At 34.6% G+C, this 71448-nt stretch overlaps 5 protein-coding genes and 1 long non-coding RNA gene across 21 annotated transcripts in view; 3 read left to right on the top strand and 3 right to left on the bottom strand.

The window, feature by feature from the left end:
- Positions 1–4998, bottom strand: part of LOC117927660 (putative disease resistance protein At3g14460) — a 7530-nt gene extending 2532 nt beyond the window's left edge. Inside the window, exons 1-5 of the mRNA XM_034847290.1 lie at positions 2293–4998; positions 1529–1710; positions 1246–1408; positions 1072–1148; positions 869–922 (exon numbers count right to left, since the gene is read on the bottom strand). Coding sequence (XP_034703181.1) covers positions 1698–1710; positions 2293–4979 — 2700 coding nt within the window. The 5' untranslated portion in view covers positions 4980–4998 and the 3' untranslated portion in view covers positions 869–922; positions 1072–1148; positions 1246–1408; positions 1529–1697. The remainder of the gene's footprint in view (positions 1–868; positions 923–1071; positions 1149–1245; positions 1409–1528; positions 1711–2292) is intronic.
- A 60-nt stretch (positions 4999–5058) lies between these two features.
- On the bottom strand, positions 5059–6626 carry LOC117927661 (putative disease resistance RPP13-like protein 1). Its single transcript, XM_034847291.1, has one exon. It carries the CDS (start codon positions 6489–6491, stop codon positions 5076–5078), a length of 1416 nt encoding a protein of 471 aa, XP_034703182.1. The 5' UTR covers positions 6492–6626; the 3' UTR covers positions 5059–5075.
- Positions 6627–18844: 12218 nt separating this feature from the next.
- Positions 18845–27946, bottom strand: LOC117927501 (putative disease resistance RPP13-like protein 1). 12 transcript variants are annotated; one of them, XM_034847027.1, is made up of 10 exons: positions 23656–27946; positions 22906–23088; positions 22630–22785; positions 22457–22531; positions 22254–22307; positions 20314–21068; positions 20097–20187; positions 19394–19479; positions 19164–19286; positions 18845–19058 (listed from the first exon to the last, which is right to left on the bottom strand). In XM_034847027.1, exons 1-2 carry the CDS (start codon positions 27849–27851, stop codon positions 23076–23078), a joined length of 4209 nt encoding a protein of 1402 aa, XP_034702918.1. In that variant the 5' UTR covers positions 27852–27946; the 3' UTR covers positions 18845–19058; positions 19164–19286; positions 19394–19479; positions 20097–20187; positions 20314–21068; positions 22254–22307; positions 22457–22531; positions 22630–22785; positions 22906–23075. The 12 variants fall into 12 exon arrangements, with proteins under 12 accessions (XP_034702918.1, XP_034702920.1, XP_034702921.1 ...); XM_034847029.1 differs by having other exon boundaries at positions 18845–19286; positions 23656–25916; positions 26097–27946; XM_034847030.1 differs by having other exon boundaries at positions 18845–19286; positions 23656–27020; positions 27524–27611.
- Positions 27947–30751: 2805 nt separating this feature from the next.
- On the top strand, positions 30752–43206 carry LOC117927498 (thioredoxin-like protein CITRX, chloroplastic). The gene is made up of 4 exons (XM_034847013.1): positions 30752–31036; positions 31434–31556; positions 42429–42509; positions 42790–43206. The coding sequence occupies exons 1-4, from the start codon at positions 30803–30805 to the stop codon at positions 42904–42906; spliced, it is 555 nt and encodes a 184-aa protein (XP_034702904.1). The 5' UTR covers positions 30752–30802; the 3' UTR covers positions 42907–43206.
- Positions 43207–48339: 5133 nt separating this feature from the next.
- LOC117927948 (putative disease resistance RPP13-like protein 1) lies at positions 48340–55420 on the top strand. 4 transcript variants are annotated; one of them, XM_034847685.1, is made up of 7 exons: positions 48340–50109; positions 50290–52556; positions 53065–53241; positions 53358–53519; positions 53621–53685; positions 53784–53886; positions 54836–55420. In XM_034847685.1, the coding sequence occupies exons 1-3, from the start codon at positions 48364–48366 to the stop codon at positions 53075–53077; spliced, it is 4026 nt and encodes a 1341-aa protein (XP_034703576.1). In that variant the 5' UTR covers positions 48340–48363; the 3' UTR covers positions 53078–53241; positions 53358–53519; positions 53621–53685; positions 53784–53886; positions 54836–55420. The 4 variants fall into 4 exon arrangements, with proteins under 4 accessions (XP_034703576.1, XP_034703575.1, XP_034703571.1 ...); XM_034847684.1 differs by having other exon boundaries at positions 48340–52556; positions 53399–53519; XM_034847680.1 differs by having other exon boundaries at positions 48340–52556.
- A 439-nt stretch (positions 55421–55859) lies between these two features.
- Positions 55860–56850, top strand: LOC117927949. Of its 2 annotated transcripts, none has more exons than XR_004653454.1 (3): positions 55860–55960; positions 56277–56361; positions 56466–56850. It is a non-coding gene; the product is annotated as an uncharacterized LOC117927949 (long non-coding RNA). The 2 variants fall into 2 exon arrangements; XR_004653455.1 differs by having other exon boundaries at positions 55860–55964.
- Positions 56851–71448: the final 14598 nt, after the last annotated feature.

The following is a 71448-nucleotide window of genomic DNA, read 5'->3' as shown; positions in this document are numbered from 1 at the left end:
GATGGCTCCTAGTACTCCAAGAGGGTTAAGGCTGTGGAGCCACATGGATGGAAATCCTAATTCAGTGGTCTATTAATTGATGAAATCTATGAATAGATTGTAATGACACCAGCCATGTGGATATTGTTCTCTTTGGCCCTTTGGACCTTTGGGTGACTCAATAGAGGGGTACCTCACAATTTATAATGTCCTGCTTACAACCATGTAGATATTATCTGCTTTGTACCCAAAGGGTCTTCTTGGCTTTAAAACATGTCTACATTGTTAAGAGAAACTTATACATAGTGCCAACTGTCAAGAAATTTTTCTCTTATCTGATGTGGGATATCTTATAGATTATATTTAGAGGAAGCACACACATACTCTGTAACAGTGATGAAATTTTGAAGAGAGGAGAGTTTATGCATGCCCCACTTGGACAGGGCTCAATATTCCTGCAGTCCATGATGCAAGGTGATACTAGGTTGAAGCAACAACCCCATTTGAACTAACCAAATCTATGACTTGAATTAAAATTTGCAAAAACGAAAAAGCCACTTCTTTAGGTTGCTGGCCTTACTAAAAACATGTTTTGGATAAGAAGAAAGATGGCTAAACACTACAACCAACTTCCAAGAACCTTTGGAACCAGAGCAAGCAAATGATCTCGACATATCGTATTATAACCTTATCATTAATAAACATCAAACACTGCATAAGACTCTATAACTATTGCCATTTTCTTAATCTAAGAAATGCCATGCCAGTTTCAAAGATTCATAAATGTAATGCACATTTATAAAGAACCATATTTAAGGCTTTATATATGCTTGTGTGCTTAAAAATGACAAACTCTATAGGGAAACTTTAAAAATGAAAGAAGTCTTACCAGAGTCAGCCATGAAATAGCATTTCTGGGCTGAAGTGACCACAGTCCACAATACTGCAAAAGATGATAGAATTCCCAAAGCTCTTTAATCTTGAAAATAATGTATCCTTGTAATGGAGGATTATGGACAAGAGCAACATGGAAAACAAAAAATTTAAGAAGAAATACCAAGCCATGATTGCAGCAAGAAATGAAGAACATACCAGCAAGTGAATAGGCAGCAGTTAATGATTAGGAAGTTTTGCATCTAATAATATTCACCATTTCTTTTTTTTCCTTCCTACAAATTGAGAAGAAATTTCTATTATTATCTAAAAGAGGAATCGATATTGGATCAATGAAATTGGAAGCCAGGTATCCTAAAGAGGCAGACATACCCATTTGTTTGCATTCATTTCTTGACTAGGGAAAGAAGAATCCTTAGGAAGAACAATCCATCATATTGCATATAAGAAGAATTGGAAACACATAAGAATAGACCAATTTGGAGGCCACGATGCTGATAAAGGTGGAATAGAATGTCATCGAGGTTTCCTTCATCTGAAACATATAAGTAATATACCAATTAGGCGGGGCAAGAGGCTGCTGGAAGTATGTGTTATTTATAGAAAGACAAAATTACATTAGAATTAATAGAAAGGTAGAAGTAACGATGCTCACCCAGAACTGAGGCCGAGAACAAAAAGGGGAATCAGAAATTTAATAGAAAGCCCCCAATTAATACCTGCAGCCAAGCGAAAGTCACCTATACATCAAGAGAATGGATCATGTCTCATCTCTCTCTCTTCTTTTTTCTTTGTTAACCCTGTCAATACTTGCCATATCCTTATTAAGCTGGATCCCTGTAAATGTGCAATGAAAATTGGCAGTTCAATTAGCATGGAAAAAACAGAGAGAACCTCATACATATATAAACAAGAGCTCTTTTCAGATAGTTTGTACATAGTTGCTTTATAATTACACTCCAAGTGGTTGAAGGAGTAAGTTCAGATAGAAATTGGAGTAAGAAACAATGTAAATATTTATAAAATTAGAAATGTTATACCATGAAGCTATTTGGATAAGCAATGCAACATTCCTCATTCTTTCATTCAACACCAGCTTTTTAGCCCTTTGTTGCCATGGTTAGCTTAAGATTCACTGACTATCAACATATGTTTACTTCTTTCATCTTCTCCTCGAGAAGTTTAAGAATGAATATGATTCTTTTCCTTGGTTAAAAGAAATGTTTCAGGTTTCAAAATACATTTTTGTTTCCACAACTAAAAAATCCTAACATTTGAATGGAAATTCACATCTGGGTATCCATGTCTAAGTCCATTAAATATACTTCTAAGACAATAATATTAAAAATATGAAAATAAAAAAACTTCAAAAAGAAAAAGGAAAAAGATAAACAAAGAGAAGTGAAAACCAGGTTGTACCTGAATGAACAATGCAAGGATAGGGTTGAATGGCTTTCTGTTTCCATTCTTTTTCCACCACCCGTAGAATACTTTACTCTGCCATCAATTTTGAATTTGGGGATGTGGGCAAAGGAGGGAAATTTCGTTTCTTGAAGAAGAGGACAGCCGATGATTTCAAGACTTGCAAGTGTTGTTGTCCAGAGTCTTAAGGAGTGGAGCTTAGGGCAGCACCCAATATATAGATGTTGAAGGGAGATGATGTTTTTGAGTTCCAGGGAGGTCAGGGATTCCATATGGTTGATATGGAGGTTTGTGAGAGATGTAGGAAAAAGGCACTTATTGTCCCAAAGGGAAGCCTTGCCTGGAAACATTTCCCAAATCTTCAATGTTGAAAGAGAGGTGAGGGTGTGGAGGCCCCACTCAGATATGGGCGTCTTCAGATTCTTGCAATTTATAATTGAAAGAAATTTTAGGTTGGGGGCCAAACCCCCTTCTGGGAAGGACTTCACTCCCGGAGAATTCTCCATGTTGAAAACCTGAAGAGATGTGAGGCTCTTCATTTGATGCGGCAAGCACTCGAGATTCTCGCATCTCCAAATACGGAGCTCTCTGAGGTTGGGGGCGGAAAACCCTCTTTCTGGAAATCCCTCCAGACCTCCAGAGTCTTCTATTTTGAGCTGCTTGACGCTGTGAAGGCATTCTGGTAGGATTTTCAGATTGGGATAACCCCTCAACTCTAAATACTCAAGAGCTGTATTATTGGGCCACATTTTCTCTGATACTGGCTCCAAGTTGGAGCAATGCCGAATCTCAAGCCTCTCAAGGGTGGGGGGTAACTCCCCTCTTGGGAAGAACTTGAGAGACTTGCAATCATGTATCCTCAGTATTTGAAGACAACAATCGTTGTTGCTGTGTATGGAATTGCGGTGCATCATTCCATCTGGTAGATACTTTAGCCGTATACAATCTGCAACCATCAGTTGCTTGAGGGTGGAGGGTAACCCACCATGTGGAAAGCAGATGAGAGATGGACAACACCTAATCTCCAAGGATTCAAGGGGACATGAGCTGTAGTTATAGGGCAGCGACCTCAGGCTCCTGCATTTCTGCAGCACAAGACGTCTCAGCATGGGCGGCAAACCTGTCTCCGGGAATGACTCCACTGCTAGGCATCCCATCATTTCCAGCTCTTCAAGACAAGTGAGATTCTGCAATCCATTTTGCAGGCTCTTCAGGTTGACGCAGTCGGCTATCTTCAACATTTTCAGATTGCAAGGCAGTCTTTGGTCATCCAATGATACAAGCCAGTCACAGCGGCCAATCACTGCGCTTTCAAGACCACTGCAAACCCACCTAGATGTCAGCTGATCACCACTATCTGCAACCACCCCACTTCTCAACACCATATCCTTGCATTCTTCTATATTTAGTTCACCCAGAGAAGCAAATCTTGAGAAAGACAAGGCCAGATTTCGACATTTAGAGATGTCAAGTTTCACCAAGGATGGCAGGCAATCAGGCAACTGTCTAACTAACTTTGAGCATTTCCTTATGGTAAGGTCTCTTAGGCGTGGAAATAATTCCACTCCTTCAACTGCATTAGGAAAAAACCAGTCTTCCCATTTCGGCATATTCTCAAACTTTAGAAACTCCAGGGATGGAAAAGGCTGGGCAACCCCTCCATAGAATTCCACATCTATGGTTCTAATATCACTCATCCCTTCAATATGCAAGGTCTTGAGTAAGGATAATTTGCCGAGAGATGGTAACGAGGTGCATCTCCTGCAATTCTTTAGAATTAATTGTGTCATTGATGGGAATGAGGGGTCCCTTATCCAACCTGAAAATGTTGATCCACCATAAAATGCCACTGTGAGCCTTTTCAAGTTTCTAGGTGGTCGTAGCCCCTCTAAAACAATCATCTCATTCATTCTTTTTCGTGAATTACCAAAATCACCGCCCCATTCCATTGTCAACTCTTCAATGTAGTGCTTTTCTTCTAAATTAGCATGCATTGCATCTCCAGTATCCACCACATTATGCAACCCAGAAATGGAAAGCTTCCCTCGAAGGTCCTGCAAGTTCTTCAATTCTCTTATTCTCAAACTATCACTTTCTCCCACAATATATTTAGATAATGTTTGCAAATTTGTGAGTTTGCTGATGGAAGGTATCTCCTGTAGTTGACTAGTACCAGAAATATCAATATGTCGAAGGTTGATTAAGCCTCCAATCACAAGAGGCAACTTAGTGAGTCTCCAACAATCAGATAATATTAATGTCTGTGGATTGTAAAGATGACCCACGGAGTCAGGTAACATTTTTATTGAAGAGTTGGACAAATTGAGATAACGTAGATGTCTCAAATCACCAATTGAATGTGGTAGCTCTCCACTTATGTAATAGCCACTTAAAGATAATTCACGTAAACATTTAAATTGCTGTATAAAGTTATTTATTACCTTATTTGATATGAAGTGATATCTAGAAAAGGCATTCAGTGGCAATGCAACCAGTGTTCGCAAACACTTCATCTTATGAAAGACTTTGAATCTTTCAGGCATCTCATACTCTTGACTATTGAAAGATGAATGACGAGCCTTTTTAAAAGTGGTGGATTGTTTGCTATTCACTAATATACCCTCCAAATTAAAGCATGTTTCGCCTGCTATATATTTAACTAGATCATTGATTAGGTCATGCATCACAAATCGAGATGAATTGTGATTAGATTGTTGAAAAAATGACCTTGACAATAAATCATAGAAGTATTTAGAACCCAAGTCTTCCGGCCGGGTATTTTACTTTGTTTGTTGAAGAAAACCCTCGGCCATCCATAATTGGATTAACTCATCTTTGTCGAATTCATAGCCTTTCGGAAATATTGAACAATAGGCAAAACACTGCTTCAAATGAGAAGGGAGATGATGGTAGCTTAACTTGAGAGCAGGAATAATGCGACATTTGTCTTTGGGTAGATCCCATATCTTACCTATTAAAATATTTTCCCATGCATCAAGACTTACTTGGTTGCGCAACATGCCACCAAGGGCCTTTGCTGCCAAAGGCATGCCCTTGCACTTTCTCACTATTTCCTCACCAACTTCTTTCAAGTGTGAATGACCATCGAAATTACTTTTCCTTAATGCTTGTTGAGTGAATACAGATAAACAATCTTCGTATGCTAACTCCTGAAGACGATAAGCTGGGAGAGTTCGAGTGATTGATACAACACCTTCATTACGGGTTGTGACAATAAGCTTACTACCCGGTGCCCCTGATCTCATTGGCATGCACAAAAAATCCCACGAATCAAGGTTCTCATTCCATACATCGTCTAGGATAAGAAGAAATTTCTTCCCGGAAAGGTCCTCCCTTAGTGTCATCTGAAGCAAATTACGATCATTAACATCGTGAGTATTCGGAGAAACTGATTGTAGAATTGTTTTCGTGATCTTCAAGACATCAAAATCATCAGAAACATAGACCCAAACTCTCAAATCAAAATGAGCTTTTACTTCATCATCGTTGAATGCAAGTTGGGCGAGAGTAGTTTTGCCAATACCAGCCATACCGACAACAGGAATCACGCAGACTTCATCAGTACATGGATCATCCCTGAGTAACAAGTTGGCTATGGCTGCTTTATCCGTTTCCCTACCATAAACACGGGACTCATCCACTAAAGAAGTGGTGGGAAGTATTTCCCTTGTTTTGGTAGACCTCTTCCCAGCAATATTCTCTGTTAAATGGAGATCATTTTTTTGTGCAGAAATTTCTTGTAACCCGGCGGTGATCTTCTTGAATTTGGACCACATCTCCGCATTAAACTTAATAGAATTTGGAGTGAAACTAGTACAACAAGAAGGGATGAGGCTCCGTAACTTACTTGTGCTAGGTTGAGTGCCAGAAGGAAGGGTTTCCGCCATCAAATTGCGTCGCAAAGCTTCAGTGGCGAAGCTGTCCAAGATGTCCTCCACATCATAAGCCAAGTCTCCGAGCTCGTCAAGCCACATCTTCACCAGGGGGTCCGTCATATGCTTCTCCTCTGCGTCATGGAGGACTGCATAGATCTTCGTCAAAATTTTCTTCCACTTGTTAAGCTCAGAATGGACGTGCTCTTCGCTAGCGAAATTCCAGAGCTCAGGGGAGGTGACCATGTCAATCAGTTTCTGGATGAGACCAGACAAAACAGCTTCCCCAACAAAACCAGCCATGATTCTTTGTTTGTAAGTAGAAAGGAATTAATCAAAGAAAGTCTCTGCAGCTCTGAATAATGGTTTGTAGGAGGAACCCAAGGGTTTTAAAGGAAGTCTCCGCAACTCATATTGTTGAGTCAACACAAAATATCTCTAAGGTTCCATAAAAGGGAATGGAATTAATGCACAGTAGAAAGTGGTTGTGGCGAGGGCCCACATGGTGTGGACAAAGTACTAGAGTGTTGCTCCACATGGGGCTGGTTCCTAGAAATTAGAGAAAGTTGTGTTTGCAGTCCGTTATTTCAAAGTAATATGACAATCAAACTTCAATCAGCTAGAATATGAGATTTAACTATCAAAGGGGAAAATATTATCTTTCTTGTACACTTTTTACTGACTCCATTTTATGTTCCTAAATTGCCCCTCCGTCCCTCCATGTTAGTTGCAACCTTATCTCCATATCAGCAATAAGCCCTTTATGTCACAAGAGAGACTGAAAATTTAAAAAACAGAAAAATCTGAATTTGAAACCTATGAAAAATCACCCAACCCGACAACCGGCTGTTATTTCCCTAATTTGAAACCTTTCTTCTCTCTGATTTGGGAACATTTCTCTCTCTCTCTCTCTCTCTCTCCCTCTTGGTTTCATCACCTACACAATCTCGAGACCTATCTAAAATTTCCCAAATATTGTCTCATTTGAGAGAAAAAAAAGCATTAATCCAAAACTCTAACTTGCATGTTTCTTTCTTGTCCACATAAAAGTGCAACGAAATGGAGCATTCCATCCTAAGAATGTGTGGTTAAAAGACGACTTCAAGAGGCGCATATGTGATTGTGAGTTTACTATAGCAGCGCGTACTCGAACGGAAAGTTGGAATCCAAAATATTGGCTTCGTCAACAAGATATCTCTTACTATCATTGAGTCACGTTTTGCCCTAACCCTAAATTGAAATTGGAAGGTAAATAATTTTTATTTATTGTTCTTTAGTTTCTTTGTTTGAAATGGAGCACATCAACGATTTTGGAGTTGTTGGTGGACTTGAACTTTTGTGTTGTGTTGTGGAAATCATATTATTCCCAAAATAACCATATGACCTACAAGTTGCATTGAATCCAAATGTAACTTACAACATATCCAGTTGCAAATCACATTATTATTTTAGGGACTGTACCTTAGGTACTACTTTAACAGAGCTTAGGTAGTATCTTAGTTAAACTTGGGTAGTACTTGTTCGAAGCCTTGGAACTTCAATTTTGGACATTACTTACTTCATTTGTGACCCTTAGAGCATGCCATTATGTGATTATTTAGTGTGGTGAAATGGTTCACCTTTCTTATTTTGGAGATTGTACCTTAGGTACTACCTTAATGGAGATTAGGTACTACCTTAGTTAAACTTGGGTACTACTTGTTTGAAGCCTTGGAACTTCAATTGTGGACATTTCTTACTTCATTTGTGACCCTTAGAGCATGCCATTATGTGATTAATTAGTATGCTCAATTGGTTCACCTTTGTTATTTTGGGGATTGTACCTTAAGTACTACCTTAATAGCCCTTAGGTACCACCTTAATCAACCTTAGGTACTATCTTAACCGACCTTATGTACTACCTTAGTTAAAGTTGGGTACTACCTATCTGAAGCCTCAGAACTTCATTCGTGACCCTTAGAGCATGTCATTATGTGATTATTTTGTGTGGTCAAGTGGTTCACCTTTGGTATTTTGGGGACTATACCTTAGGTACTACCTTAATAGCCTTTAAGTACCACCTTAATCAACCTTAGGTACTATCTTAACCGACCTTAGGTACTATTTTAGTTAAAGCTGGGTACTACCTATCCGAAGCCTTAAACCTTCATTTGTGACCCTTAGAGCATCCCATTATGTGATTATTTAGGGGTTTCTTTGGTTTCCATAGGCTGATATGGAAATATTGGTAAAATAGAAACCCATCTTAACATTTACTTTTTGTTTGAATGATTCACTTTTGAAGGGTGATTCATCATAAGGCAATGCATGAGATGATAATGACATGTCATTTCCTGCTATGCCCTCGACTGGAGTTGAAGACGCATCATCACAGACTAATGAAATAGGTAATTTGGACTATATGCTTATCTTTTCAAGTAATTGTGTTAAATTTTATTTGTAGTTGATGTAACCCTTGTAGTCTTTATTGGTTTGCATCTTTGACAAGAATGTTAACATCCTTGTTTTCAATTTTCTTGTACTCGACCAAATAACAAAAGTTAACATCTTTAACAAGAATACATTTCCTTGAAACAAAACTGAAAAAAGTGCATCCAAAGTTCAAACAACCTCATGACCATAATTTTTTATTGTAGTATGAGCACTTGTTTTGCAAGAAATGAAGATTGTAATCCACCAGCTGAAGAAGAAAGAACCAATGAGAGAGACATCGGTTTGGACCAGAACCCCTTTCACTCTCTTCCATACTTGATCAACTCCTCAACACTAATAGATAGTCTTCTAATGCAAAGGCGCATGAGTTTTTGTGGGTGGATCAATGATAATGAGCCTAATGATATTTGTACCAAGCAACTCATACTAGCTACAATGATGCAATTGAAAAAAGTGATATGTGAGACGGATACACACAACAAGAGCAGGTGGGATGAGAAGCCTGAATGAAGACCTTTTTGGTTGTTCTGTATCCTTTTTATGTTTTCTTTCTTCAGGAGAAGATGACTCTATTATGTTTTTTGTAGCTTTTTTAGATGAATGTTAGTATGGTTCCTATGGAGAAAGGTTAAAAAAAATTGAGGAAAGAAAATAAATGTTTTTTATTTTATTTTATTCCCATTGTCCTAAAAAAATATCTTGGAAAATTTAATTTTCTTTTATTTGGACATTTTCATGGATGATCAAACAAAGAAAACAACTTTCTGAGAACAGGAATAATGTAGGGTGTACAAGAAGATTCTTTGGAGAATGTTTGGAATGTAGGAGGAGATGCCTCAGAGAATGCTTGGAAGGTTGAAATGTGAAATGGAAATGACAACCAAACCCACTGTACTTTTCTCACAAGCCAAATGCACCCAAGACAAATGACACATTAGAATCATAAGGAACAAAACATAAGCCACTTTCCTTATTTTAAGAAAGAAAACTTAGGATTTGTATGCAAATTGTTTAAATAATAGTTCTTATTATTTAAAATAGAAAATAGTATTTTTACTTAGAAAATATGTTTAATAATTTTTTTAGAAGATAAAGAATGATAGGAGGATTTGTGTATTGTATAAATGTATGGTTTCTTTTAGGGAAAATAAGTCAATGAAATTGTTTTTTCATTATTTAAGTTCCCAATAAAGGGTTTTATTTTTATTTTTATTTTTATTTTTATTTTTTTAAGGTTTTGAAAAATAATAAAGAAAAAAGAATTCCTATAATTTTATTGTCCATGATTAAATTATAGATGGGGAAAATTTCTTAGCCCTTCTTCTCTATTTTAATATTTTTTAATTACATTATTTTTGCATTATCCAAATATAATTTATATAAAAAATAAACATAATTTAAATAATTAGAAATTTATTTTTACTTATATTGACAAAATTTGTACATATTAGCTTTAATTTAAATTTGAAATATGCTAAAATTTAATTTCCCTAGATACAATTTTTAACTTTACATCTCAACTAAAATTTATTCCTAAGCTTATGATGTGTTAAAAAATCTCAAATTGTCTTATGTTGTGAGTTTTAACAAACAAATTGTCTTATGTGCCAAATGTTTGAGTCATCATTTTTAGTTTAACAAAGTTGATAATAATAACCACATAGTACCTATGAACACTACGAAAATATATTACTAGACATTGATATTCATAACATATTTCCACAACCTATGTTAAACTAGATATTACAATAAGCAAAACACATGCTATAAAGAAGTCAACAAAGAAACTTATTACATATGTATATGAAATATTTTGCAAGGAATGCTTATCATCAAATGCATGTTTAGACTTTGATTTGCCAGCTGATGAACATTCATCACTTCTCTTCCATCTTGGTGCATAAAACAGCTAAACTCGGACGACTTTCTCTCTAGAAGTATATGCTTTGTAAACATTCCCCTTATAAAGGAGCACATTCTTTTGACATTCAACCCAAGAATCGTACACTCCATGTTTGCCACCCGCAAACATTACATAGTATGTTTGCATGTTCGTCATCTGATGACACAATTGTTGTTGGTTAATTTTTTATAATCAATCAAGTAATGACTATTGCAAAAGATAGTACAAAAGGTATATAATTCACACATGTATACCATATATGTTTTAGGATAATAATAGTGATGATTAACCACAAAATTCAAAATATAACAAGTAATGTGTGGGATTCAAGTTCTAAGGCTTCGGATAGGTAGTACCCAACTTTAACTAAGGTAGTACTTAAGATCAGTTAAGGTAGTACCTAAGATTGATTAAAGTGGTACTTATGGGCTATTAAGGTAATACCTAAGGTACAGTCCCCAAAATACCAAAAGTGAACCAATTGAACACGCTAAATAATAACATAATGGCATGCTCTAAGGGTTACAAATGAAGGTCCGAGGCTTCGGATAGGTATTATTGATTACTAATAAAAAACCACACATTTTAGATAATAATTATCATGAGTGTCACATCTTTTGAGTAGTAATTATATCTAAAATACCCAATTAACATGTTTTTGCCCTAACAAGAGTTACTAACAATTTTTATGAAGTTTTGGAGTCATTTCAAGGTATGATTTTGATAAATTGGTGACAAAAGAGATGAATCAAATTGAAGAGAACAAATAAAGTTGATGATGATCCAAATGCACAATGAAAGAAGTAATGAAATTGGTTTGGACCGGGATTTGGAATTAATTTGGAGGTGGTTAAAGTGGAATCAAGAGAAAGAAATAGAAGAAATGACAAAAAGGAGTTGAAAGACTATGTTTTTCAATTTCGCACAATCGTGCGAAATGGATCAGAGGGGAATTTAGCTACAGCTCAAAGGGAAAAAGTGAAAACTGATTTCGCATGACCATGCGAAAATTTTGCACAGTCATGCGAAATGCTCCAGGAAGGTGAAAATGGTGCTGATCAATTTTCCACTTCGCACAATCGTGCGAGATTGCATTTTTTCCAGATTTCTTGGTGAAGAAGCCTCCGGAAGACCTCTTAGATGATGCCAAGTATTCACTTGACCTTGACGTATAAATAGAAACTTGATTTACTCATTTGAAGACTTTTTTACATTTTTCTAATTGTACAACTTTCTAGATTTTCTCTCTATAGAATTCTCTATTTTCCTTCATTTTCTCTCATTTTCTCACTAGCCAAACATGTCTTGTGAGACCAAATCTCCAAGCATGAGTGGCTAAATCTCGTTTTTCTTGGAGGAGGAGAGATTTAGAGGCAAGATCTATGGTGATCTATGGTGAATTGCAAAGGTAATTTGATCCAATTGATTGATTAATTGAAATTTTGGGATTTTTCTCTTCAAATTGTCTTGGATGATTACTACAATGCAAGCTAGGTAGATTCATCAAATTCTTAATACTAGATTTGATGAGATTGAATAGTTGCATTGTGTGAATCATTGGAAGATAATTTAAGATGAATTGAATATATGATTTGAATTGATATATTGGATTAGATGACCTAATTTAAAGATAAATTAGATCTAGATCTAAAGCTAAATAAAAAATCGGTTTCGATGAAAATTTAGGTTTTCAATCTAACTTGATGAAAATTAGATCTTAACATCTATTCACCATAGAGATTGTTTTTAAAAAAATCCTAACTCTGAGAATTTCATTTTTTATTAGTTTTATTCTATTTTACATTTCATTTTTCCCTCAATTTGGAATCATTGTCATTTTGAATTGTAATCATGAATTGTCAAATCATTTTCACTTAATCTCAATCATTTCTTCTCCTCTCATTCAAGCCTTGATTACCAAGAATAATCCATCCTTGTAGACGATACCTAAAAACCACTATACTACAGTAATTTGTACTAAAACCACTTTTTGATCGGGTACAAATTGTTATAGAATAGTGAATTATGTTATAAATTTTGTTTTGATCCAATAAACGATAGAAATCTGAGCGATCAAGTACCCAATTTTAACTAAGGTAGTACCTAAGGTCGGTTAAGGTAGTACCTAAGGTTAATTAAGGTGGCATCTAAGGGCTATTAAGGTAGTACCTAAGGTACAATCCCCAAAATACCAAATATGAACCAATTTCACACACAGTAAATAATCATATAATGGGATGCTCTAAGGATCACAATTAAAGGTCCGAGGATTAAGATAGGTAGTACCCAACTTTAACTAATGTAGTACCTAAGGTCGGTTAAGGTAATACTTAAGGGCTATTAAGGTAGTACGTAAGGTACAGTCCTCAAAATACCAAAGGTGAACCACTTGACTACACAAAATAATCACATAATGGTATGCTCTAAGGGTCACGAATGAAGTTCTGAGGCTTTAGATAGGTAGTCCCTAACTTTATCTAAGTTAGTACCTAAGGTTGGTTAAGGTAGTACCTAAGGTTGATTAAGGTGGTACCTAAGGGCTATTAAGGTAGTGCCTAAGGTATAGTCCCCAAAATAAGAAAGGTGAACCATTTCACCACACTAAATAATCACAGAATGACATGCTCTAAGGGTCACAAATGAAGTAAGTAATGTCCACAATTGAAGTTCCAAGGCTTCGAATAGGTAATACTCAAGTTTAATTAAGGTACTACCTAAGCTCCGTTAAGGTGGTACCTAAGGTACAGTCCCCAAAATAACAATGCGACTTGCAACTGGATATGTTGTAAGTTCCATCTAGATTCAATGCGACTTGTAGGTCTTATGGTTATTTGGGAATAATATGATTTCCACAACCCAATACAAAAGTTCAAGTCCACCAACGACTCGAAAATCGTTGATGTGCTCTATTTTAAACAAAGGAACTAAAGAACAATAAATAAAAATTATTTACCTTCAAATTTCAATTTGGGGTTAGGGCAAAATGCGACTCAATGATAGGAAGAGATATCTTGTTGACGAAGCCAATATTTTAGATTCCAGCTTTCCGTTCAGGTACGCGCTGTTGTAGTAAATTCACAATCACAAATGCGCCTCTTGAAGTCGTCTTTTAACTGGACATTCTTAGGATGGAATGCTCCATTTTGTTGCACTTTTATGTGGATAAGAGAGAAACACGCAAGTTGGAGTTGTGGATTAATGGTTTTCTTTTTTCTCTCAAATGAGACAATTTTTGGGAAATTTTAGATGGGTCTCAGGATTGTATGGGTGATGAAGCTAAGAGAGAGAGAGAAATGTTCCCAAATGAGAGAGAAAAAAGGTTTCAGATTAGGGAAATAACAACCGTTTGTCGGGTCAAGTGATTTTTCATAAGTTTCAAATTCAAATTTTTCTGTTTTTTAAATTTTTAGTCTCTCCTATGACACGGAGGGTTTGCTGCTGATATGGAGACAAGGTTACAACTAACATGGAGGCATGGAGGGGTAATTTAGGAACATAAAATGGAGTTAGTAAAGAGTGCTCGAGAAAGATAATATTTTTCCATTTGAAAGTCAAATCTCATATTCCAGCTTATTAGAGTTTGACTGTCATATTACTTTCAAATAGCTGGCTACAAACACAACTTTCCCTAGAAAATATGATATGAAGTACCACTTTTTCTGTTTAAGTCATAAGTCATAACTAACAAGTCAGTCAAATCCTTGCTTTTTTTTTCTCCCCAAATGCAGTTCTTAAATAGTAACCATAGACGGTTCTTTAGGTAATGTTGAAAATCAATTGAAAAGTTAAGTGAGTGTTTAATTAATTAAATTTACTTTAATTTTAATTATTTTTAAGTTGATAATTTAAAATTTATGATTCATTTTTTACTTTAAGCATTAAAATTGTTTGATAAAATTATCTTAAAATTTATTTTAAGTTATCAAATTGAAATATTTACTCTCATAGTTGTAATTAACATTTGTCATTATTAATTTTAACTAATATTTATTTTCATTAATCTTAAGTAATAAATTTGTTTATTAAACTTTCATACTAAATAAATATATAAGACAACTTTAAAATATTTACTATGAAAAATGAGACATGGATGTAAAGTCATGATTGTTAAATATATTCTCAATAGATTATGGACAAATAAGATAAAAAAGATTTGGGATAAAAAAAAAAGTTAATTATTTTTATTTAATACTTTAAAGTCATTTTTAAATTTAAGTTATGATATTAAATTATTTTACTAAACATGTTTAATCTATTTAATAACTTAATTTAAGTTATTAAATCATTTTAAGTCATTAAATTAACTTACTAAACACTATTTAAAAGTGTCATTAGTCGAGAAAAGGTTGCATTTGATGCCTCAAATAAAGGCCAATTCATAGCTGAATTACTATAAACTCTATTACCATGCTTGATACATGTACGAGGACTATCCTAGCAAGCTTAACAAACCAAATTAAGTGGTGCTAAATTTGTTTAAAAGGATTTGAATAACTACATAAGGTAAAATATTGTAAGTGAATTTTAAAATAAAGATTTTTATTCTTTTTTATAAAATAAAGATTTGACTAACCATATTTATCCTTTTTATAAAATAAATATTTTTATTATTAAATAGTTTTATACTAAAATTTGTCTTCTTTTAATTCATTTTTTTAATTATTATTAGTTCCTTCATATAAAAAATTAAAATAAACAACTATTTCAATGGATACATGAAAATTATATTAAATCGCACTCGATTTTTAATTGAATTATGTTAAATTTGTACTTATTTTAAAATAAAATATTTTTTCATTTATTTAATATAACAAAATTAGAATTATAAATAAAATCTACTTAATTCATTTACAAGAACTAATTTTTCAATAAAGGGTTGTTAATGAAAAAACTAAAAATCACTATTATATATTTTTAAATGATTTTGACGACAAAATAAAATTGATGATGAAATAAGTTAGTAACACATTTTATTTATTTATTATTGTGAAGTCTATGCCAATCCAAACTAGGTAAACACGTAAGAGGGGGTGAATTAGTCAAATTTAAACAATTTTTACTAAAATAAATACAAATGACAATAAATGAAAATACAAGTAAATAAAGAGATATGAAACAAAAGAAATGCAAACGATTTATAGTGATTTGACATTGTTAGGATAGAGTCTTTAAGAGCATGACATAGTCCAATAATATACGAATTTATTATTTAAAATATGATCCAATTTCCCAAATCTATTTATCCTTTTCATACATTATACTTTCTCCGCATTTAGGTCCAACATCTCTTACATTATATATGACTTAAGTGTATTAGGAGTTGATCGGAAGATCCAAGTTATATATTTCTTGTAAGTAGATGAGTTGTTCACAACTAGTTTATGAATTTAAACAATCCATAAGAGTTTGTCATGCACATCTCATAATTGAGGGGATGACTTATCTTGGTTATGGAGATGAGTTTCCCTAGTTAATGCACTAATGTGTATGGTTACATATTAGACAAGACTTATAGTAAGTCATAAGATTGGTTATCAAGTAGCCATGATCTCACTAAGCTACTATACCATATGTGCTCTTAACTTTGAGAGGATACTAAGTGCTAAAGTCTATAGTGGCTTTGACCTATGGGTAAGACCCTAATTAGATGGTCATATATTCCTTATGGATTCAGTCACTATCGATTGAGGTAGGTGACAACAAGTATACTTAAGATAGACACCATGATATTTCATAGGTTTGAGACAAAGTGTCCTCTTGGATGATCTTAAGGACATGTGATCAGGAAATCCATGGTTGTAATAATTCCTTAATTGGAATTTAACATATGCTCTTGGAGAGCTAGAATATGTCAATTGGTTACATAATAGGAAAATATGAGACTCAATGATTGTAGAGATAATCTTGAGAGGTTGATAGTATTCACCTTGTTAAATTATAGACATGAGTTCATAGAGAGTATGCATAGAGTGAATAGTAGGTCATGAGCTCAAGTTCTTATATCTTGTTGTAATATCATAGGATACAAGAGTGCAATTGACTCTTTATAGTGGAATGTTAAGTCAACTTCAAAATTGAATTATGAATGAGCTATTATTTTCCTATGGATCCTGACATTCTTCGTTCCCTTCATATGTTTTTACAATTTTTGGTTTCCACCATTATGACCCATACACATAAACTCAACCCCTGGTCAATGTCATAACTCAGCAGTTTCTGAATTGTTGTACGCATCGACTAAGTTTTTGAGGAGGTTCAAAATTTTCTCATATGCTATCTACTGGTTGCATTAGAAATAATGACATGTTTATCTTTAGGCCTAGGGACTAAGTATCACACATCATTCCTAGTGAATTGATTTAACTCTTCTTGGAGTTCAATAGTCCAAGAGTCGTCACCTAAGCTTCTTCCATATTCTTTGGCTCCAATTGGAGGATATAACATACAAGACCCATCTAGTTTAATCTTAGTTGTCTCCTAGTAACCACACATTCATTTATATTACCTATTACATTTGCTAGTTAAACGAAATTTAATATGTAGTTAATGAATCTAATATTTAAAAAAAAAAATAACTTAAAATTCATAAAACACTTAAATCAATGTAAGAAAATAATATACCAAAAAAACTAATACAAAACAAATTATCTCTAGTATTTTTTATTTGCATATAACAATAGACATATTTTTAATTTTTTCATTATACAAACAAATTCTAAATCAAACGAGACAAAGAGTATGTTTGATATTGATTTTAAAAAATGTTTTTAGTCTTTTTAACACTTAAATAATAAAAAATTTCAAATGTTAGAAATGCTAGAAGTAATTTCTAAAATCATTGCTAAACGAGCTCTAATAAATTAAGACTTAGAGGGTGTTTGGTAAAATCTAATACTAATTACTTAATCATTTGAATTGACTTTGAGTTAAATCATAATTAAATTATTTACTTAAAACTTATTATTTGATTTTTATTTTAAGTACTAAATCATCGATTTGACATACTTACAATTATGAATTTTAACTATTATTTACACTTATTAGTTTTAACAACTATTTTTTATTATTAATCTTAAAAAATAAATTTGTTTGTTAAATATTTATATTTAAAGTATTGTAAATATATAAGATAATCATAATAAATTTACCATAAAAATCAATCATGGATGTAGAGTTATAGTTGTAAAATATACACTCACTATATGAGGGTTAATGAGATAAAATAGATTTGACATTAAGAATAAATTAACTATTTTAACTTAATATTTAAAAGTTATTATTAACTTTAAGCTGTAATATTAAATTATTTTACTAAACATGTTTAATCGACTTAATGATTTAAATTAAGTTATTAGATCAAAATGTCAATTTCTCAAACAACCTCTTAGAGTTCATTTGAGAGTATTTTTAGAAAATGCTTCTAATTTAAAAAGAACTTTTTGAGTAAAAACTAGAAGTTTGATAAAATTTGGAAAACACTTTGAAAAAGTTGAAATGATCGGTTATAATTTTTGCTAAATAAGCATTTGATGGATGATTATTCCAAAACAATTTTAAAGAAAATATTTTAACTAAAAGTACTTCAAATAGAAATACTCCTAAATACACTTTTAATGTTTTAATTTTTTTAATGAATCTACTAATTTTTAATAGTAATTTAAAAGTTAAGGTACTGATTTACTTTGTAGCAAACTAACTAAAATTGATCCAAAATACTTTGTTTAGAATTGAGTAATAAATAAGTACGTACAATAAAAAAGCTTGGCTTATTTATATGTATTTTTTTAAAAAAAAAAACTTTGTTTAGTTTTAAATTCATTTTAAATAAAATATTTTAACCATTCTTATTTTAAAAGTATTATTATTCATTATATAAAGAATTCAAGTATGCATTTACAAGTATTATTCTAATTTTTAATATATTGGAATATTAGAACATTAAAATCTATAACACCTAAAATTGGGAATAAAGTAAATAATAAAATTTTATTTTAACTTTGAATATATCTTTTTAAATATGCTTATGTCATTTAATAAAATTGGAAATATTAATATATTTATATATCATCATGATGCTTTAACATGTCAATATTAAAGATAAAAAGATGAAATATGTTTACTTATTTAATATTATAATATTAAATAAAAAATTTAAGTTTAAATTATATATATATATATATAACATTTATTTTTAATTTTAATAATATATAAATTATATTTATGACGTTACTGTTTCATCAGTAATTTATATGCGAAAACAGAGTATTGACCTCTATTTTGCAAGTTAAAAAGTAAAATATAGAGAAGGAAGAAAGAAACAAGAAGAAAATAATAGTAGTACACCTTTATTAAACTTCAAATCCAAGTCAAAGGAGTAAGCCCACAAGTACAGCAAACATTAAGATAACAAGAAAGAGGAATGATATACACAGGCAGCATACATTCTTATTTCCCAAAGGAAATTTTTGTTGCATCATCACTTGTGAAGTCCAGAGTTTGTAGTTGTTGGCTGTGGGCGAATATTTACAAGCATACTGAGAATTCAAGGGCAGCATGCAATGTTCAACATGGACAAATTATTCAACTGTGAGCAAGATAATTTAACCAGATATAGGCTTCAACACAACAGAGATAATCACATTTGAGCAGGCCATTTTTCTGGCTCTTTTGATTCAGTCATGCATGGGTTTTTGAGGAAGTTTGTCTTCAATCCACCTCTTCAATAGCTCTAGTGCAGCTCAGGGCTGACCAGCATCATGGACCTGCTTATTGTTACATATAAACCAAACCACCATGTCAACACTAGCAATCATCTGCTTCCTTCCTAAGTCTACTGCTATGTGAGAAAGAGATGGTTTGAAAGAGAGACCTTGAGGAAGGTAAGACCAGTCTCCTTCAAGTGCATGCAGGAATGCCTTGGACACCTCTATGCTTTCTGACATTTTTATTTTCCAGCTGATTTCAAACACAAAAAGAAGAAAAGAAGAGTGAAATCTTGGATGGGTGATGCTGAATGCTAAACTTGTATAAGGGTCTATTTGGCAGCAGAAATGAGAATTCTTTTTTTTCTCTGAGAATAGAAGAAATGACAATTGATTAAAAACATGTTGAAAACATCAAACATTTCAAAACAAAAAAAAAAAAGAAAAAAAAAACATGTTGATAACTTAAAGTAACATATTCATGCTTTCCAATCTTCAATCTTTTTTATCATTTTTATAATAGCAGAAAAGAAAGTCCTAATAAGCATTGACCACCTTCATCATTCTTTTCTTCTTACCTGATTGAAGAAATTCTGAAAATGAAGCACTAAATTTAAAAAGTGATGCCATAACTTATCCTGCGTACTTGAAAGTGTTTTAAAAACAGATAATCATGAATTTTTGAGGTCAAAAACATACCGACATGCAAATATGTAGCTTGAATTTTGGAAATTTTGGATTTCACCTGCATCTTATTTTTATTCTTTCTTTCCTAAATGTAGTGAAGAAACTTGCTGTCTTTATCTGAAAATGAACTCAGTATTAGGGCAATGAAAACAGAAGCTGCACATTGTGAATGGGCAGGCTTACCTTATTAGGGGAAGACATATCATTGCTTTCATTTTAAGCAGCCCATATGATGAATATCTAATGCCAGGAAATGGATGTGGGATGTCTTGATCTGAAATAAAGAAGAAGACCAGTTAAGCATGTCAAAAGAATCTAGACACAGTTTTAGGTTTAGGTTTATTCTATTTATTGAGAACATAAAATCATAAGCAAATTTCAATAGAACAGTTGAACTAACCATGCTTGTGTGGAACTAAGGCCAACAAGTTAAGAGAAAATGCCAATTAGTAATAGCTGTTAAAGCCATCCATTCATGAGAGGACAATCTGGAACTGGGATTGCATTGAAAATAACCATACCTGATTGAGGTTTTTCCTTTTTCTTTTTTTTTTTTTCTTTTAATGTAGAAAACATGGAATTCATCTTGGAACTTTGTTAACAGTCCCTTATCTCAAGTCTTGGAAGTGTTTCAGGAAGCCCTTGGGACTGGACCTTATGGCACCTATAGATGGATAAACTTTCAAGAGAAGGGAGGTTTTTGAAACCCAGGGAGGGCATAGAATCCATTTTACTAATCAAAAGTTTGCTCAGAGTCATAGGAAAAAGACGACCATCATCTGATAGAGAAGCCAGACCTGGACATAGGCTAGACATACACAATGATGAAAGAGAAGTGAGCCTGTCCTGGTTAGCACACAATCTCTGATAGAAAGTGGTGCAGGGTTGGAGGCCAAACTGCAGAGTCCTCTGCTTCTCCTGGTTAGCACAATTTTCTAATTTCAAATATTTGAGATTGCAAGGCAGCCCTTGTTCCTCCAAGGGTACAAGTCCATGGCACTGCCAGATCCCCATACATTCAAGACCACCTAGCAGGCATTCTAATCAAAACCTGCTCTCTTACAAAGATGTCACCTCCCCACACCCTCTTACCACCAGTTTTCAGAATACGAAATTTCTTGACTTTAAGCATTGAGTGTTGCAGGCAGCCCTTTCCTTCAGCAAACATGACCAGAGAATTTCAGTGGTATCGAAATGAGAAACTGGAATTTCAATAGTAACAAAGTACAAACTTGTATTTCAGTAGTGTCAAAAATAGAAAATTGCATCAAGTTCATAACAATTGTCTTTTATGAATGAGATGGAGTCTGCTTCCATTTTTGTGATACATATGGAAATAAGATTGAACATGAGTTTATTCATTTGTGAAAAGCTGTCTCTATGTAGGGATGTGAACTATCTTGGACTAATTTCTATATTTGGAAGAGTGGCCATCAACAGCCCTTCCTTGGCAAAATGCACCCAAGCTTAGATGGCCCTAGTAATCCAAGAGGGTTAAGGCTGTGGAGCCACATGGATGGAAATCCTAATTCAGTAGTCCATTAATTTATCAAATCTATGAATAGATTGTAATGATACCAGCCATGTAGATATTGTTCTCTCTGGCCCTTTGGACCTTCAGGTGACTCTCAATAGAGGGACACCTCGCAATTTGTAACATCCTACTTCCAACCATATAGATATTGTCCGCTTTAAGCCCAAGGGATATTCTTGGCTTTAAAACATGTCTACATTGTTAAGATAAACTTACACATATATAGTGCTAACTGTCGAGAAGTTTTTCTCTTATTTGATGTGGGATATCTTATAGATTATATTAAAAGGAAGCACACATGCTCAGTAACAGTGGCGAAATTTTGAAGAGAGGAGAATTTATAAATGCCTCACTTGGTTGGGGCTCAATATTCCTGCATTCTATGATGCAAGGTGATACTAGGTTGAAGCAACAGCTCCATTTGAACTAACCAAATCTATGACTGGAATTAAAATTTGCAAAAACCAAAAAACCACCTCTTTAGGTTGTTGGCCTTACTAAAAACTTATTTTGGATAAGAAGCAAGATGTCATTTCTGAACACTACAACCAACTTCCAAGAACCTTTGGAACCAGAGCAAGCAACCTCGACATATTGTATTATAAACTTATCATTAATAAACATCAAACACTGCATAAGACTCTAACTATTGCCATTTTCTTAGTCTAAGAAATACCATGCCAGTTTCAAAGATTCATAAATGTAATGCACATTTATAAAGAACCATATTTGAGGCTTTATATGTGCTTGTGTGCTTAAAAAGGACAAACTCTATTGAGGAACTTTAAAAAGAAAAGATGTCTTACCAGAGTCAACCATGAAATAGCATTTCTGTGCTGAAGTGACCACAGTCCATGATACTGCAAAAGATGATAGAATTCCCAAGGCTCTTTAATCTTGAAAATAATGCATCTTTGTAATGGAGGATAATGGACAAGAGCAACATGGAAAACAAAAAATTTAAGAAGAAACACCAAGCCATGATTGCAGCAAGAAATGAAGAACATACCAGCAAGTGAATAGGCAGCAGTTAATGATTAGGAAGTTTTGCATCTAATAATATTCACCTTTTTCTTTTTCCTTCCTACATGTTGAGAAGAAATTTCTATCATTATCTAAAAGTGGAATTGATATTGGATCAATGAAATTGGAAGCCAGGTTTTCCTAAAGAGGCAGACATACCCATTTGTTTGCTTTCATTTGTTGACTAGGGAAAGAAGAATTCTTAGGAAGAACGATCCATCATATAATAAGCATTGGAAACACATAAGAATAGACCAATTTGGAGGCCATGATGCTGTTAAAGGTGGAATAGAATGTCTTTGAGGTTTCCTTCATCTGACACATGTAAGTAATATAACAATTAGGCAGGGCAAGAGGCTGCTGTAAGCATTTGTTATTTATAGAAAGACAAAATCACATTAGAATTAATAGAAAAGAAGAAATAGCTATGCTCACCCAGAACTGAGGTAGAGAACAAAAAAGGGAAGTGCAAATTTAATAGAAAACCCCCAATTAATAACTGCAGCCAAGCCAAAGTCACCTATACATCAAGAGAATGGATCATGTCTCATCTCTCTCTCTTCTTTTTTCTTTGTTCACCCTGTGCAATACTTGCCATATCCTTATTAAGCCGGATCCCTGAGAATGTGCAATGAAAATTGGCAGTCCAATTAGCAAGGAAAAAACAGAGAGAACTTCATACATATATAGACATGAGCTCTTTTCAGACAGTTTATACACAGTTGCTTCATAATTACACTCCATGTGATTGAAGAAATAATGTTCAGATAGAAATTGGAGTAAGAAACAATGTAAATATATATAAAATTAGAAATGTTATACCATGAAGCTATTTGGAAAAGCAATACAACATTCCTCATTATTTAATTCAACACCAGCTTTAGCCCCTTGTTGCCATGGTTAGCTTAAGATTCACTGACTACCAACATATGTTTACTTCTTTCATCTTCTCCTAGAGAAGTTTAAGAATGAATATGATTCCCTTGGTTAAAGGAAATGTTTCAAGTTTCAAAATACATTTTTGCTTCCCCAACTAAAAAATCCTAACATTTGAATAGAAATGGTATCCATGTCTAAGTCCATTAAATATACTTCTAAGACAATGATATTAAAAATATGAAAATAAAAAACTTAAAAAAGAAAAGGGAAAAAGAAAAACAAAGAGAAGTGAAAACCAGGTTGTACCTGATTGAACAATGAAAGGATAGGGTTGAACGGCTTTCTGTTTCCATTCTGTTTCCACCACCCGTAGAATAATTTACTCTGCCATCAATTTTGAATTTGGGGATGTGGGCAATGGAGGGAAATTTTGTTTCTTGAAGAAGAGGACAGCCAATGATCTCAAGACTTGAGAGTGCGATTGGCCGTAGTCTTAAGGAGCGGAGCTTAGGGCAGCACCCAATATATAGATGTTGAAGGGAGATGATGTTTTTGAGTTCCAGGGAGGTCAGGGATTCCATATGGTTGATATGGAGGTTTGTGAGAGATGTAGGAAAAAGGCACTTATTGTCCCAAAGGGAAGCCTTGCCTGGAAACATTTCCCAAATCTTCAATGTCGACAGAGCGGTGAGGGTGTGGAGGCCCCACTCAGATATGGGCGTCTTCAGATTCTTGCAATTTATAATTGAAAGAAATTTTAGGCTGGGAGCCAAACCCCCTTCTGGGAAGGACTCCAGTCCCGGAGAATTCTCCACGCTGAGAACCTGAAGAGATGTGAGGTTTTTCATTTGATGGGGCAAGAACTTGAGATTCTCACATCTCCAAATACGAAGCTCTCTGAGGTTGGGGGCGGAAAACCCTCTTTCTGGAAACCCCTCCAGACCTCCACAGTCTCCTATTTTGAGCTGCTTGACGCTGTGAAGGCATTCTGGTAGGATTTTCAGATTGGGATAACCCCTCATCTCCAAATACTCAAGAGCTGTATTCTTGGGCCACATTTTCTCTGATACCGACTCCAAGTTGGAGCAATGCCGAATCTCAAGCCGCTTAAGGGTGGGGGGTAACTCCCCTCTTGGGAAGAACTTGAGAGACTTGCAATCATGTATCCTCAGCATTTGAAGACAACAAGCGTTGTTGCTGTGGGTGGAATTGCGGTGCATCATTCCATCTGGTAGATACTTTAGGCGTATACAATCTGCAACCGTCAGTTGCTTGAGAGTGGAGGGTAACCCACCATGTGGAAAGCAGATGAGAGATGGACAACACCTAATCTCCAAGGATTCAAGGGGACATGAGCTGTAGTTATGGGGCAGCGACCTCAGGCTCCTGCATTTCTGCAGCACAAGACGTCTCAGCATGGGCGGTGTCTCTGGTAATGACTCCACTGCTAGGCATCCCACCATTTCCAGCTCTTCAAGACAAGTGAGATTCTGCAATCCATTTTGCAGGCTCTTCAGGTTGACGCAGTCGGCTATCTTCAACATTTTCAGATTGCAAGGCAGTCTTTGATCATCCAATGATACAAGCCAGTCACAGCGTCCAATCACTGCGCTTTCAAGACCACTGCAAACCCACCTAGATGTCAGCTGATCACCACTATCTGCAACCACCCCGTTTCTCAACACCATCTCCTTGCATTCTTCTATCTTTAGTTCACCCAGAGATGCAAATCTTGAGAAAGAAACTGCCAGATTTCGACATTTAGAGATGTCAAGTTTCACCAAGGATGGCAGGCAATCAGGCAACTGTTTAACTAATTTTGAGCAGTTCCTTATGGTAAGCTCTCTAAGGCGTGGAAATAATTCAACTCCTTCAACTGCATCAGGAAAAAACCAGTTTTCCCATTTCGGCATATTCTCAAACTTTAGAAACTCCAGGGATGGAAAAGGCTGGACAACCTCTCCATAGAACTCCACATCTATGTTTCTAATATCACCCATCCCCTCAATATGCAACGTCTTGAGTAAGGGTAATTTGCCGAGAGATGGTAATGAGGTGCATCTTTTGCAGTTCTTTAGAATTAATTGTGTCATCGATGGGAATGAGGGGTCCCTTATCCAACCTAAAAATGTTGATCCACCATAAAATGCCACTGTGAGATTTTTCAAGTTTCTAGGTGGTCGTAGCCCCGCCAAAACATTTATCTCATTCATTTCATTTCGTGAATTACCAAAATCACTGCCCCATTCCATTATCAACTCTTCAATGCTGTGCTTTTCTTCTAACTTAGCATCCATCGCATCTCGACTGTCCACCACATTATGCAACCCAGAAATGGAAAGCTTTCCTCGAAGATTCTTCAAGTTCTTCAATTCTCTTATTCTTGAACTATTATTTTCGCCCACAATATATTTAGATAATGTTTGCAAATTTGTTAGGTTGCTGATCTTAGAAGGCATCTCTTGTAGTTGACTTGTACCAGAAATATCAATATGTCGAAGGTTGATTAGGCGTCCAATCACCACAGGCAACTTAGTGAGTCTCCAACAATCGGATAATATCAATGTCTGTAGGTTGTAAAGATGACCAATTGAATCAGGTAGCATTTTTATTGAAGAGTTGGATAAATTGAGATAACGCAAATGTCTCAAATCACCAATCGAATGTGGTATCTCTCCACTTATGTAGTAGCCACTTAAAGATAATACACGTAAACATTTAAATTGCTTTATAAGGTTATTTATTACCTTACTTGGTATGAAGTGATATCTAGAAAATGCATTTAGCGGCAATGCGACCAACGTTCGCAAACAACTCATCTCATGAAAGGCATTGAATTTTTCAAGCATCTCATACTCTTTACGATTGAAAGATGAATGACGAGCCTTCTTAAAAGTGGTGGATTGGTTATTATTCACTAATATACCCTCCAAATTAAAGCAGAGTTCTCCCGCTACATATTGAGCTAGATCATTGATTAGGTCATGCATCACAAATCGTGATGAATTATGATTAGATTGTTGAAAAAATGACCTTGACAATAAATCGTAGAAGTATTTAGAACCCAAGTCTTCCGGCCAGGTATTTTCTTTTGTTTGTTGTAAAAAACCCTCGGCCATCCATAATTGGATTAATTCATCTTTGTCGAATTCATAGCCTTTTGGAAATATTGAACAATAGGCAAAACACTTCTTCAAATGAGAAGGGAGACGATAATAGCTTAACTTGAGTGCAGGAAGAACTCCACTTTTGTCCTCAGGTAGATCCCATATCTTACCTGTTAAAATATTTTCCCATGCATCAAGACTTACTTGGTTGCGCAACATGCCACCAAGGGCCTTTGCTGCCAAAGGCATGCCCTTGCACTTTCTCACTATTTCCTCACCAACTTCTTTCAAGTGTGAATGACCATCGAAATTACTTTTCCTTAATGCTTGTTGAGTGAATACAGATAAACAATCTTCGTATGCTAACTCCTGAAGACGATAAGCTGGGAGAGTTCGAGTGATTGATACAACACCTTCATTACGGGTTGTGACAATAAGCTTACTACCCGGTGCCCCTGATCTCATTGGCATGCACAAAAAATCCCACGAATCAAGGTTCTCATTCCATACATCGTCTAGGATAAGAAGAAATTTCTTCCCGGAAAGGTCCTCCCTTAGTGTCATCTGAAGCAAATTAAGATCATTAACATCGTGAGTATTCGGAGAAACTGATTGTAGAATTGTTTTCGTGATCTTCAAGACATCAAAATCATCAGAAACATAGACCCAAACTCTCAAATCAAAATGAGCTTTTACTTCATCATCGTTGAATGCAAGTTGGGCGAGAGTAGTTTTGCCAATACCAGCCATACCGACAACAGGAATCACGCAGACTTCATCAGTACATGGATCATCCCTGAGTAACAAGTTGGCAATGGCTGCTTTATCCGTTTCCCTACCATAAACACGGGACTCATCCACTAAAGAAGTGGTGGGAAGTATTTCCCTTGTTTTGGTAGACCTCTTCCCAGCAATATTCTCTGTTAAATGGAGATCATTTTTTTGTGCAGAAATTTCTTGTAACCCGGCGGTGATCTTCTTGATTTTGGACCACATCTCCGCATTAAACTTAATAGAATTTGGAGTGAAACTAGTACAACAAGAAGGGATGAGGCTCCGTAACTTACTTGTGCTAGGTTGAGTGCCAGAAGGAAGGGTTTCCGCCATCAAATTGCGTCGCAAAGCTTCAGTGGCGAAGCTGTCCAAGATGTCCTCCACATCATAAGCCAAGTCTCCGAGCTCGTCAAGCCACATCTTCACCAGGGGGTCCGTCATATGCTTCTCCTCTGCGTCATGGAGGACTGCATAGATCTTCGTCAAAATTTTATTCCACTTGTTAAGCTCGGAATGGACGTGCTCTTCGCTAGCGAAATTCCAGAGCTCAGGGGAGGTGACCATGTCAATCAGTTTCTGGATGAGACCAGACAAAACAGCTTCCCCAACAAAACCAGCCATGATTCTTTGTAAGTAGAAAGGAATTAATCAAAGAAAGTCTCTGCAGCTCTGAATAATGGTTTGTAGGAGGAACCCAAGGGTTTTAAAGGAAGTCTCCGCAACTCATATTGTTGAGTCAACAAAAAATATCTCTAAGGTTCCATAAAAGGAATTAATGCACAGTACCAAGTGGTTGTGGCGAGGGCCCTCATGATGTGGACAAAGTACTAGAGGGTTGCTCCACATGGGGCTGGTTCCCGGAAAATAGAGAAACTTGTGTTTGGAGCTAGCTATTTGAAAGTAACATCGGGATCAAACTCCAGCTGGAATATGAGATTTGACTATCAAGGGAAAAAATATTATCTTTCTTATGCACTCTTTGTTGACTCCATTTTATGTTTCTAGATTGCCCCTTCATGCCTCCATGTTAGTTGCAACTTTATCTCCATATCAGCAATAATAATATCAAAAATGTTGATTTATTGAATATTTAGAGTTGATATTATATTTTCTGATGACTAAATAAAATAATAAGCTTTTATTAAAAAATCATTAATCTCATACGAGTAGTTTTATACCATTTCTTGAAATGAATGTCACCACATTTAGTGAATGCGAATGCAGAGGAAGATGAGGGCACAATCATGGCTAAAAAAAAAATAATTCTTGGTATCATGGATGCCATAATCATTCTCAAAATCAGAAAAATCACCTTTATGACTAAAAGTGAAAGAAGACAATAGGTGTATAAGAAAGATAAAGATATATGGACCATAAAGAATTTTTAGAATATATGTTATAGATGTGGGATAAAAGGACATTACCTTTGTACTTGACATAGGCTAAAACATTTAGTTGGCCTTTACCATGCCTTAATCAAGGCAACAAGAAAAAGAGGTTGAAGGAGGTGAGTATTATTGGTAAGTAAAGGGTTGAAGCCTTCATCATGTTATACCTCCAATTTCTTTTGCTTTTGTCTTGGTTGAGGTTTGGTAAAAGTCATCCAAATGTTTTAACATATGACAAACACGTGTCCAATGTTCTTTAATCTCACTTGTTGTATGTAGGGGTGTAAATAAGGTCAGTTCAGTAAGTTTTTGGACAAAAAATGAATTAAATTGATATAGTCAGTTTTATATGTTATAAAAAATAAACCAACTAGATTTGGAGTGAAAATAAAGGTTTTATTTTTTTTTCTTCCTTTTGTTTTAATTCTCATAAATAATTTTTTTTTTTTTTTTTTTTTTTTACTTTGTGATTTATGTGGTTTTAGGGTTGTATTTTTATCAGTACTAGTCCAAAAACATTTTAATTTGAACAATAATTTTTAATTTAATATTTTTTTTATTAAATTTTAAAGTACAAGAAGTTAAAACTTTTAGGTTAAAAAATAAAATCATAATTGATAATTAAGGTTTTAGTTAAAAAATAAAGTTTCAATTGACAATTAAGATTTCAACTTAAATTTTTTTAAAAAATATTTTTTAATGACAATGGCTCCTAAGTGATATAAAAAAAAAAAAAATTTCATTTTGAGCATAGGTTTGACAATATGGTTGACCTTAATTTTTTTTTTTTTCCATAATAGGATATTTTGGCCTAAAACTTTACCATACATATATACAATTTTAGCTTTGCTAACTGCGGGAAAATGCAACAAAAGAAAGGAAAGTACAACTAATGGAGAATATACAAAAACAAAGTATGAAAATTTGAAAATCAAATCAGAAAATTAATGGTAACGAGAGAATATGTTAAGTAGGGAATTGTGGAGAGAAAAGTGGGAAGTCAATTATATTCTTAATATTTTCAGTATCATTTGTTTGAGCATCCTTCTTTTTCTTATCGTTGGGTCTCATTACCCACCTTGTTTTTATGTTTTGTTTTGTATTTATTTATTTTTTATTTTTTTTATTTTTAATTTTGAGTAAGAAAATCAAGGGAAAGAGAAGGAAATGAAGGAAACAAAAAAGAAAAGAAAAAGAAATAGGAAATAAAGAAGAAATATGGTCAAGATATTTGATCATTCTCATCTTATTTTTGAAACTCATAATATTTTTAAATTATAATAAATCAAATGCTTAAATGGTCTAGTTCACACTTAATTCTTCTTTTAAAAGAACTAAAAAAGATTTTTTCTCAAAACTACAACAATACCAAATTTATGAATTTATTATTAGTGTGCTAAAATGAATACTAGGATATAAGAAATGGTTTTCTATAATAAAAATAATATTTCATATTCTCTAAAAATATCAATTTTTATAAAAATATTATTAGAATTGGGTTTGGGTTTGGGTGCCCAAATGGGATTGACTCGATCCAATCCAATAAAATGAGAGATAGGAGATCAATTTTTGACAATTGAATTTAGAAACTGCCTTTATCTCACTCTTACTCTCTTTGTGACAAAAGTCGGCGGGACAATTTGCAAGAAGGTTTTCTTTTAAATTTCATCCAAATTTTGTAGTTCTATTCATTATTGGGATTAAGAATTCATTGGTGAAACAATTAATATGGATTTTGGGTATTTCAAAAAATAATATGAAGCTTTTGTTCAATGAATATATTTTTCTACATCCTACAAACCATAGTTTACATTACTTTCACTTTCTCTATTTTAAGAAATGACTCCCATTTTCTATGTGAAATATATTGTCAATTTTTTTGTATTATTTTCTATTATTAAAATGCTCATTTTTCAAAAAACAAATTTAGTAAATTTCATATTTTCTACAAAAAATTTCAGGTAATATTTTTTAAAACCGTTTTGAAATTTTTTTGCTTACATTAATATTTTTTCATTTTCAAGAAGAGCCATTTTAGTTACCAAACACAGCCTAATGTCCCTGACAGGAGATGGATTTTCCTTGCAGCCAAACAGACGACTTGTCCAGGCCTATCTCCTAAATTACACGACGCTGCCCAACAGACCAAGTAGTAGTCATCTCCGTCTATCTCCATCTCTAGAGATGGCTATGATGTACACTGCTACAAGACTGCCTCATAGCACCATCACCAGCGTCCCCCCCATGATCCCATTCCAAAGTCCACCATCTCACCTTTGCTTCTCACACTCCCCCATGACCCATCAACCCAGCTTGCTTTTTTCCACCACCAACACCAGACCCTTTTCACTTCGACCTCCAAGAAAGTTGCTTTGCACGCCCCCTAAGGGAAAGTATGTTAGAGAAGACTATCTTGTGGTATGCCCTCAAATAACCAAGCATGCCTATTATTGATTTTGTTTATTGTACCATTTTTTGGGTGTTGTTTTGTGTTATTTTGTTGGTTTGATTTGGTTACATAGATGCTCCTTTTGGTTTGTGAGAAAGTGGAGAAGAAAAGAATTGGGTTTCAGATTTCTCATTTTTGAAAAGCAGAAAAAGCCAAAAAAAATCCCATTTTTGAATTTTCCTTTCTTTCTTTCTTTTTTTCTTTCTTTCTTTCTTTTTTTTTTTTCTTCAATTTCCTGGGCAACCAAACAGGGAAAAAGAACTTGTGAAGACATGGGTTGCTGGTCTAGTGGCCATTACTTCTCTCATAGCTGTCATTGGCTCTTTCTGAAATTCGAATATTTGGGTGTCTATTCTGGTCTTGCAGAAGAAGATGTCAGCCAAAGAGGTTCAAGAGCTGGTAAAGGAAGAAAGAACTGTACCCCTTATTATCGATTTCTATGCAACTTGGTGTGGCCCCTGTATTTTAATGGCTCAAGAACTTGAAATGGTATGCTTAGTTTCTATTTTGATTTTTGGCCATTCTAGATTTCATTTCTATGCTATGATTGAAATTTTAGTCATCCTTGTGCATCATCAATCAAATATTAGTTCGTACAAGTTGAAATAGGAGTGTGATAGAGTTTATTCATTTCTTTTGTAGTGTGTCTTAGATGATCTTTTACATTTTGAAAGATTTGAAATTGATTTGGGTCTCTTTTCAAGAGACAAGTAAAACCCATTTATAGAAAATATGATGAAAATGCTTAACACAATGACGCTTGTTAAGAAGATGTAGAATTCAGGATCCTTCCTCTGGTGTTGAAATTGGACGGAGGTAAACTGACTAATAGAAGCTGCTTGAATTCTGATATGGTTGTGTAGGAGCAAGGATTAACAAATCTTTCTCTTCTGGATGTGAAAAAGAGGGAGAAATAGGAAGATTCTGGAGTTGTACCACTCCTTGAATATACTTTTCAATCTGAGTGCTATGGAAATTCTCTCCAAATTTTGAAAGGAAGTGTCAACATATTAAATTTAAAGGCTTTGATGTTACTAAGGAACACAAAACTAGCTTCTGGTTCATCATAGATATCAATTACAACAAACCTTAGCAAGGAAAGTTTGAAATAATCTCGACTTGATGCCAGTATATATATATATATTATATGAGAAACAACAATGTAATGTATTAAATAAAGATTTAAAAAGTACAAAAGAAAGATGAGAAATCCTTCCAAAAACAAAGAACTAAATAAATGGAACCTCTAAAATACTAAGTAAACCCATACATCATATGAAAAGTACACAAAACAACCTCTTCTTGCTAGCCTACTCCTTTAGACCTACACATCGACAACCAATCAAATTGAACCACATTAAGGGGAATGCCTTTACAAGTTGTGGTGCAAAAGGCCCAAAAGGAATCAAGGAAATGAATGGTATCCCAAAGAATCTTTGAAGTCCTTGCCTTATCCTAAAAAATCCTTACATATCTTTCTTGTCATACAACCCAAATCGAAGCGAAACAAGCAGTTTTTTGTAGTGCCAAGCCTCTACTGGAGCTTCCAATCCCTTATATGCAGTGGTCATCATGCCACAAATACTCATAGGAGGAACCCAATCTAACTTAGTCAATCTAAACTATCTGTGCCACAACCCCAAAGTCAATGAACAATGTAGAAAAAAAAATGATCTATCAATTCTCCACGCTCCATACACAACATACAAACATCAAAACTAAGGGATTTGTAAGATCTTCTTAGTTGTAGCATGTCATTGGTGTTTTGCCTTCTTGTGTGCCACCAACCAAGCAAAAGACTTAAGCTTAAGAAGAAGTTGATATTTCAAACAAAATTAGAAGAGAGGAAAGGAACTAGATCAGAATGATTGGACAAGGCTACAAAGAAAGACTTTATTGTAAATAAACCTGAAGAAGATAAAGACCAAACTCTCGCATGTGGAGTGGATGGAGATAAGTGGAAATGAGTAAGAGAGGATATTATTCTTTCTAGATCTTCTATCTCAAAATCAAAGACTTTACAACGGAAATTAAAGTTCCAAGAGAAAGAATAACAAGACCCAAAAATTGATGAGATAGATAGGAAGGTTTTTAACTATAATAATTCTAAATAGACTTGGGAATTGAGAATCTAAAGGTTGATCCCCCCCATCATAAGTCTTCCTAAAAACGGATTTTCGCTCTATCTCCTACCACAAACTGAGTGTACCTGGTAGAATCCTGAGAAACTTGTGCTACGACCTTCCATGAGCAATGATGTGGCCACCTAACTATAGTGTTGGCATCCCACCCATTTATATGTGTCCCATAAATGCTTAGAATGACCTGATGCCACAGAGCAAAACTTTCACTAAGAAACCTCCACAGTCATTTCCTTAATAGAGTGCAATTCCTTAGGGAGATCTTCCTAAACCCCAAACTCCCTTCCATGTAGACTTACACACTAAATCCTAGTTGATAAGATGATCTCTTTTGCTCTTCCCAACTCTTGACCAAAGAAAATCCTTTTGCCATTTCTCAATTTTTCTGACCATTGAAGAGGGGATCTTGAATAGGGAGAGAAAATAGCTAGGAATATGGGATAGGTATGATTGGATAAGAGTTATCCTTAATGCCAATTTCTATGTTGTGGAGTTGACTCTAAGTAGTTTGCTCATGAGGCTTTGTTGAACTTTGAACAGAAATTTGGAGTCTTTGAAATATGTCATTTGAAGCTTGTTATACTGTTCTACAGTTGAAAACTGTGATGCTTCAATTCTGGGTTGAAAATTGTTCAATCATAAGTTGAATTTATGTTGTTGGCATATTGAGCTGATGGGTTCCAATTAGTTAAGAGGAATGCACTTTCAGGCTTCATTAAGCTTAGCAAAAGATAAAACCTTGTACAGTATCGCCGCTTTTGGCTCTTTGATGGGGTTTTAACCATTATGATTGTTATCTTGATCTACTATATTGTTGAAGTTTGTGCATAATCTGAGATGAATAAGGCGTGGAATGCTGGTTTATTACTTTGAAAACATTCTGTCAAAAATAGATAAAAGGAAGTCATTTTTATCATCTTGGAGAAGTACGGAATTTGTTATCAACAAAGTATCAAACACTCTGCTAGTATTTCTGAACCTCTAGAACCCACTTTTCCCTCATCGAGGTTATGAAGTTTAAACTAGGCTCCATTTGATGTTTGAGAGAAGTGGATCCTAGAAATGGTCTTGGAACCCTTGCAGCACTAAAATATTGATACTTGGTGACAATTCTAGACTTACTCCAAATGAAAGGAAAGGAAGTGATTCTCTTTTGTCTTTGGGGTGGCATTATCTAAGCAGCAGGCTCTCATGAGCTTTACTTATCTCATGCTATGCAAATTCGTCAAGTTAGCTTAGCAACTTGTAATCACAATAATACCCTAGTCATAATGATACCCTGCCTCATCATCCAGAAGTTAGCTTAGCAACTTGTAATCACAATGATACCCTAGTCATAATGATACCCAGCCTCATTAACCAGAAGTTAGCATAGCAACTTGTAATCACAATGATGCCCAGTGTCATTCATCAGCATTAACACATTTCTTCCTGGTTTAGCAAGCAGAGCCTTTGTACATGTTTTCTTGAAAAGCTGACCAAACACATGATTGGTTGTATGACTTATTGGAAACTCTCTGCCTAATCAATGATTCTGCAGCTCCTTTTGTTTTGACAGAGGTGGACCCTAGGTTTTAGATGAGGCATGCACCATTATGATGCAGTCTTGTTGAGAGATAGGAGGTGTAATGATGCAGGACAGAGGCTAACCCAAGCCATACATTGCCCTAGATGTGGCCCTTTTTTGTCCTTTTCTTTTTGCCACTTGTAGTCATGCCAGCTAGATGGAATCTCCTAATTCCTAAATTATTCCATACATTTTATTTATTTATTTATTTAATTTTGTCTGCCTTGTCTTGGAAGTCAGTGTGGTCTCTCTACCTTTTTTTTTTTGATAAGTAAAGCAAGATATATTAATAAAGAGGCAGAAAGTTACAAGTATACAGGGGGTATACAAAGCAACAACCCCTCTCAAAACCAAAAAAAACAACAAGGCTCACCACCCCCTTAGTTGGACGCCAACCATTCCAAAAACCCTATAAGGGACATACGCTCCTCACCAATATACAATCTAGCCTAACTCCACAGACTACAAACAAAAGAATTCTTAAGCTTTTGTATATCTAACATTCCCCCCCTAAAAGCTAGCCTATTTCTTTCCTTCTAGACCGTCCAAAAAATACACAACGGAATGGATTTCCATATCTTCTTCCTTTTCTTTCCCACAAAAGGGCCCCTCCAGCTAGTTAAGACCTCCTTTACAGTTTCTGGAAAGACCCACTGCACACCTGATAACCCAAGAACAATATGCCACAGAACTCTGACCACTATACAATGAATAAGAATGTGATTTACAGTTTCTTCTTCACAACCACATAGAAAGCAACGATTGGGAAGCTGCCATCCTCTTTTCTGAAGTCTATCAAGAGTGAGCACCCTCCCCCAAGTAGCCTCCCAAGCATAGAATGAGACCTTGGTTGGAACTGAATCCACCCAAATGCATCTAGAAGGAAAGACAAAATCATTGGGTCTTGCCACCAATCTATAGGCTTCTTTGACCCTAAATTTGCCATTCCTTCCTCCCTTCCAACAGACTGCATCTTCCTCCATAGAAGGCTTGTAATCCCTCAGAACATGCAACAAGTTCCCTATCATATCCATCTCCCAATCATTAAAGTCCCTCAAAAATCTTAGATTCCACCCCCCTTGACCAAAATTCTGATCCCACATCTCCTCCACCGTCGCATTCCTATGAGCAGCCATAGCAAATAAATGGGGGAAATTTTGGGACAGCCTTGTACCCTTACACCACACATCAGTCCAAAAATTGATTTTGCTTCCCTTGCCAACTATGAACTCCATGTTATCCCAACACCAATCGGTTTCCTTCCATATTTCCTTCCACACCCCCACGCCAAAAGCCCCATAAGCCCTCTTTGCTCTCCAACCATGACCCTCTTGCCCATATTTCGCTGTTATCACTTGCTTCCAAAGATCATCTTTATCATAAGCAAATCTCCAAATCCATTTACCAAGCAAAGCTTTGTTCAAGAGCACTAGCTTCCTTAAGCCTAGTCCTCCTTTGCTCTTATCCTCACAAATCGCCTCCCACTTGATTAGATGAGCTTTCCTTTCCATACTTCCCCCTCCCCAAAGGAATCTCTTTGAACTTTATCTAATCTCCTAGCCACTGACTTAGGCATTCGAAACAAAGACATGTGATAAATTGGCATGCTAGCCAAAACGCTTCTTATGAGAGTGATTCTCCCCCCTTTTGATATATATTGCCGTTTCCATCGCGCTAGTCTTCTTCTCACTTTCTCTTCCACCCCATCCCAAACTGAGGTGGCTTTATAAGGGATCAAACATTTTTTCTTGTAAAGATAACAAGAAAGTTATCCTTCAAACTGCAACAAATTGGAAAAGCCAAAGATACAAAAAGCTATCTGTGACCTGCAAGATCAAAATAATTCTTAGAAAGTTGTCGAGAGTAGCTGTCTCCAATAGAGACCTCTAGTATCTAGCACCATTTTTGGCCGAATATCACCACCTGGTTAGTCAATCTAGATAATCTAAATAGAAAGAGACATTTTGTCTCCTAAAAGGGTGTAAATCTTCTCATTCTGTAATAAGCCACTAAGACTTTTTCTTCTGTAAGAAGTTCAGAAAATAATAACCGGGGAGTCCCCTGCTAATTGAAGTTCCTTAAACCTTCCCAGAGAGCCAAAGGTTCAGCATCCATACACATCCCAAGAGCAGCTACTTTGGAAAAGATCCACACCATCTCTCATCCGCAACATAATCTCTTGCCTCTTCTAGAGATGCTTGGGTAGCTCAGTTGTGGGGTCAGTCTGGGGAATCGGGTTATTGGAACCCTGTATTCACAAGACCTAACAATGATTGGGAGATGGAAGAGGTGGAAGCTTTTTTCGGAAGGTTGCATGGTCAAGCGCTTAGTAAGGACATGAGGATATCACATCTTAGCGGGTTTCAAAGGAAGGCTTCTTTACTGTTAAGTCTTTCTACTCTAACCTAGTTCCTTGCAATGGTAGAGAGTTCCCTCCAAGCTTAGTTTGGAATCCTTAGGTTTTGAAGAGAGTTAACTTTTTTGCTTGGGAGGCTATTTGGGGAAGAATTCTAACTATGGATCAACTAAAAAGGAGGGGTTGGGTTTTACCAAGCAAGTGTTTTTTGTGTAAAGAAGAAGAATCAACAAATCATGTGCTTATTCACTGTCCCAAAGCAACTATGATTTCGCACCCTATTTTTGCTCTTTTGGTGTTCAGTGGGTTATGCCTAATTCTATCAAGGAATTCTTAGTTGGAACGGCTCCTTTGTTGGAAAGAAAAGAAAAAAGGCTTGGAATGCAGTTCCTTTATGTATATTTTGGACCTTATGGAAGGAGAGAAATAGAAGAGTTTTTGAAGATACTGAATTAGCAGATCAAGCTATTTTACAGTTTTTTTTTTACATGTTTTCGGACTGGGTTAGGGCATTTTCGATTTCATTGATTGGTTGGGACATAAGTAAGGCGGTGGTTTTTTACTATTCCTTTTCTTTTTGGCCTTGTTGCCTTGTATACATTGTGTATACTTTCAGGTGTACATCAAGCTTTCTTAATACAATTGCTTTTACTTATAAAAAAAAAAGTGTCCAGCTCACTCGGACACCATAAAGTGCAGCTGCCAAATTCAGTTTGAAATGATCAAAGAGAGAAGATCTAAGACAACAATTCTCTTGTCCCTGATCACCCATGCAAGCAACTTTCTAATCTAAAGAGATGAAAGTCAGGAATGCCAAGAAACTCCTTGGTGACAGACACTAAAAGAGAGCTTAGAAACTGGACTTTATCTCACAACTCTTTTAAGGATCTAATCTTTTCCTAAAAAACCCTTGCTTCTTGCTCCCACCATGATATACAAATCATGGCAAGAACACAACACCTCCAAATTATTTTGCTCCTCTCCTTGGCCAATCCCTTAAAGGAATAATTAACATTCTATAAATATCCTTATAACTATCCAAAATATCCTGATCAATTACAAAAAAAGCCTTCATCATATACCTGTAACAAAAAAAATAAAATAGAAAGCCTTAGTCATAGCTTGTAAACAAAAGGGCAATGGAGAAATAGGTGTCTCATCCACAAGATGAGAGTGCAAGAATCAGGGGAGAATAGTTTACATTGGAGGGAGGAGAAAAGGACTTCCAAATGAAATATTTCTATAACTCCCGACATTATCATAATCAAGCCCTCTTTCTTCCAAAGAAATCTGGGGCGCTTATGGCCCTTTAAGATTTTGTTGTTTTGCTTGGGAGGCTACATGGGGGAAGATCCTTTTTTTTTTTTTATAAGTAAAAGATAGAATATATTAAAAAGCGCTAGCACAAAGGCACAACAACATACACACGGAGTATACAATATAGGCCATAAGGCCGCATGGGGGAAGATCCTAATCATTAATATTCCCTAAGGAGAGGATGGTTGATCACCAATGGATGCAGTCTTTATAAAGTCAGTGAGGAATTAAAAAACCACATTCTTATCCATTGTAACAGAACCAGAAAGTTGTGGGATATGCTGTTAGCAATCTTTAGGCTACAGTGGATGTTTCCAGCTTCTGCGAAGGAGCTCCTTCTAGTTTGGAACTTGAAGGGCAAAGACAAAAGATGGGGGAGGTTGTGAAGTGTGGCTCCTCTTTGTTTGTTTTGGCGTGTGTGGCATGAAAGAAAAGAAGGGTCTTCAATGGGTAAGGTTCAATGACCATAACCTGAAAAGAGATCCTTATTTGGTCTCTTATGGAATGATCTAGAGCCTTGTTGGGGAGGGAATATGCTTCTCTGTAGGATTTTATTGATTATCCTTTTTTTAGTATCCTTTTTGTATCGGATAGTTCCAACCCCTCCCCTTTTTCAAGGTTCTAGATTTCCACCCATATTTCTCCTCTTCTTTGAGCACCATTTTTGCATCACACCATTTCCTTTTATACTTGGCTTTAGTTCCATCTGTTATGCATATGTGTTGGTACCCAATTGACCCCCTTCTATTTCAACTATGTCCTCCTCCCTGTGCATTTGCCTTGCTTCATGCCTTTCTCTTCTCCTATCTCTGAAATCACCCACTCTTATTTCACCAATGATGATAAATTCACTTCCGATTGTATCTATGTCAATGCCCTCTTTAAACTGAATGTTATTTCCTTTCCCTCTTCCATCCTCTCTATTACACATCTCACCCCTTTGTAGAAAAATATGGAAATTCTGAAGATAAAGAACCAACAGCATAATATGGCCAAATCAGAGTTTTGCACAAGATTCAATATTTTGGGCAAAGCCTTAATATTGTAATTGGTGAGTATCTTGAGGACAGTTTGACATCTGGGATTATTATGTTAGCTCACAAACCAGTATGCCAGATGCAATCAACCAATGTTCAATACATTGTTTCTTGTGAAGTTATTCAGATGGTGTGTTCTGTAATCTGTAGCTTTGTGCTGATTTCTTTCTCCCAAGGAGAGATTCCATGTCATTTTGGGAAAACATTCACTAAAAGATTGAGAGTTCTTTATGATTATTTGAAGCATAATTATGCCATCAATTAGAATAACAAGGAATTAGTGCTTAGATGCTGACTATTTCTGAGACAGCAATCCAACAACCTTATAAAGGTCAAATTGAGGAATCCAACCCAACGTTGCTAAATTCACTGTCTAATCTTGCACTTTCAAGTATGAACCAAGACAGTGGTAGTGATTGTGCAAATAAGTCCCAATTGAGGGAAGCTAGATGTTGACATATGACCTGTTGGCTTGAGTATCAAGGTAAAGAAGCCAGCCTATCTACGTCATGCTCTAACAGAAAGAAAGGTTCCAATCCAAGTGCTTTTATGAAGGAGATTGGGTCATGAATCTCTCTCCTGCTGTTGTTAGATCTCTGTTTAACCTTCCAATCATGGGTATTTGACAGTTTATTGTAGAATTGCCACAACTGAATAACACTGGGATACCTGAACCATTGGCCTTGGTGAAGAAGTCTGTCTAAATAATCTAAAATTATTCCAGAAAGGGAAGCTATTTTGTTCTGATGCTTCTATCTAAGAGCAGTTGTAAAATCAACACTAACAAGTGTTACAAGTTGGATCATTTGGGTGCTGATTGTGTAAATATCATCTGGATAGATGGAAAGAGGCCTTTATGATGCAAAATGGCTTGAAGATAAGTGGTAGGCTCACAAATTGGGCTACAAATGTACCTACCAGTCTCATCCAGTTGTTATGTGTTGATTTTGTACAGATGACCTTGTTAGTACGAATTATATTTTTAAGGAATTCATGGCCCATAAGAGATTTAGTTGAAGTTCTTCTATTTGAGAGGAACTATGTCCGCCCAAAAGGAATGCTCATTCACTAGTCTACAATTATTGCTCTTATGGTTTCTCTCAATTTCTGAAGGTCCTAAGATCAACTTGGGGGAGTTGAAAGCTATTGTTGAATGATTAATAGGATATTGATCAACTATGTTATGACAACCCTAACTTAGTGGTGCAGCATCAACTATTTGTGCCGTTAGCTTGATCATGTTGTTAATTTGAAGTGTATGATGGATTTGACCAAATTCAGTGGATGTAGATTGTAACAAAAACAATGGAAGATGTCATGTTGATTAAGGTTTTTGTATTTTGCCCCCCAAGTCATGCTCAGCCAGGACCAAGGTATGGATAATATTGATGATATATACCAATATTAATGAACATTGAGGGTTTCACAGTATAAATCCTGGCTGAGACACTTTTTGCCAAAATATTGCTGACATTTGGCAACATCGTAATGGTGTTTTGAGATATTTTCATAATTTCTCACTCAACAGTTTTGCTGGGGAAAAGTTCACAAAATTTCCAAAATATATCTCTATAATCTCCATCATTTCTCCCAATATTCATAATTTCTTTCCATGTGGTACTGGTGAGTATTGGCTGGCCTCTTTTTTTTCATCTCTTCCTATGCTATGCAGTGAGTATTGGCTGACTTTTTTCATCTCTTCCTATGCTATGTATAAGTCATTGTACTTCAAGAAATGAACACTGTATGATACTTTGTTGTTCAAATATATAGTCTGGTATTAGTATATAACTTATACAGGTCAATTAAACACACTTGTCATGGGTGCAATCTTTTAATAATATTTACTTGAAATAATGTTTATCATTTGTATGAACAATTCCTAAAGTTTCATTTCAAATATTCTTGTGTTGGTAATAAATTTGCACAAAAAAACTTCCTATAGTATATTTTTGTTGATATTTTTATGCATATGAATGGCTGATGTTTTTGTTGATTACTTAATATCATTATTTTGATCATTGATGCAAAAAAGTTGGGTTTCAAGTTAATTAATGCAATAAACATGTTATATAAGAATGTTTCTATGAATTTGGTTGAAGTTGACTATGCCCAAAAAAAAACTAAATCTTCCAATGCAGTATGTGTCGGAAACTTTTCATCTAAATCAATGGAGCCTAATTCTTTCAAAACATGGGGAATTACTGCAGGACAGTGCATAGCCTAAATCCTATCTTTTTAATAGGCCTAAAACAAGGCCATCCCTGATCTCTCTCTCTCTCTCTCTCTCTCTCTCTCTCTCTCTCTCTGTTCTTGCTTTAGCCAACTTGTGGTGGATGCCAATTGGATGAATTTCCTAGATATTCTCTGGTGGCTTCACTTAAGAGTCAAGAGGTTTCACTTTTGGAGATTATAGAAATTTTCATTTTATATTTTTCATGTGAGAGAAATCTCTATACTTTTGGGAAGTCAGACTCTTCTCTTGGCAGTGAGACTTTCTTTGGGTTTCGGGGGAGTATGGTCACAAGGCTGAGACTTAAAGGAATAAACAGAAAAGCACCACCAGAGTGGAGACTGTGGCTTAATTTGAGTCAACATGAGGAAACCCTTCAATTTGGGTGGTAAAGCTCCATCCAGATTGAATACTCTGCTGTTTGGCGGAATATCCCCTTCTTTCCCACTGTAATTTCTCTTTGTTCTGTACAACTCTTGAACCAGTCTCTGTCATCTTGTTTACCATATGCACTTTGTATCTTCTAACATTTGTGACATTGAAGTGGACATAAGATGCTATTAAACCATTAAACATTTCTCAAGAAAAAGGAAGCCATAAAAATTTTCAAGCGTTTCAGATAAACTGTAGTTTTTAGTTGATCATGTTGCTGAAATTTGCAATCTCAGTGATAAATGATAACCCACTAAATTAGAATGTTCCCGTTTCAGCTTGCTGTGGAATATGAGAGCAATGCATTGATTATCAAGGTTGACACAGATGATGAGTACGAGTTTGCACGCGATATGCAAGTAAAGTTCTTCATATTCTTACTCCTCTTCCTCTCTTTTTGCAATTGTTTGCACTAGAATTCTGGACTGAAAACTCAGTGTCTGTTCGCATTTTAGTTAAACTCATTAAACTGGTTGATGTAATGGCAGCTATGCCAAACTCAGTCATTTTGGCTTAGTCTAGATGAATATGTTGCTTAAAATACAAGGACCCATCTAAAAGCTTATGTTCCTGACATATCTGGTTGAGTTTGAGTTTCCAGGCACATGCTATAACCCATTTGAGATCTTTTTGGGACAGGTTCGAGGACTGCCAACATTATATTTCATCAGTCCAGATCCAACTAAGAATGCAATCCGAACTGAAGGGCTCATCCCAATACAGATGATGCGTGATATCATCGATAATGAAATGTGAAGAGGAAGTTCATTTCCCCTGCCACACAGATGAGGGAACTCTGTTCTAACTGATGTATCATATATTGATGCAATTCAGGGGACTTTCTCAACTCAAACTACTGCTTTGGAGTCACCAATTTTGTAGCTCTTGTACTATTTATGTGAATAATTGGAATGGTAGGGACCCCTTGGACGCAAGGCTATGTGCATTTGAACTTAAATGGGCCTCTCTGGTATCAAAAATGGAAGTGATCTTTCAAACATATGATTTCATTTTTTGAAGTAGAGAACGATGAATACCATACAAGTTTTAGATAGAGATTTTCAGTGCTACTGCCCCTTTTTGGGCTGGTTATGCTTAAAACATGATCATGGATTTAGGCTATGTTTGGCTTGCAGAAACTACCAAGGAAAGAAAAAAAATGTTAAGAGAATTATTCTCTCGTTGAATTCCCACTGTATCGCAGCCTGTCGATGATGGCTATGACTCCCGATGTTAGCAGCCGCACTGGACCCTTTACTTGTATATTAGAAGTGTTCACAAGGAAAGAGTGCAACGAAGTACATGCAGTATATGTAGTAAGTGCTAGAAGGTAAGCAAAAAAAAGAAAACAAAAACATAGGCGTTGTTGGGGAAGTGTTTTCAAAATCAGTTTTGAAAAATAATTTTTGTAGAACAAAAGTATGGAAATATAAAATGTTTTTAACTTGTTTTTTATATTTTAAATATGCAAAAAAAAGAAAACAAAAACATAGGCGTTGTTGGGGAAGTGTTTTCAAAATCAGTTTTGAAAAATAATTTTTGTAGAACAAAAGTATGGAAATATAAAATGTTTTTAACTTGTTTTTTATATTTTAAATATGCAAAAAAAAGAAAACAAAAACATAGGCGTTGTTGGGGAAGTGTTTTCAAAATCAGTTTTGAAAAATAATTTTTGTAGAACAAAAGAATGGAAATGTAAAATGTTTTTAACTTGTTTTTTATATTTTAAGTATGCTTTTAAATTACTTTTATATGGAATGTTTTAGTTTTAATCTTTCTTTATATTTGTATAATTATTTTTTAGAATAGTCATTGGAAAATAAAGTGAAAATAGTTAAAAACAATTATAAGATATTATTTAAAAATATCGTATTTTATGTTTTTAAGAATATAAATTTGTTTTAAAAAAACAATTACCAAACAAAACGGTATCTCTCTACTTCAAAACAATCTCTTTCTTCTTATTGGAGTTAAACTAATTAATAAAGTCTATTATGCTCATCAAGGTACATTTTACCCTATTCCAAAGATTAACCATAAAACAAGATTTGGTTGTTTAGTCCAATTGTTCAATGTCTTCAAATGACCTCCTATTTCTTTTCTTTTATAAAGTTCAAAACAGTTACAAGAAAACAACTGTCCAAACTTTTTTCGATTTCTTTCTTACAAAGTAACCTTGCCAACTCAAGAGGTTTATTCTTATTGAAGAGAATATCACTCAAGTCACATCAAGCAAAGAAAAAATCGGTTGTCACATAAATTTTGCTATGGAGCAATAAATGAGCATACAACTACTATATTCTTCTTCATCTTTGCATAATTAATATTTAAATATTGACATTATTCATCCATAGGTAATATTTATTTGCCATTGTTCATCATTCTGAGCTTATCAAATATCAGCATCCTTCCTCAAACAACTTCTCATGCAAGGAAACCCACCTTCATGGGTATCTAATCCAAACTATGTTTGTAGGAAAAGGGCTATCTTCTTTCTCGGGCTAAGGATAAGTAAAAAGATTTGATAGATAACTTGCCATAATTGGACTCTTCCAATCTATTCTATCATAGTCATCATTCCTTATAGGCTAATTTATAACTTAAGTCATGATTCATCATAAGTCTTATCCACTGTGTAACCATACACATTACTGCACTCACTATAGGAAACTCATTCCAATAACCAAGACCCTTCATCCTTCTAATTAGGAAGTAGTGTACTACAATCTTTAATGGGTTGCCTAGAACCATAATTAGGTTGTGAACTAATCATCTATTTGCAAGGAACTCATGACTTGGATCTTTTGTACAAGTCCTAATGCACCTAAGTCACATATAATGCAAAAGACACGGGGTAGAGTGCCTATAAAGTATAATGTATAAAATTAGGATAAATAAAAGTGAACTGAAACTTTATTAATAAATAATAAAATCCAAAAGTTTATTACAAGGAATAATATCATGCTTTTAAGGGCTCTATCTAAACAAAACCAAACACGCACTAGGTTATAACCATAGTACCAAAATCAAATCAAAATCAAAACTACAAATCTCTAAACCAATCTCTAATCAACCCTCATTTGATGCATTACTCAAACTCTGCCACCAAAAATCCTTATACATAGATACATCCACGTGTGGGCAGGTATCCTAAGCCAAGGATCTAGTTCTCATCCTACAAGGTACATGTGGCTTTAAAAGGTAGGATCAAAGGTACACTAGTAGGAGTGATCATACTTGTTGAAGATATGCAACCTCCTACACTTCTCTAAAAAGATGGGACACTTTCATGCAAGATGGTCATCACCTCCACAAATGTACTACCTCACAGCCTAAAAGGGTTTGTTATAAGTGAAGGCTTCCTACTAGTTTATCGTTCCTTATGACTCCCGCATTTTAACATTCTAAGGGTATATAGTGTGTGGGTATGGGTGCATCCAACTATCTTGCTAAACCATAGTGGAAAAGTAAACACAATGGTCACACATGCATCTTAATCTAGTGTTAGGTTATATAGGTCTTCAAAGATTGGACTTCACGTGGTGGTGATGTGATGTTGATGATGTGACATGACTATCAAGGTGTGATGATGACATGGTATGACCACAATAATATGTGATGTGGCATGACCATAACAATGGGTGATGTGGCATAACCATAACAATGGGTAGTGTGGCATCAATATTGATGATAGGATGTTAGTGAATATTAGACAATGAGGTGGCGGTGTTGATGAAGTGGCTTTGGCATTGAACAAGTGGTACTAGAGTCAATGCTGTGGCGCTAGTCCAATGGCGACATGACAACTTTCAAATCTCATATAGCCCAAAGCTAAATCCTACTCCTAATCACTAGCTTGGTTGAAGAGCAAACATAGTATAAAGAAATGGTCGTTGCGACCAAACAATACAACCCAATTGAATGAGGAAAATAGCAATAAAATGAAAAGTACATAAATACATCCAAAAATATGAGGATAAGGAAAGGGTCAATTGAGCTATGTGAATTGAAGCAGGGAAATGCATGTGTGTCCCTTACAGATAAGAAAGTCATGAACCAAGTAGAAGAAGGGTAGTCATGCAAAGCATATATATATATATACAAGCATGAGTCGATATGTTTGAGCATATATGATAATAAGAAGTAATATACAATAAGACACATGAAATATTTAGATGCAAAATAATCATCACGTCAACTCTCACATAACCCTAAAACATACATAAATACAACAAAAGCACAATGAGAGGGCATCCACTGATTAACCAATCAAATAGCATGTTTATCTCAACTCGAGTTCAAGCTTGACTCTCTAAACATCCCCAGTCGAGTTGTCATTTTATAAACTTATATTTTTCATGTGCGTTTCCACTTGATGGCTAGACTCAACTTTATTATAAAAAATTTATTTCTTGAAAAGTTAGAGTCATCACTTGTTTTTGTTTATTTTTAAAAAGGAAACAAAATAAGAAATCAAACACTAGTATGACTTATTTTTTAAAGGAAAAACATATCTACGAATACCGAGTCAAGTCCAAATTAGTAAGTTGGGTTACTTATTAGGAAGGTATCACAAATGTAACATCTCTTTAAGCCCTAAAAAAAAGTCTCTACTAAACAAGTTAAGAGAATTATGAAAATTAATTAATTAATCATTAATAAAAAAAATGACATAAATCAATATACAACAAGACAATGATAGAAATAGACAATGACAAGAGAATTTTGATTTATTAAATTGATTTAATTTTTTTTCAAAAAGTACATTTTCAAGAAATTCTAGAGAGTTTATTAACATTAAAAATAATTTCAAATTAAGAACTTTAATTTATTCATTCAATATATATATATATATTCTCAAGAAAGTTGTTTGCAGTTATTACTATTAAAAAAAAACTTATTAAATGCAATTTTATAAAATAAAAAAAATTTCAATTTAATTTTATTTATAAGAAAAATAATTTTTTTTTATGCTAGAAAAAGAATGAATCTTTACCATTTAAGAAAAGTGATTTTTACAATTTTTTTTTAAAAAAATGATTTTTTATAAATTTATTTACAAAAAATATTTCAGTCCCTTTTTATATATATTTGTTAAGAATGATTTTTTATTATTTTTACAATACTTTTACAATTTTATTGACAAAGGGATTAAAATTCAATTCAATTTCATTGCTAAAAATAATTTTTAATAAGAAAATGATTTTTTTTTTACCAAAAATAATTAATTATTTGATTTTATAAAAAAATATATATTAAATATCTCTATTTGATTGAAGAAAAGGTCATTCAATTCTAATAAAAGAACTTTATACATTATCTTGATTCTAAAAAAAGAAATTTCAAATTTATGACTTTTTAAAGGTTTCAAATTTATTTTTAAAAAATATTAGAAAACATTTTTATCCAAATTTATTTAAAAAAAAAAAAAAGATTTCCATAATTTTATTCACAAAATATTCCATTTTGATTTTTGTTTAAAAAAAGAAGTTTAATTTTCTTTAATAAAAAAAAATCCCAATATTATCTAATAACAGGAAATGAAAAGAAGCAACAAAAGAACAAACAATTAGACCAAAAGAATTACAGAATCTGAAGTGAATGAAAGAAACGAAGAGAGACCGTAGCAAATGCAAAAACGGAAAGAAAATACAGAGAGATCCCTAGAGTTCTAGAGAGTCGTCCTCCCTTTCTATTCCTCCCCTTCAACAAGTGGGGAAAAAGAAACAAGTAGAAGAAGGCAAATGCAATTACATAAGAGCAAAATCAGTGGGAAGAAAGTCAAGAGTCGTCTCAGAATCCCAGCTGCGTAGGAAAAGGAGAAAGCAATGAGGAGGCACGCCTTCCCCCGACAATTTGAGCTCGCCACAATCATCTACATAAGTGGGAAATCATTTTTTTGATTTAACTAACTTGTTAGTTGACAGTTTAATACTAAAAGTAGAGTATTTAGTCTCATATTTTCTATGAACCAGCCCCCTTGGTGCGCTCTCCATCGTCCACACCGCGTGGACCCTCGCCACTACGGCTTGACTTCTGCGCATGGATTCGATTCACTTTTATGGTACAATATCTTCTTCTTTTTTCTTTTTTCTTTTTTATTTTATTTATCTTTTGTCAACAATATCAATACTTCAGAGTTGCAGAGACCTCCCTTAAAACCCTTTGGTTCCTACAGCCCATTATTCAGAGCTAGCTTTCAAACAAAGAATCATGGCTGGTTTTGTTGGGGAAGCTGTTTTGTCTGTTTTCATCGAGAAGCTGGTTGACATGGTCACCTCCCCTGAGCTCTGGAATTTCGCTAGCGAAGAGCTTGTCCACTCTGAGCTCAACAAGTGGAAGACAATTTTGATGAAGATCTATGCAGTCCTCCATGACGCAGAGGAGAAGCAAATGACGAACCCCCGGGTGAAGATGTGGCTTGACGAGCTTGGAGATTTGGCTTATGATGTGGAGGACATCTTGGACGGCTTTGCCACTGAATCTTTGCGACGCAATTTGATGGCAGAAACTCATCCTTCCGGCACTGAACGTAGCACAAGTAAGTTATGGAGCCTCATCCCTTCTTGTTGTACTAGTTTCACTCCAAATGCTATTAAGTTTAATGCAGAGATGTTGTCCAAGATCAAGATGATCACTACCAGTTTACAAGAAATTTCTGCACAAAAAAGTGATCTCCATTTAACGGAGAATATTTCTGGGGAGAGGTCTACCAAAACAAGGGAAATGCTACCCACCACTTCTTTAGTTGATGAATCCCGTGTTTATGGTAGGGAAACAGATAAAGAAGCCATAGCCAATTTGTTGCTCAGGGATGATCCATCTACTGATGAAATCTGCGTAATTCCTGTTGTCGGTATGGCCGGTATTGGCAAAACTACTCTCACTCAACTTGCATTCAACGATGATGAAGTAAAGGATCATTTTGATTTGAGAGTTTGGGTCTATGTTTCTGATGATTTTGATGTCTTGAAGATAACGAAAACGATTTTACAATCAGTTTCTCTGGCTACTCAGAATGTTGATGATCTTAATTTGCTTCAGATGGAATTAAGGGAGAAACTTTCCGGGCAGAAATTTCTTCTTATCCTAGACGATGTTTGGAATGAGAACTATGATTCATGGGATCTTTTGTGCATGCCAATGAGATCAGGGGCACCGGGCAGTAAGCTTATTGTCACAACTCGTAATGAAGGAGTTGTATCAATCACTGGAACTCGTCCAGCTTATTGTCTTCAGGAGTTATCATACGAAGATTGTTTATTTGTATTCACTCAACAAGCATTAAGGAGAAGTAACTTTGATGCCCATTCACACTTGAAAGAAGTTGGTGAGGAAATAGTGAGAAGGTGTAAGGGCTTGCCTTTGGCAGCAAAGGCCCTTGGTGGCATGTTGCGCAACCAAGTAAGTCATGATGCATGGGAAAATATTTTAACAAGCAAGATATGGGATCTACCCGAAGACAAAAGTCGCGTTCTTCCTGCTCTCAAGTTAAGCTACAATCATCTCCCATCTCATCTGAGGAAGTGTTTTGCCTATTGTTCGATATTTCCGAAAGGCTATGAATTCGACAAAGATGAATTAGTCCAATTATGGATGGCTGAGGGTTTTTTCGAACAAACAAAGGAAGCAGAAGACTTAGGTTTTAAATACTTCTATGATTTATTGTCAAGGTCATTTTTTCAACAATCTAATCACGATTCATCTCGATTTGTGATGCATGACCTAATCAATGATCTTGCTCAATATGTGGCAGGAGAAATATCCTTTAACTTGGAGGGTATATCGGTGAATAATAAACAACACTCCATTTTTAAAAAGGCTCGTCATTCATCTTTCAACCGCCAAGAGTATGAGAAGTTTGAAAGATTCAAAGCCTTTCATAAGATGAAGTGTTTGCGAACACTGGTCGCATTGCCATTGAATGCATTTTCTAGATATCACTTCATCCCAAATAAGGTACTAGATGACCTCATAAAGCAATTTAAATGTTTACGTGTATTATCTTTAAGTGGCTATTACATAAGTGGAGAGCTACCACATTCGATTGGTGATTTGAGACATTTACGTTATCTCAATTTGTCAAACTCTTCAATAAAAATGCTACCTGACTCAGTGGGTCATCTTTATAATCTACAGACATTGATATTATCAGATTGTTGGAGACTCACTAAGTTGCCTATTGTGATTGGAGACCTAATCAATCTTCGACATATTGATATTTCTGGTACAAGTCAACTACAAGAGATGCCTTCCGAGATCAGCAACCTAACAAATTTGCAAACATTATCGAAATATATTGTGGGCGAAAATAATAGTTTGAGAATAAGAGAATTGAAGAACTTGCAGGATCTTCGAGGAAAGCTTTCCATTTCAGGGTTGCATAATGTGGTGGATAGTCAAGATGCGGTGGATGCTAAGTTAGAAGAAAAGCACAACATTGAAGAGTTGACGATGGAATGGGGCAGTGATTTTGTTAAGTCACGAAATGAAATGAACGAGATGAATGTTTTGGAGGGGCTACGACCACCTAGAAACTTGAAAAAGCTCACAGTGGCATCTTATGGTGGATCAACATTTTCAGGTTGGATAAGGGACCCCTCATTCCCATCAATGACACAATTAATTCTAAAGAATTGCAAGAGATGCACCTCATTACCATCTCTCGGCAAATTATCCTTCCTCAAGACCTTGCATATCGAGGGGATGAGTGAAATTAGAACCATAGATGTGGAGTTCTATGGAGGGGTTGCCCAACCTTTTCCATCCCTGGAGCTTCTCAAGTTTGAGGATATGCTGAAATGGGAGGACTGGTTTTTTCCTGATGCAGTTGAAGGACTTGAATTATTTCCACGCCTTAGAGAGCTTACCATAAGAAACTGCTCAAAGTTGGTTAAACAGTTGCCTGATCGCCTGCCATCCTTGGTGAAACTGGGCATCTCTAATTGTCAAAATCTGGCAGTTCCTTTCTTAAGATTTGCATCTCTTGGTGAACTAGAGATAGACGAATGCAAGGAGATGGAGTTGAGAAGTGGGGTGGTTGCAGATAGTGGGGATCAAATGACATCTAGGTGGGTTTACAGTGGTCTTCAAAGTGCAGTGTTTGAACGCTGTGACTGGCTTGTATCATTGGATGACCAAAGACTGCCTTGCAATCTGAAAATGTTGAAGATAGTCGACTGTGTTAACCTCAAGAGCCTGCAAAATGGATTGCAAAGTCTCACTTGTCTTGAAGAGCTGGAAATAGTGGGATGCCGCGCACTAGACTCATTTCGAGAGATAGATTTGCCGCCCAGGCTGAGACGTCTTGTGCTGCAGAGATGCAGCAGTCTCAGGTGGCTGCCCCATAACTACAGCTCTTGTCCCCTTGAATCCCTGGAGATCAGGTTTTGTCCATATCTCGCCGGCTTTCCAAGTGGTGAGCTACCGACCACACTCAAGCAACTGACTGTTGCAGATTGTATGCGTCTAAGGTCTCTACCAGATGGAATGATGCACCCCAATTCCACCCACAGCAACAACGCTTGTTGCCTTCAAATATTGAGGATACATGATTGCCAGTCTCTCGTGTCCTTCCCAAGAGGGGAGTTATCCTCCACCCTGAAGCGGCTTGAGATTCGGCATTGCTCCAACTTGGAGTCAGTATCAAAGAAAATGTCGCCCAGCAGTAGAGCTCTTGAGTATTTAGAGATGAGGAGTTATCCCAATCTGAAAATCCTGCCACAATGCCTTCACAACGTCAAGCAGCTCAACATAGAAGACTGTGGAGGTCTGGAGGGGTTTCCAGAAAGAGGGTTGTCCGCCCCCAACCTCAGAGAGCTTCGTATTTGGAGATGTCAGAATCTCAAGTGCTTGCCGCATCAAATGAAAAACCTCACATCCCTTCAGTTTCTCAACATAGGGCATTCTCCGAGAGTGGATTCCTTCCCGGAAGGGGGTTTGCCCCCCACCCTAAAATTTCTTTCAGTTGTAAATTACAAGAATCTGAAGACGCCCATATCTGAGTGGGGCCTCCACACCCTCACCTCTCTTTCAACATTGAAGATTTGGGGAATGTTTGCAGACAAGGCTTCCCTTTGGGACGATGAATTTCTTTTCCCTACATCTCTCACCAACCTTCATATCAGCCATATGGAATCCCTGGCCTCCCTGGACCTCAACAACATCATCTCTCTTCAACACCTATATATCGGTTCCTGTCCTAAGCTCCACTCCTTGACACTGCGGGATACAACACTTGCAAGTCTTGAAATCATTGACTGTCCTCTTCTTCAGAAAACAAATTTTCCCTTCAGTGCCCACATCCCCAAATTCAGAATGAGTGGCAGGGTAATGCATTCTACGGGTGCTGGAAAAGAAATGAAAGCAGAAAGCCATTCAACTCTTTCCATGCATTCTCCAATCAGGTACAACCTGGTTTTCACTTCTCTTTCTTTTTTTCCTTTTTTTTTTTTTCATATTTTTAATATTATTATCTTAGAAGTATATCTAATGGAACTAGATATGGATACCCAGATCTGAATTTCCATTCAAAAGTTAGAATTTTTTAGTAGTGGAAATAAAAATGTATTTTTGAAAATTGGAACATTTCTTTAACCAAGTTTAAGAATCATTTTGATTCTTAAACTTCTCTAGGAGAAGATGAAAGAAGTGAACATATATTGGTAGTCAGTGAATCTTAAGCCAACCATGGCAGCAAGGGGCTAAAGCTGGTATTGAATGAAAGAATGAGGAATGTTGTATTGCTTTTCCAAATAGCTGCATGCTTCACCATTTCTAATTTTACAAATATTTACATTGTTTCTTACTCCAATTTCTATCTGAAAAGAGCTCATGTCTATAAATAATATTTGTGAAGTTCTCTCTGTTTTTTCCTTGCTAACTGGACTGCCAATTTTCATTGCACATTCACAGGGATCTGGCTTAATAAGGATATGGAAAGTAGTGCACAAGGAAAAAAGAAGAAAGAGAGAGATGAGACATGATCCATTCTCTTGATGTATAGGTGACCTTGGCTTGGCTGCAGTTCTTAATTGGGGGTTTTCTATTAAATTTGTGATTCCCTTTCTAGTTCTCTACCTCTGGTTCTGGGTGAGCATAATTACTTCTACTTTTCTATTAATTCTAATGTAATTTTGTCTTTGTATAAACAACACATACAGCACCATCCTGCCCTGCCTAATTGGTATATTACTTCTATGTTTCAGATTAAGGAAACTTATATGACATTCTCTTCCACCTTCAACAGAATCATGGCCTCCAAATTTCTCCATTTTATGTGTTTCCAATTCTTCTTACATGCAATATGACGGATCATTCTTCCTAAGAATTCTTCTTTCTCTAGTCAAGAAATGAAAGCAATCAAATAGGTATGTCTGCTCATTTAGGATACCTGGCTTCCAATTTCATTGATAAAATATCAGTTTCAATTTTAGAAAATAACAGAAATTTCTTCTCAACATGTGGGAAGGAAAAAAAAGGTGAATATTAAATGCAAAACTTCCTAATCATTAACTGCTGCCTATTCACACGCAGGTATGTTCTCCATTTCTTGACAACAATCATGGCTTGGTATTTCCTCTTAAATGTTTTGTTTTCCTTGTTGCTGTTGTCCATAATCCTCCATTCCACAGATGCATAATTTTCAAGATTTAAGAGCCTGGGAAGTTCTATCATCTTTTGCAGTATTGTGGATGGTCACTTCAGCCAATAAATACTATTTCACAGCCAACTCTGGTAAGACATCTTTTTCGTTTTAAAGTTTCTTTATAGAGTTTGCCATTTTGAGCATAAAAGCACATATAAAGCCTAAAATATGGATCTTTATAAATGTGCATTACATTTGTAAATCTTTGAAACTGGCATCGTATTTCCTAGATGTTCAGTGAATGCATATGTTGCATTAAGAAAATGGCAATAGCTGCAGTCTTACACAGAGTTTGAGGTTTATTAATAAGATTATAATACAATATGTTGTGATCATTTGGTTGCTTCAGTTCCAAAGGTTCTAGCAAGCTGGTTTTAGTGTTGAGAAATGGCATCCTATTTCTTATCCAATGTATGCTTAAGGTCATCAACCTAAAGAGGTGGTTTTTTTTCATTTTTGGAAATTTTAATTCAAGTTGTAGATTTGGTTAGTTCAAATGGGGTTGTTGCTTCAACCTAATATCACCTTTCATCATAGACTGCAGGAATATCAAGCCCCTGCCAAGGGGGGGATGCATAAACTCACCTCTCTTCAAAATTTCACCACTGTTAGAGAGTATGTGTGTGCTTCCTCTTAATTATAATCTATTCATAGATTAATAGAATACTGAGTTAGGATTTCCATCCATGAGGCTCCAGAGCCTGACCTTGTGCCAAAGGAAGGGCTGTTGATGGCTACACTTCCAAATACAGAAATTCCGTGTTTTGTCTTCTAAAACAATTATTCTTGAAGGTCAAAAAGGAAAAGACTAGTCCAACATAGTGCGCATCCCAGCATAGAGCTAGCCTTTCCTATATGAATAAACACATATTGAATTTTATTTATATATATATAGATATCACAAAAATGGAAGTAGAGTCCCTTTCATTCATAAAAGACAATTGTTATGAACTTGTTGCAATTTTCTACTTTTGACACTATTGAAATACAAGGTTGTACTTTGATGCCATTGCAATTCTCTGGTCATGTTTGTCAAAGGAAAGGGCTGCCTGCTACACTCTCAAAACTGGTGGTAAGAGGATGTGGGGAGGTGACATCTTTGTAGGAGAGCAGGTTTTGATTAGATTGCCATGATGGTCTTGAAAGTATAGAAATCTGGCAGTGCCATGGACTTGTATTCTTGGAGGAGCAAGGGCTGCCTCACAATCTTAAATATTTGAAACCAGAAAACTGTGCTAACCAGGAGAAGCAGAAGACTCTGCAGTTTGGCCTCCAACCTTGCGCCACTTTCTATCAGAGATTGTGTGAATCCGAAGCTGCCATTATCGGAGTAGGGCTTCCACGGGCTCACTTCTCTTTCACCATTGTATTTTTCTGTCCTATGTCCAGGTCTGGCTTCTCTATCAGATGATGACTGTCTTTTTCCTACCACTCTGAGCAAATTTTCGATTAGTAAACTGGATTTCATCTCATATCCGTCTTTCAAAAACCTCCTTTCTCTTGAAAGTACATCCATCTATAGTTGCCCTAAGCTCCAGTCCAAAGGGATTCCTGAAACACTTCCAAGACTTGAGATAAGGGACTGTTAACAATGTTCCAAGATGAATTCCATGTTTTCTACATGGAAAAAAAAAAAAAAAAAGTTCAATCAGGTATGGCTATTTGCAACTCAATCCCAATTCCAGATTGTCCTCTCATGAATAGATGGCTTTAGCAACTGTTGCTAATTGGCATTTTCTCTTAACTTGCTGGCCTCAGTTCCACTCAAGCCTGGTTAGTTCTACTCTTCTATTGAATTTGCTTATGATTTCATGTTCTTAATAAATAGAATAAACCTAAAGCTAAAACTTTGTTTAGACTCTTTTGATATGCTTAACTGGCCTGTTCTTATTTATTTCAGATCAAGACATTCCACATCCATTTCATGCCACCAGATATTCATCATATGGGCTGCTTAAAACGAAGGCAATGATATCTCTTCCCCTCTTTTCAATAAGGCAACCTGCCCGTTCACAATGTGCAGCTCTTGTTTTCATTGCCCTAATACTGAGTTCATTTTCAGATAAAGAATGGAAGTTTCTTGTCTACATTAAGGAAAGAAAGAATGAAAGGAAGATGTAGGTGAAATCCAAAAGTTTCAAAAATCAAGCAACAGATTTGCATGTCAGTATGTTCTCGACCTCAATAATTCTTGATCATCTGTTTCTTTTCTGCTATTATAAAAATGATCAATAAGACTGAAGATTGTCAAGCATGAATATGTCACTTTGAGTTATATATTGATTTTATTTATTTATTTATTGAAATGTTTCATAATATCAACATGTTTTTAATCAATTTTCATTTCTACTATTCTCAGAAAAAAAAAAAAAAAGAATTCTCATTTCTGCTGCCAAATAGACCCTTACATAAGTTTAGCATTCAGCATCACTCATCCAAGATTTCCCTCTTCCTTTTCTTCTTTTGTGTTTGAAATCAGCTGGAAAATAAATGTCATCAAAGTATAGGGGTGCTCAATGCATTGCTGCATACAATTGAAAGAGACCAATCTTACCTTCCTCAAGGTCTTTCTCTCAATCCATATCTTTCTCACATAGCAGTAGACTTAGGAAGCAGATTGATTGCTAGTGATGACATGGTGGTTTGGTTGATATGTAACAATAAACAGGTCCATGATGCCGGTCAAATGGTCCCCATGGATCAGCCCTGAGCTGCACTAGAGATAACTAAAGAGGTGGATTAAAGACAAACTTCCTCAAAAACCCATGCATGGCTGAATCAAAAGAGCCAGAAAAATGGGTTGCTCAAATGTGATTGCCTTTGTTGTGTTGTATCTTGTCTTATGTTAGGCACAGTTGAATACTTTGTCCATGTTGAACATTGTATGCTGTCCTGGAATTCTCAGTATGCTTGTAAATATTTACCCACAGCCCACAACCACAAATTCTGGACCCAACAATTGATGATGTAATAAAAATTTCTTTTGGGAATAAGAATGCATGCAGCCTGTGTATTTTATTCCTCTTTCTTGTTATCTTATTGTTTGGTGTACTTGTGGGCTTATTCCTTTGATTTGGGTTTGAAGTTTAATACAAGTGTACCACTCTTTTAACTGTCATTGCTGCTAAAAGCCTATTGTTCTCTTGCTGTTTCTTTCTTCCTTCTCTGTATTTTACTTTTGGACTTGCAAAAGACAAGTCAATCCTTTAGATAATTGTTGTAAGTGCGACATTATAAATATATAATTTATATATTATTAAAATTTAAAATAAAAGATTTTTATATTTAAAAAGACATATTCAATGATAAAATAAAATCTTATTATTTAACTTCATCCTAGTTTAGGTGTTATATATTCTAATATATTTGAAATTAGAGATATTTAATTAAAAGACTTCAAATACTTTTGAAATTAGAAAAATAATTTCTCTTATTTATTCTTTAAAAAAATGACCCATTTTGGACATTATTGGCTTTCTTTATTTCCTCAAAAATGACATTTCTCTTTCAAGAATTCCCTCCCATTTCTCATATCTAACTCTCTCACTTCTTCCAATAAAGCTCAAACCTATAATAAAGATCAACGGTTAAAGATCAGCTACAACTCTCTCATCTTTCCCTCTTCTTTAACATCCTTCATCTTTCTATTTATTTTTTGTTAGGGTTTTTACGATTGTTTTTTGCAATGATTTTTTTGTTGAGATTTTTTTAGTTGTCTTTAGTTGTAGTTTCTCGTTTTTTTTTTTTTTACTGGAATTTTCTCAAATAGAATTTTGTTAGAGTTTTGTACGGTTGGATTTTATTGGGGATTTTGCATATATATATATATACGATCTAATATTTAAATCTAGATAAATATACTAATTAAGAACTTAATCTTAATCAACCTTTTTGGAGATAAAATGGAAGTTTAACCCTAATTAAGTTCTTTTTAAATAAAACTCAATAACACTATAGTTTAAGTCATTATAATCAAGTTCTTTGTCGGTGAAAAAAAAACCTTAAATTTAGTGAAATTATTCGCAAATGAAACTTAATCATGATATAATTTAGGTTATCATTATGATTGAAAACTTAACTCTAGTTAAGTTTTTTATAAACCAAACTTAATTTTTGTAGTTCAAGTGAACATTCTTAATGAGAAATTAACCTTTGTTAAATTTGTAAAAATAAAATTTAATCTAGATAAACATCTCAAATGAGAATGATAATGAGTTGTTTGAGAAATAAAATAGTTATGAAAAAGAAAAAAAAAGTGAAAAAAAATATCAATGTGTTGAAACAGTGAAATGAATAGAATGAATAAAATAAGTGGGAAGATTATATATTTTTAGGGAAACAAAATAAAGAGGGTAAAAGCATCAAAAAAGGGTAATTTCTCAATAAAATTAAAAGGGGAGATCAATTTTACTATTTGATAGTTATTTTAACTTATGTGTCCAAATAACCCTAAAAATTATTATATTCTTTTAACTTAAATTATTTTCATGTTATTGTCTTACGTGCAAATATTTGTATTTAGGGTTATTTAATTAAATAGGACATTGAAAATGTAAATTTGGAAGATAACTTTCATCTTTTAAAAACATGAAATATAATCTCTATTGGACAGAAATATTCTTCAACAATTTTTTAATCTTTATCTCACATCAAGCAATTTTTAGATTTTTTTTAAAAAAAAGTTAAAGGTAATAGGACATTGGAAATGTAAATTTGGAAAAATAATCTTTTATATGCTAAAAACATGAAATATAATCTGTTTTGAATAACAATACTCTTTTACTATTTTTTTTAATCTCTATCTCATATCAAATAATTTTTAGATAAAAAAAGTCAAAAGTAAAAATGTCAAAAAAAAAAAGGTTATATATGCAATTTTCAATACATAGAAGTTATTTCCCTAAATATGGATATTATCTTGTCCCTTTTGAGTCAAATATTTTTTGTATTTATTTAAAAGGATTTAAATAGTCCATTGTATTAAAATATTTCATATATACAAGGATCTAGACTAATTCAATAGGATGGGAAAAAATGGATAAAGTATGTAGCTAGTTTTGAGAAAACTAGTTGAGTCAATTAGTTCAACATTGGTTTAACCCAAGATAGGGCCAAAGTGTGACCTAAAATGGAAATAGCCCTAGTCAATAGTTCAATTGTTAAAACGACCTATCTAGTTCAATTATTAAAATACTATGAAATAATTTGTTGTAACTCATATATGATAAATTTAAAAGCCGAATTGGCTCAAACTAGATTTATTTTTTCATTTTCTTGGACTTCTCTTTCAGTCTCTATTTTGAATTCAAAATTTCAGAGTTTTTATGGTTACAACAATTCGATTACAAGCTCTCACAACTTTGGAGTCAACACTAAATTCCAAGTCAAACAATTTTTAGTCCTATTTCCTAGGGTGAACACTAAATCTCAACATAATAATCCTTGAGGCCAAATACAATCCCCAACTTGCTCCTTAAGTCATCATTTTAGAGGAGTGATGTTATTGCAAAGCTAACCAATCCCCTCCCAATATGATGCTCTTATGACTTAAATCTATAACTTGACTTTGATACCACTTGTTATGATCAAGATATTAGTAATCTCACCTCATCGAATAATAAAATAATTTTTAATAAGATGAAGTTAATCCTTTTAATCCTTTCCATATGGTTTGAGTCACTCTCAATCAACTATAAGCTAATACAATCCAGACGAAAATGTCAAATCCCCAACCAAAACAATCTTGCAATCTCAGTCTTACTTCTTGGGGCCAAAACAAATCATAAGTTAGCACAATTTTAGACTTATTTCTTGAGTAAATATCAAATCCCAAGCCAACACAATCTTGGATTACTTTTTAACTCAAATCTTAAGGCTAGCACACCCCTCGATTAGAATCCCAAGCTTACTTCTTAAGCCATCATTTTTAAGGTAACAATATTGTTGCAAGTATAACAAAATCTTGAGGCTAATGAGCCTACTTCCTGAGGTTAATTAACATCAAATACCAAGACAACATAATCTCAAGTTTATTTCTTAAATTCAAGAGCAAACTTACCTTTTTAAGTCATAATTTCCAAGGTAATGTTGCTATGCCAACACCAAATCTCAAGTCAATAGAATCTTAGGGCTAACATCCTTCATAGGCCAAACACAATCTCGAACTTACTTCTTAAGCCATCATTTGTCAAAGAGTGAAAAAATCAATAGACTTTTCGATGTCAACACTTCTTAAGACATTATTTCTTGAGAAATGACATTATTGCAAATCTAACACAATTCTAAAGCCAACAGCATATCCCAAGCATACCAAATCCCTAAGGCTAGCTTCTTGTCAACATTAAATCTCGAGCTAATACAATTTTGAGGCTAGCATAATCCTGATCTTACACCTTAAGCTGCATTTCCAAAAAGTGTTGTTCATTCACTTCTAGCACTATTAAGGCCCATAACAAATCTCAAGCAATAAAACTCCTAAAGTTAACATCTTAAGCCATCATTTCTTAAGGACCATCTAATTTCTTTTGTCCATTTCCTTACTTATTCTTCAATTTATTTGAGAAAGAAATGAGAGTTTTTTCTCATTGTGATTTGATTGCAAAGTGTTGTCTAATCATAAAAGGGGTTAATCAAACTGACCGCATTAGTAATAGTCAATAAAGCCATGGGAATGGTTAGGATTGGCATTTAGGATTTGTTCATCATTGAATTAACCTCGATTATCTTGTCTTGGTTATGAAGCGTTTCTTTGTTGTGTTTATCAAATTGGCTATAGCTTTGATACCACTTGTTATGATTTAGACATTAGTCATCTCCTCTATTACAATCTTTAAAAAAATGGTGGGTTGATCTCTTTACACGACCTTGCTCTATAACATAGGACAAGATAGTTAGAGTGGGAAGTTGATTTGGCCAACCCCTTTGACAGTCAAGTTGGTTATGGGCTATTAATGAAAGAGATAATAGATAGATTATATATATATAGGTCTCTAAAATTTTGTACCTTGGCTTACTCTAGTTAGGTTTTTATAATGCCTTGGTCCCACTAATTTTGTAAGTTTAACCACGTTAGTTATTAAGTGACCCACATCATCCCATACCTTATTAATGCATTGTTTAGAGGTGTAAAGCTCCATATATGCCACAATTATGGGGTTTGGATTCAATCAAATTTAAAATCACTTTTGTCACATTGAATATTGTGATCACTAGTTTAAACATTGCCTTAGGATGACATAGTAGTCCTATAGGCATCAGCCTTAAATAATCCAATCCTACTTTTATTAGTGTCTCTTAGAATAACACATGTCACTTGGTTTGGGCAATCTTACAATTTCTTTCCTCATTCTCTCATCCTCCTTCCATTCCTTTCCCCTTAAACAAGTCATGAATAAGAAAATCAATGGAAATTTGATGATGAGCACAGATTCTAAGAGACTTGATAAAGACTACATAGTAATTACTCCGACTTCAAGTACACTAATGGTCATTTCTGAGTATCCATATAAGCTACCTCTTTTATTTCCATTTTTTGTCTTCTGTTTTATTTTCTAGTTTCATTCTTTGGATTATTAGTTTTTTATTTTTCTCCATTTTGTTTCCTTCTACTTTTTCTTTTTCCTTCAAAGTAGAATGCTAGATGCTACCTTTTTAGCTTACAACTACCATATCTTTGTACATATGAGGGTTTTTGGCCTATTCCACAAGCATAAACTATAATTCTACGTTCTAAAAAAGATTGTGTCAATAGTGCATCTAAAAATAAGCCTTCTTCAACAGCTACTACCACTTTTATGACATTTTTTTGCTTTTGTGAAGGTGTCAATTCAACATTTCAATGCTAACATTGTCAATATTTTGATGGTGATCATAATTAAAATCCTAACCCAAGGGTATTTTATTGCGATCAAGGAGTTTTTTTTTTTATGCCATGTCAAATGACACAATATTGAGACCTAGTATATTTCCTGAAAATGACAGGGCTTAAAGCTTGGTTTTTGAAATCCTTAACTCCAGGAAAAGATGAGAGGATTAAGACATTTTCCTAGTCGGAAGAAATTACGAGAAGCTAAACAAGCCAACATTCTACGCCTTTGTTAGAGTGCAAAAATGGTATAATGGTCTTTTTATCTTGTTTCATTTTGTTTCTATTATTGTTATCTTAGTTACCCTTTTTAGGTTTTCTTTTTTATTTTGTAAACCCTAAGGGTTAGCAAAAAACTAGGTCTTCTTTTTTATTTTGTAAACCTTAAGGGTTAGAAAAAAACTTACTTAACTAGTGATCGATTAAGAGGGTATGTTGAGTGGTTAGTTTTAGTACATCATCATACTATTTAGTGCTTAAGTCAAGGCTTGTTGACCACTTGTACTTTGACCACTTACGACTTTCTTTCTTTAAGCTCTAAGAAGTTTGTTTCTCACTTCCATAAAGGGGTGTTGATCTCTAACCTATTAGAGGCTCTTTGGGTATGATGCAACCTCCACCTCGAAAGAGGAAGGTTGAAACAAAGCAAGCTCTAGAGCCAAATAAGGAACCCTTCACTCATACCTAAGAATGAGTCCTCCTAAATGGACTATTCTCAGGATGGATAAGGCATTTTTCTACTACATTTCCATTTTTCCTAGAGGCATCATCCCAAATGGCTCCCAAGAAAACTCTTTCTCTTCTCTTTCTCTCTCTCTCTCTCTCTCTCTCTCTCTCTCTCTCTCTCTCTCTCTCCCCCCCCCCCCCCCCCCCCCTCCCTCCCTCCTCCTCCTCCTCCTCCTCCTCCCTAGTGATCATTCTCGACATTAAGGAATATCTTATTATGGAAAACTATGTGTTGCCTCTTAGGAATTTTCACTCAAGTGGGAGGGAAACTTCAACCTATTCTAAGGTTAGGATAAAAAAACCTTTGTCTACCCTAATAAGACTTCAATTATATAAGGAAAAGATTTCTCTTTGTTGCTTAGGCCCTCTAGATATCATTCTAAAGATAAAAACAATCATATCAATGTTATTTATGATGTTGAGGAGCAATATTTGGTGATTGAGTCAACCAACTTAAAAATAAAGGTTAGTGGTCCAACTATTCGGAAACCTCAGATTACTCTATTCCCAAGTCCTAGATCATTAAGGTACATGTAATCCTATCTTAGATTTTTATATCTAAGCACAATGGGAAACTTTGGTATTTAAAAACCAAAACCAAACCAAAGATCTCAAAAAGTTATCGTACCTGCAATTTGAATGTTCCTAGATTGATTCAAATCAGTGTATAATGCTCCATAGGTATAGAAGATCTTGTAACTCAATGGTCATCCACCCAATGACTCATTTTTGAGTCAACGCGCTAAGATGGTGGAGATCTCAAGGTTGGTAACTAGGGTTCTCTCTCTAGACTACAAGAAGAGAATGATAAAACTTGAAACCCTAACCCTTAAAAGAGTATTTATAGGCTTCTTACTAAGCTTGAATTACTTGAGTCCACCATGGGTTTGGGTCTTTTAGTCTAACCCAAAAAAATTGCTAATTGATTAATTAACCTAATAAGATTCCAATTAATCAATTAGCCTAATCCAAAGATATCGTTCACTTTCCCTTATTCAACCTTATGAAATTACCAAAATGCTTTTATGCACATAAATGAACTAAAAACTCATCCAATCCTTGTAAACCATGTCATCAAGGAATATAAAATCAAGCAAGGACCATTAGGACCCATAAGATAATACTAGCTCACTCAACATCCAATTCTAAAGTTGACTCAACATTCCACTATAGAGAGTCAACCACAATCCAATACCCTATGTATATTACAATAAGACACCAAGTGTTTTGGTCCATAACCCGTTATACATAGTATATAGTCTTCTCATGAACTGGTCGTCCGTTGTCTAATAAGGAGAAAGTTATCAACATTTCAAAACTACCTTTACAATCCTTGAGTTATAGATCAACTTATTATGTGATCAAATGACATACTCTAATTCACTAAGAGCATATGCCAAATTCCACTAGAGGAATTACTATGGGCCAATAGATTTCATGATCACACCTTAGGATCACCCAAGGGACACATTGTCTTAAAGTCCATGAGATATGATGGTGTTTCTATTGAGAATACATGTTGCTAATAGTTTTCATTAATAATGACCCAATCAAGAGGGAATATATGATTACTTTAGGATCTCTCCCATAAATCAAAGTCACCGTTAACTTCTACACAAGCTCAATATTCTCTCAAGATTGAGAGACTATATAGTGTAGCAACTTCATAAAGTCATGACTATCCTATAATCTTATGTCATGACTTATTGTAAGTCATGTCCAATGTGTTACTGCACAAACTAGTGCACTCACCATGAGAACCCCATCCCGATGCCCAAGACCAGTCACCCTTCCAATTAGGAAGTGGTGCACCATAACCTCAAATGGATTACCTAAGTCTGTGAACCAATTGTGAATAAATCATCTACTTGCAAGGATTTCATGACTTAGATCTTCCGTGCAACTCCTAATATACCCAAGTTATGTATAATGCAAGAAATGTTAGGTCAAAATGCTTATAAAGTGTAACGCATTAAATAAGAATAGATAAAAGTGAACCCAGATATCATTAAATGAATAATGAATTTCAAATCTATTACATTAAATATGTCATACTTTTAAGGGCTCTATCTTAACACCAACCCCACTCCCAATAGTTTATCGAGCCTATTTCTACCATCAGTCTTATGTGGAGGATTACACTCAAGGCACACGCCCCCTAAGATTAGGTTTCAAAAGAAATAAAGTTATTTATTTATTTATTTATTTTGGTCATTTAAGCTATTAAGTATTTACTAGCAAAAAAGCAAGCACTAGAGGTGTTTTCCCTTATTGTCTACATTTCCTATTGATTCACCATTAGAATAACCTACAATAATTAGGGATGTATCAAAAAGATATCATAGACTATAATTTATAGTATCACTCATATAACAAGTAATTCTTTTCAATATAGTGAGGTGAGATTCTTTAAGACCACTTCTAAAATATGTACAAACCCCTACACTAAATGAGATATCATTTAATGCATAGAGATAATTGAATCTAAGGATAGAGACTTACATTTCCACCAACATGGATGCACTTTTTCATGAAATCCTCATTTGGGTAGCAGTCTTCCTCTAGATAACAATGGCTTTAGCCACTCATGATTGAATCACACATCCAAAACAATAAAGAAAAACCTATATAAACCTATATTGAATTGAATTGAACTATGAAAACAATCAATGAATGGGTCTACCTATCTATATCATGAACATAAAAACATGTGTGAGCGTAAACCCTAATTCCAATCATACCAAGCCACATCTTCCTTCTTAAAAGTCTTAAAAATGCAAACAAGTGATTCTAACAAGATTTTTTGTGATCTAGAATTGAAATTAGTGGTGTGCGCAAGGCCAGTCATGTTGTGCATATGCATAATGTATTATAATAAAGCCCTTAAAAGCATGACACGATGTACTAAACTTTTAGATTTTATTATTTATTAACAAAGTTCCAATTCACTTTTATTTATCCATATTTCATGCATTATACCTTGTAAACATTTTGGCTTATATCTCTTGCATTGCACATGACTTGGGTACATTAGGAGTTACATAGAAAATCCAAGTCATGAGTCCCTTATAAGTAGATGACTTGTTTACAGCCAATTCATAAGCCGAGGTAACCCATTGAAGGTTTTAGTGTACTACCTCTTAATTAGAAGGATGACTGATTTTGGCAATCGGGATGAATTTTCCATGGTAAGTGCACTAGTGTGTACAGTGACACATTGGACAAGACCTATGATGAGTCATGACATAAGACTATCAAGTTGTCATGGCTTCACAAATCTATTTCATTTTGTTGTCTCTCAATCTTGAGAGAATGTTGAGTATGTGCCCAAATTAGTAGTGGTTTTGACCTACGAGTGAAATTATTAGTTGATCATATATTCCTTATAGACTTAGTCATTGTTGATGAAAGCCAATATCAATAGGTATTCTAAATAAAAACACCATGATAGCTCATAGAATTGAAACAGAGTATCATTTATGTGATCCCAAGGAGGTGTGTTAATGTAAACTATGGTCATAACAGTTCCTTAAGTGACACTTGACATAAGTTCTTAAAGAGCTAAGATATGTCTAATTGAATACACAATAAGAGGATATGTAACTCAAGGATATTAGAGGATTGAGACAAATAGTTTTCACCTTATTAGACTATAGACACCAGTTCATAGGAGACTAAATGTAATGGATAATAGGTCATAAACCTAAGCATTTGTGTCTCATTGTCATTTATATAAAGTATTGAAGTGTAGTTGATTCTCTATAGTGAGATGTTGAATCAACTTCATAATTGAATTATGAGAGAGCCAGTGTTGTCTTATGAACCCCAACAATCCCTATTCAAGCTCATATACCTTGATGACATGATTTATGAGGGTTGGATTAGTTCTTAGTTCATTCTTATGCATAAGGACATTTTGGTAATTACACAAGATTAGTAAACAAAGTTTCTAGATTAGGATAATTGATTAATTAGATGAACCTATTAGGTTAATTTATCAAGTATGACCATTTTGGGCTATATGAAATGACTTAAGCCCTTGTGAGCTCAAGTCACTTAAGCTCAATTAGGGAACCCTATAAATATCCCCTTAGAGATTAGGGTTTTCAAGTTAGTCATTTTTCACCATCCGAAGAGTGAAAAGAGACTCATAAGCCTCCTCCATCTCAAAATTCCATGGTTTGTGTGCCAAGAGCAAAGGTTGAATCATCGCAGCAAAAGATCGTAGGTCTACAAGACTTTTGGAGCATTCATTTTGATTCTACATCGAAAGAAATAAATTTAAGAATGTCCAAATTTAAGGTATTATATTTTATAACACTTGATCTAAATTCGTATTGTTAAAATTGTATGTTCTCATTATGCTTAGGATTTAGAGAAACTTAGGAAAGTTCTTACATGTACCTAACCTAATCCAGGTATAGGGAATGAAGTGTTCTAGGATTCCCTACATGATGATGCACATAATCTCTCTGGTTATGGTTTGATATGGATTCTAATTATGCTTAGTAGTCTACACACAATGTAGTGTGTGTGTCTATGTGAGTGAGTGAGTGTGTGTGTGTGTGTGTAAAAGGGGTTGTGGATATGTAAGGTCGTGTGCACATTTGGTCTACTTAGAACTTCTACTTCTAAGTAGTCTACACACACTTAGGCTCATGTTGGTTGTTTTTTCACTTAGCTTGCAATTTGTGTATGCACACTGCCTTAGTGTTTTTCACAACTTCTCTATGGGCACACGCTTTTTAGTGCATGGTTTACTCACTCAATCTTTTGCACACACCTGATGCTTGCACATAGTCTTATTTCTTGATGATTTGTGTACACACACTATCTTCTTTATATGCAAATTTGTTTACATGTTGATTTTCCATTCCTTTCCTTCTCTATCACCTACATTCAAGCTCCAAACCTTTCCCACACACTTCTCTTGTTGTTGCCTCCATTAGCCTTAAACTCCTTACATATGCTTTAATACACTAGCTTTCACCCATTTTGATGCATTTCACATGGAATTCACACCTTAGTTCTTGAAATAGGACTTAACATATATTTGAGTTAATGATTAATACTCAAGAGCAAAATCCTTGTTTTATTCATGTAAGAATATCATTTCCTAGTATTAAACAACTTCATTAAGCTTAGGGCAACCAAGTAAAAAAATAGAGCCTCTATCCTAAACATGATCTGCACTTGTGTCACCAAAAACTATATTACCACCATTGAACTCCTTAAAGGTAGTAAAAAATGACTTATTACTAGTCATGTGCCTAAAGCAACCACTATCAAAATACCAATCACTAGGTGGTCTGTCTCAATTTTTGTGAAAGCCACAATACACATTTAATGTCACTTTTCCTAACCTAGACTTGCCTAACTTTAGGAAGTGTGTCTATATGACTTTTTTTTTCCCTAAAGTGTGAGACCCACCCCTATTCTAAGTATTCAAAGTCTAATTTCTAAAATAATTAGACTCACTTATTGTCCTATTAATATGAAACTAGAAATCTCGTTACAACTATAATGTACACTTACTTTGATGGTGTCTTAGTTTATTACAAAAAAATAAAATAAAATCGTATAAGGGTTTATGTAGAAGTTCCCTAGACTACATTTATCTCCATAAGTTTTCATTTTTAGAATCATTTCATTTAAAATTTTAGAGCTAGGATGAAATACTTCGCTTTAACTTTCTAAATTCTTTTTAAGTTGATCTAGTTCAAAAGAAAAGGATTTATTCACAAAATGATATTCAAATTCAAGAAAGTTAAATTTCTCAAGCATGTTTTTATTTTCATTATTAAGTTCCTTGATCTCATTAGTCAAATCAATTTGTTTAGATTCAATTGAATTCAATTTATCATTCAAATCATTCTTTTTCAGATTCAAGTGACTTTGATCTTATTAACCAAATCAATTTTTTTAGATTTAAGTGCACTCAATTTATCATTCTTTTTTTAATTTAAGTGACTCAATATAAGAATTCTTTTTGTTAATAATATTTTTAATTAAGTTTAAGATTCTCACATTCTATTTCATAACTTTCATAATAGAAGGTATGTTATGCATCTTGTAAACCTTCAAACTCCCTTTCTTCTTCACCATTGTACTCAAATGCAATCAATGATACAACAAATGCAATAAAATTAGGGTTATCATTAATTTCATTAAAATAATATAATTCATACTCATTGGACTCAAAATCACTCTAAAGTAACTTGTATAACCTTTTCTTTTTTTCGTTTTAGGGCTAAGGCAATCAAAAGTAAAGTGCTCTTTCCTACCATAATTAAAGTATTCAACTTGATTTAATTTAGACAAGTCTTTGCTTTAGGTTCATTCTTAAGTCCATTCCTTTTACCTTTCTTTTGCATCTTCTTTATTGTTTATCTTTTTCTAGAGTTCCATATAAGCCTTACATTTAAACATAGAGATTTTAGATTAAGTAAGAATTGTTTCATTCTCATATTTAAACTAAACTTTTTCTTTTCAATATGCCTTTAAAGTTGACCTTTTAGATCTCTTTGATAAGAGAAGAGTCATCCCATAGGTTTGTAGGTAACCTACTAACCCACCCACTATCAATGCATCCACATTCTTACTTTTTTCTATAATAGCTACTTTAGGCCTAAATCTCTTAAGAAAATGTCTCAAATCTTTCCTAGCTACCTTTGCATATGAAATTTTCTCAACCAAGTTAAAATAAAAAAATAAAAAACCTCATCTTCATTCATTCTAATACTTTCAAATTAGGTAGTTAACATTTGCAATTTGGATAACTTCACAATAGAAGTGTCCTCATGAGTTAAATTTAATCTATCCAAAAGTTCTTAAGAGTATTTACATGCTATTATATATCCTTCTGAAGTCATCAAGACTAATACCATTGAAAATACAGTAAAGAGTCTTGGCATTAACTTTGTTGCCTCCATTATCAAACCTATCTCATTCTTACTTAGGCTTTGTTCCACTGATTGATCTTCTATTCTTGTTCATAGGTATATACAAGAAGTAGCCACCTATATTCTACTATGTTCAAAACATGCTCTTATATATTATATATATATATATATATATATATATATATATATATATATATATATATATATATATATATATATATTTTCTAATGGAAGTAGTTATTCCCATTAAAAATAAAAAATGATAAGGGTTTTACACCAGTCAACACCTATACTATTCTTCCATATTCTTGAAGTAATACCTCATGCTCCTTAGTAGATCACCCTCACACTACATTGCGACTAGTAAATCAATGCACCTTGCCTATGTTTGGATTGAGTTCATAAAAGCAAGACTTGATATAACAAAGTTAGAGTTTACTGTCCCCTTGTTATCCCCTTTTATACATTGACATTGATTTGAGCATTCTGCTCATATCACTTGCATTGTACATAACTTAGGAACATTAAAAATTGCATAGAGGATACAAGTCATTATTTCCTTGCAAGATGATAAATTGTTCACAATCAATTCATGGATCTTGGTAATCCAGTAGAGACTGTAGTACACTACCTTCTAATTAGAGAGATGGCTTACAATGAATCATGACGTAAGGCTATCAGATTGTCATGATTCACTAAGCTACTATGTTGCATGGAATTTTAACCTTGAGAATATATTGAGTCTATGTTGAAATCAACATGAGGTTTTAACTTATGGATGAGACCCTAATGTGGTCATATATCCTTATGGATCTAGTTTTTGTTAATTGAGGTTGGTGGCAACAGGTATTCTCAATAGAGACACCATGATGTCTTATGAAATTGAGACAGTGTATCCCCTTGGGTGATCCAAAAGATATGTGATAATGAAATCTATGGACATATGCTCCTTAGAGCTAAAGTATGCCAATTGATCATATAATGGGTGGATCTATAACTCAAAGATTGGTAAGATAATCTTAATGGGTTGATAGCACTACCCTATTAGATTATGGACATTGATTCACAAAGAATTTGCATGTAATAAATAATGGGTTAGAGGCACAAGCTTTGTCTCATTATGATTTCATAAGAGATTAAAGTGCATTTGACTCTCTTTAGTGGAGTGTTAAGTTAACTTCAAAATTAGATTTAGAGAGAGTCAGTATTTTCCTATGAATCCTGATGGTTCCCACTTGAGCTCCTAGTTCATGGTGGCATACTTTTTTAGGGTATTTTGGGTATGTGATTCATAAGTGTGCATAAGAGTGTTTTGGTTAAAACGCAAGGTTCCACTAAATCTTATGAATTAACTTTCTGGAATAGGTTAATTAATTAATTAATTAATCAAAGCTCATCAGGTCTAATTAATTAATTAGGACCCAAGTGGGTTGGATTAGGTGACCAAGCCCAATTAGGGCTTGAGTCACTTAAGTCCACAAGGAAACCTATATAAACCTCCATTGGGTTTTAAATTAACTTCATTCTTCCTGTTCAATTTTTTAAAATTCCAAAAAGAGAAACCCTAGCCTCCCTTAAAAAGAAAGAGAGAAGTTTACCATTCTCTCATGCCAAAAACCATGAAGGGAAAGACCAAGTGAAAGATTGTTGGTAGACAAGTTCTATAATGACCACCATGGTTTTAGAATCTTCATCGAATGGAAATTAATATGGGAATATCCAAATCACAGGTATGAAATTTCTAATCTCTAGTTCTTTATTTTATAATGGTTTTTGAAGCCATAGTACTCTATTATGATAGATCTAAGGAAGCCTAGGATAGAATACAAGCACCCCACATGATTCAAGACCAGGAAATGGAGAAATGCAGGTTTCCTAATAGCCTTTCTAAGAAAGATGATCAACTAAGAATAAGAGATAACCTCGATGATCACCATTCTGTTGAGCATGAAGATGAGAGCTAGATATAGAGGGACAAGTGGGAAAGGCAACAAGAAAGGGAAGAATGGCATAGGCTTCGACAATCCCATGAAAAAAATCTATCAAAGAGAAAAAGAGAAGAAAGAAGAGGAGTAATAAAGAGTGGACAAGATACAAAAGACAAAAGGCTTGGATCACAAATGATAAGGAAAGGGTGCTTATAAAATACCATATGGCAA

This window comes from Vitis riparia, chromosome 13, assembly GCF_004353265.1.
Source record: "Vitis riparia cultivar Riparia Gloire de Montpellier isolate 1030 chromosome 13, EGFV_Vit.rip_1.0, whole genome shotgun sequence".
Taxonomy (NCBI): Eukaryota; Viridiplantae; Streptophyta; class Magnoliopsida; order Vitales; family Vitaceae; genus Vitis; species Vitis riparia.
Note: the sequence above shows the minus strand (reverse complement) of the source record. Positions and strands in the feature narration are given on the sequence as shown.

Bases quoted from the DNA above. Each gene is read 5' to 3' on its own strand.
- LOC117927948 (XM_034847684.1), top strand. From the start codon at position 48,364: ATGGCTGGTTTTGTTGGGGAAGCTGTTTTGTCTGTTTTCATCGAGAAG.
- LOC117927501 (XM_034847019.1), bottom strand. From the start codon at position 27,851: ATGGCTGGTTTTGTTGGGGAAGCTGTTTTGTCTGGTCTCATCCAGAAA.
- LOC117927661 (XM_034847291.1), bottom strand. From the start codon at position 6,491: ATGGCTGGTTTTGTTGGGGAAGCTGTTTTGTCTGGTCTCATCCAGAAA.
- LOC117927498 (XM_034847013.1), top strand. From the start codon at position 30,803: ATGGCTATGATGTACACTGCTACAAGACTGCCTCATAGCACCATCACC. The intron at 31,037-31,433 runs GTATGCCCTCAA...CTGGTCTTGCAG, and splicing joins TTAGAGAAGACTATCTTGTG to AAGAAGATGTCAGCCAAAGA. The intron at 42,510-42,789 runs GTAAAGTTCTTC...TTTTTGGGACAG, and splicing joins AGTTTGCACGCGATATGCAA to GTTCGAGGACTGCCAACATT.